The sequence below is a fragment of the Phyllobates terribilis genome, unplaced genomic scaffold (genome assembly GCF_046119375.1).
Source record: "Phyllobates terribilis strain yellow unplaced genomic scaffold, ASM4611937v1 Scaffold_3__8_contigs__length_932513732, whole genome shotgun sequence".
Classification (NCBI taxonomy): domain Eukaryota; kingdom Metazoa; phylum Chordata; class Amphibia; order Anura; family Dendrobatidae; genus Phyllobates; species Phyllobates terribilis.
In genome coordinates, this window is record NW_027362763.1 from 206,018,021 (window position 1) to 206,086,127 (window position 68,107).

Genomic DNA, 68,107 nt, shown 5'->3' on the forward strand with positions numbered 1-68,107 from the left:
TGCTGCCACACACCATTGGTCTATGGCCCCCTCACAGCATAAGTCCGGACCCTGTTTTGGGAGGAATTTTAGGACGTATGCCCTGACGGGGACACAATGCAATGTGAAAGTGCCCGAAAAAAAAATAAAATACCAACCTTATATAGTGTGATGTGTTCAGGAACAATGTGTCTGAGAAGCCAGCGCAGTTGTATCTGCTCTCCTGAGTCTCTGCAGAACTGATATCAGGTTCCACAAAGCATCAAGAGTCAGGAAGGTATTGGGGGTGGGGGGGGGTTTCCTGACAATCTGGTGAGGAGGGAGAACTGAAACTAAAAGAGCTGCGCCTGTCAGCTACTATGGAGGGGCCCATTCAGTACATCCTCTCTGCTGATCTCACCCTCCTCAGCGGCCATGTGATCTGCACCCTACAGTAGTGTACTTTTCAATAAACTTTATTTACACAGTTGTTGTAATCTAGTGCACACAGGTCTCGGTGCAGAGCTGTCCGGATACTTTCCTACCCCTCAGAATGGTGTAATACCAGCGCCCACCAGCAGTCTGTCCCGGCTGTCTGCACCTGCTCCCAGACGCCCCGCAGCAGCCACACTGCCCAGTATTGCGCCAGCAGCAGGGCTTTACTCCAGGGCGTGTATTATACTACGTGTTTTATGTGATGATAAAGTTAGTTAAAAAAAAAACAAAGCAAACAGCAGTGACGTCATGTGCGGAGATCCTGGACGCCGCCGTCTTCTTGTTTAGCTGGTTGGTGGGCGGGGCGTCGTTTGTCACGTGATTGGTGGCGGAGCGCGGTTCAGTCAGACTGTGGGGAGAGAGAGCCCGAGACCGGAACCGGAAACCGAAAGAGTAACTGAGAGAACGGAGCCGTGTGTACTTGGCCGTGAAATCGTTGTCTCCTCTGTGGCGGAGGCGGTGACGGAGGAGTGCGGCGCTCTGGGCTGTGCCCGCAGGTATGTTTGTTACACTGTTGTTTCTGTGAAGTGACCTGACACCTCGTATGTGTAGCGGTGGCTGCGGCAGGACTGCTCCGGTGTGCCGCGCTCCTCACCGACCGGGGTGGCACACTTTTTAAAACTGTTGCACAGATTAGTCAGTTGGGTACAATAGCTGTGCAGACGGCAGGTCCTCATCTGCTGTGGGTGCTCGCTCCCATCGGTCCTCATCTGCTGTGGGTGCTCGCTCCCATCGGTCCTCATCTGCTGTGGGTGCTTTCTCCCATCGGTCCTCATCTGCTGTGGGTGCTCGCTCCCATCGGTCCTCATCTGCTGTGGGTGCTTTCTCCCATCGGTCCTCATCTGCTGTGGGTGCTCGCTCCCATCGGTCCTCATCTGCTGTGGGTGCTCGCTCCCATTGGTCCTCATCTACTGTGGGTGCTCGCTCCCATCGGTCCTCATCTGCTGTGGGTGCTCGCTCCCATCGGTCCTCATCTGCTGTGGGTGCTTTCTCCCATCGGTCCTCATCTGCTGTGGGTGCTCGCTCCCATCGGTCCTCATCTGCTGTGGGTGCTTTCTCCCATCGGTCCTCATCTGCTGTGGGTGCTTTCTCCCATCGGTCCTCATCTGCTGTGGGTGCTTTCTCCCATCGGTCCTCATCTGCTGTGGGTGCTCGCTCCCATCGGTCCTCATCTGCTGTGGGTGCTCGCTCCCATCGGTCCTCATCTGCTGTGGGTGCTTTCTCCCATCGGTCCTCATCTGCTGTGGGTGCTCGCTCCCATCGGTCCTCATCTGCTGTGGGTGCTTTCTCCCATCGGTCCTCATCTGCTGTGGGTGCTTTCTCCCATCGGTCCTCATCTGCTGTGGGTGCTCGCTCCCATCGGTCCTCATCTACTGTGGGTGCTCGCTCCCATCGGTCCTCATCTGCTGTGGGTGCTTTCTCCCATCGGTCCTCATCTGCTGTGGGTGCTCGCTCCCATCGGTCCTCATCTGCTGTGGGTGCTTTCTCCCATCGGTCCTCATCTGCTGTGGGTGCTCGCTCCCATCGGTCCTCATCTGCTGTGGGTGCTCGCTCCCATCGGTCCTCATCTGCTGTGGGTGCTCGCTCCCATCGGTCCTCATCTGCTGTGGGTGCTCTCTCCCATCGGTCCTCATCTGCTGTGGGTGCTCGCTCCCTTCGGTCCTCATCTGCTGTGGGTGCGTGCCCCCATCGGTCCTCATCTGCTGTGGGTGCGTGCCCCCATCGGTCCTCATCTGCTGTGGGTGCGTGCCCCCATCGGTCCTCATCTGCTGTGGGTGCGTGCCCCCATCGGTCCTCATCTGCTGTGGGTGCGTGCCCCCATCGGTCCTCATCTGCTGTGGGTGCGTGCCCCCATCGGTCCTCATCTGCTGTGGGTGCTCGCTCCCATCGGTCCTCATCTGCTGTGGGTGGGTGCTCGCTCCCATCGGTCCTCATCTGCTGTGGGTGGGTGCTCGCTCCCATCGGTCCTCATCTGCTGTGGGTGGGTGCTCGCTCCCATCGGTCCTCATCTGCTGTGGGCGGGTGCTCGCTCCCATCGGTCCTCATCTGCTGTGGGCGGGTGCTCGCTCCCATCGGTCCTCATCTGCTGTGGGCGGGTGCTCGCTCCCATCGGTCCTCATCTGCTGTGGGCGGGTGCTCGCTCCCATCGGTCCTCATCTGCTGTGGGCGGGTGCTCGCTCCCATCGGTCCTCATCTGCTGTGGGCGGGTGCTCGCTCCCATCGGTCCTCATCTGCTGTGGGCGGGTGCTCGCTCCCATCGGTCCTCATCTGCTGTGGGCGGGTGCTCGCTCCCATCGGTCCTCATCTGCTGTGGGCGGGTGCTCGCTCCCATCGGTCCTCATCTGCTGTGGGCGGGTGCTCGCTCCCATCGGTCCTCATCTGCTGTGGGCGGGTGCTCGCTCCCATCGGTCCTCATCTGCTGTGGGCGGGTGCTCGCTCCCATCGGTCCTCATCTGCTGTGGGCGGGTGCTCGCTCCCATCGGTCCTCATCTGCTGTGGGCGCCTGCTCGCTCCCATCGGTCCTCATCTGCTGTGGGCGCCTGCTCGCTCCCATCGGTCCTCATCTGCGGTGGGCGCCTGCTCGCTCCCATCGGTCCTCATCTGCGGTGGGCGCCTGCTCGCTCCCATCGGTCCTCATCTGCGGTGGGCGCCTGCTCGCTCCCATCGGTCCTCATCTGCTGTTTTAAAGACTTTTGGAAGAGGTTTTTTTTTTCTGAAGTATTTTTTGACCTGCAGGGCCTAGATTGGATCATATTTAATCAGGATCTGCTTTAAAAAAAGGTGATATGCGCTAATTTTTTTTTTCAACTAGCAGTTTTTGAAAAATGTTCAAAACCCCCTAATTACTGCGACATGGATTTCTCATAGAACATAGAAATTAGTAGACAGATTTCTAATAGTTTTTTTAGGACGACATTGGAGCGGTTCTGCTCCAGAAACTCTTTAAAAACAAAAGTTTCTATCGGAAAAACAGTGTTTTACAGTACCAGCAATATGAATAAAATTTCTCAAGTCTCATGCACATGGAGCTTGTTTCCTTGCAGATTTAAACCTTAAGGCCACGCGTGGCCCCACTATCAGTATTCGGTCAGTATTTTTTTCTCAGGAGTAGGAGCCAAAACAACGTAAGGAACAATCAGAGAAAAGATATAATAGAAACTAGTGCACAAATCCTGCATTATCACCCACTCCTGGTTTTGGCTCTCACTCCTGTGAAAAAATACTGATAGCCGTGACCTAAGGGTATGTGCACACATTGAGTATTTGATTGCGGAAATTTCTGCAACGTTTCTGCGTCTTGGCAGGAAAACGCAGCCTCAAATACGTTGCGTTTTTGCCGTGGTTTTTTCAAAAATGCACAAAGAATTTACATTCTTATTTATATAGCCCCATTGATTCCATGGTGCTGTACACGAGGAGGGGTTACATACCAAATACAGATATCACTTACAGTAAACAAACTAACAATGATAGACTGGTACAGGGGGAAGAGGACCCTGCCCTCGAGGGCTTACATTCTACAGGAACGGGGAAGGAGACAGTAGGTTGGGGGATTGCGCAGGTCCAGTGTTGGAGAGACAGCATCTCCAGTGGAATTGAGGAGGCAGCGTGGTCATTGCGGGTTGTAAGCTTTCTTGAAGAGATGGGTTTTCCAGTTCCCTCTGAAGCATCCGAATGTGGTGGCTAGTCGGAAATGTTGGGGCACAGAATTCCAGAGGATGGGGGATATTCGATAGAAGTCTTGGAGGCGATTGGGTGAGGAACGAATAAGTGTGGAAGAGAGAAGGAGGTTGTGGCAGGATCGGAGAATACGTGAGAGAATGTAGCGGGAGATTAGTTCAGAGATGTATGGAGGAGACAGGTTATGGATGGCTTGTAGGCCATTGTTAGTAGTTTGAATTGGATACAGTGGGGAAATGGGAGCCAGTGAAGGGATTTGCGGAGGATTAACAAGGAGAGAGATGAATTAGTTGGGTAGCAGAGTTAAGAATGGTCTGGAGAGGTGCGAGAGAGTTAGCAGGCAGGTCACAGAGGAGGGTGTTGCAGTAGTCCAGGCGGGAGATGATGAGGGCATGCATGCCATATTTTTTCCTGCACCATGCAAGTAAATTACTCAGAAGCGTGTGCCTGACTCTTTAGGTTTCTCATTCACTTGGCTGGCATCAGGTTTTGCTTCAGGTCTTGTCACAAATCCGCCCAGAAAAAAAACGAGACAAAAACGCACTAAAGCTGCAAAGTGTGCACACAGCCTTAGGCTTCGTTCCCACAATCCTCTTTTGGTGAGTTTTTGATGTTGCAGATTTTCTGCACCCATTTAGTAAAATAGGTTACTTGCATTTGAAAATACGCAGAGTCAAAAACTCATTGTGGGAACCTAGCCTTAAAGAAATTTTTCAAAACCGCAGCATGTCAATTCTTTCAGTGTTTTAGCAACATTTTCACCCATTCAAATGAATGGGGAATAAAAGAAAAATCATCAAAAGCACATGCATTTTATGCAGCATTTTTCCTGAAAACACTGTTTTTTACAGCAAAAAAAATCTGCAAATACTAAACGTGTGCACATACCTACACTTGTCAACTATTTAGGGGACTGGCGATTAATTTGCACAGACATGAATGCGTTGGCCTTCAGGGGTTATGTCCTTTAAAGGTAGGTTCACTCAGGCGCTGTGGTACTGTGGGTGAAGGATTTCACATGTGGTTTGTAAATGCCGCTCATTCGGTAGTGTAGGATTTTATTTTTCACCACACATACAGTATTCTCCAGTGATGCCAAATCACAAGGGTCATGAGCGAACATGCTCGGGTGCTCGCTGAGTATCTTTAGCGTGCTCGGGTGTTATGTTTGAGTCGCGCTGTGTGCATGATTTGCGGCTGTTTGACAGCTTTAATACATGTGAGGAATGCCTGTTTCTTAGGCATTCCTCACATGTATTAAAGCTTTCAAACAGTCTCAAATCATGCACACACAGTGACTCAAACATAACACCCGAGCACGCTAAAGATACTCAGCGAGCACCCGAGTATGCTCGCCGAAAGGGTTAACAGAACTTACTTGCTCACCACTATTGATGAGATGTTGGGCAATACTAGGTTCTTGGAGTCTCTTTTTACATTTGTCAAAACCTACTGGTGCTCCCAGAGACAGGATACAAGCAAAGGAAAACATTATATTTATTTTAAACTTATCTATCGTGGGTTGATCATAAAGTGGTGGATGCGATGTTGTAAATGTGCCTAACTCCTTTGGGACCAGACGTTTTTTTTCATTTTTGCATTGTTGTACTTTTTTCCACTTCTTCCAAAAGCCTTAACGTTTTGTTTTTACCTGTCACTACAGCCTTTTGAGGGCTTGTTTTTTTGTCTGATGAGTGCTAGTTTTGAATGGCATCTTTCATGTTACTGTGTCATGTATTGAAATTGGAAAAAAAACTGCAATTCTGCTCTTGTTTTTCCAGTTTTGTTTTTTTAGGAGATCATGGTTCAGTAAAAATGACCTGGCAACATGATCCTTCAGGTTAATAAGATTACGTCGACACCAAGTTTGTACAGTCTTTGTTATATTTTAGTGAGCAAAAATTCTGAAATTTGGAAAAAAAAATGTTTGCCCAAAGTTCTCTGAGACCCTTAGCTATTTTAGTTGTTTTCAGTGAAGGAGCTGTGTGAGGACTTGTAGATTTCATTAATACCAATTTGGTACAAAACCCCTCACAAAAATGGCTTTTAATTTTTTTTATTTTTTTGGGGGTGCTCACCATGTTTTGCATAATTTTCATTTAGGCTATGTGCCCAGGATGCAGAAATGCTCCGGATTTTTCCTGAGCGTTTCTGCATCTCCCTGGCAGAAAAAACGCATGCGGATTGTACATGCGTTTTTCCTGCCAGGGACAAGCGGATGTGAAGCGTTCTTCACATGCATTTCCCCATGCAGGTTGACAAGCGCTTTCCAAGTGATTTTAGCATCACTTGGAAAGTGCTTGTCAACTTAGTTACACTATATAAATCCATGCAAACAGCATGGATTTATATAGTGTGACCGTAAAAGAATGGTTAAAAATAAAAAAATTAATCTATACTTACCTTCTGATGGCCCCCGCAGTCTTGCTTCGCTCCATTCTCCCTTGTCAGCAGATCGCGGTACACTGCACTGAAGGACCTGCCGTCACATGACTATGACGTCAGTGCAGGTCTTTCAGTCCACCGCGATCTGCCGGCAAGGGAGGACGAGCGCAGCGGGGGCCGTCAGAAGGTAAATATAACATTTATTTTTTATTTTGTTCTTTTTTTCACAGGTCCTATGGTACCCGGGTCCGAAGGAGAGTCTCCGGTCCTCCACACTCGGGTACCATCCGCACATTGAAACGCGTGGAATGCGCATCTACAGATGCAGTGATGCGTAATCCATGCGTTCCATTGCAAGTCAATGGCGGCGAAAACGCAGCACTTCCGCAAAATATTTGGTAGTGCTGCTTTTTTTCCCACAATGATAATCCGCAGCGGAAATTTCCGCAGCATGTGCACAGCACATGCGGGTTATTATTGGGGACCATGGCAGGCCTTCTAACATGCATTTTTTAAGCGTTTCTGCAGCGTTTTTGCCGCTGCGGAAACTCTTAAAAAAAACGCATCGTGGGCACACAGCCTTAATCTGAGATCATTCATTTGATCACTTACAGCATATACTGCAATATGACAGTAAATAATAAATTGTGGTTTCTTTTGAGGCTTGGCATACAGCTCAGCTTCAGAGAAGAACCAAGATGGCGGCAACCGGGGCCTTCAGCATGTTCCCAGCTGCAATGGCAAACCAATGATGACCCTGTTGCCGTGAGCTTTGTTGCGCCGGTAAGCACATGCACCATTGAGTGCACTATTTAAATGCCTTTGACAGTGGAATTTAAAAAGTAAAATAGCAGCAATAGTGTCTAGTGCCGATTGCTGCTGTTACGGTCAGATGCCGGATACATATTACAGCTTGCATCTGCCCTGTTGGAGCGGACAAAGCTCTTGAGCCTGCTTCATACACGCACACCCTGGCTGTGATGTACAAGTACACACGGTATGCATAGGGGTTAAGGCTATGTGTGCACGTTCAGGATTTGATTGCAGAAATTTCTGCAAGGTTTCTGCATCTCTTGGCAGCAAAAACGTGCTTTTTTGGTGTAATTTTGTATAGCAATGAATGCTTTTTGGAGCTAAATAAAGATATTTGAAAAAAGAAACGTGGGACATCGCTCTAACCTTTAAATTAACTTCGGACCTGGGGGTGAGTATATTTGCTAATTTAAATGTTTAAAGAATGTGTCTGTCGTATTTCAAATAAAGTGTTTTACTCTCTGTGTGTTTATTTAACTCTTTATTTACTGATTTAGTAATGAGGGTGTCTGGTTGACACCTCTTCATGACTAAACAAAGGGCTTGGTGTCAGCGACACCTAATCCCATTAACCCTAATTCCCATTCATTTTATTTCTGTTCTTTGGCTGTTAATAACAGCTCACAGTTGTTTGGTTAGCCAAGATGTTCCCATGATCAGCAACTAGCAGCGCTTTGGATGCAGCATATTTTCACTGCGTCCAAAACACTGTGTCCTAATGCCTCACTTGTTTTCTCAGTACATGCAGATCCACAGCATGTAATGACATTTCAATCGGTCAAAATCTGCTTCAGAAATTGACATGCTGCGGGTGAGTTTGGGTACATGCCCATGATCAGGAAATGCTGCGTGTTTGAAGCTGCATATTTATGCAGCATCAAACCCTCAGCAGCCAGATGTTACAGCATAGTGGATGGGATTTGTAGAAATCCCATGTCCACTATACATGCATCTGAGGCTGCGGATCACCTGTGGACACTGACATGTTGTGCGTCTTTCAGGACCGCAGCATGTGAAATTCACTTGCGGAGTATCTAGTCTCCGCAACAGAAATTTGACCATTTGAATGCGGTAAATCCGCATGTTTCAGTGAACACATACAGACTTACCTGCGTTCAATAGAACGCAGCATTTTGGACACTGCAAATATATGTTGCTTCCAAAGCGCTGCTACATCCGGGTTGTGGGCACATGGCGTGGGCTCCCATGTTATTTTCATAACCAACATAGGGAAAGTCAACCACTTGGGGCTTATATTAGTCATTAGCCAAAAATGTTCCCTGACTATTAATAACAGCCCTACTGTTTGAGTAGCCTTTACTGGCTAGATTGCAGGGGGACCCCAGAAAAAAAAATTGATGTAGGGTCCCCCTATAAAATCTAACCAGCAAAGGCTAGGCAGACAGCTGTGAGCTGATATTAATAGCCAGGGAAGGGGCCATGGATCCTGGCCTCCTCCAAGGCTAATAATCTCAGCGCTCAGCGGCCCCAGAACTGGCACATCCATAAGATTCGCCAAATCTGTCTTTTAGCCTCAGAATAAAGTATTTTATTTTAAATAAAATTTAACATGGGTTTTAACCATTTATTTAAGAATTAAAAAACGCTGTATACTCACCTAACGCCTAATCCCTATGACCTCGTCTCCTGTAAGAAACCAAAAATAAAAAAACAACCATATCCCTCACCTGTCCGCCGTGATGACATGATCTGGGTCACTTCTACAGCAATCAATGATGTGATTATTGTAGAGGACAGACTTGTATACGTTAACAAAGAAACTGACGGCACTTCCACTATAAGAAATAGGTGTGAACAGGTGCTTACTAAGAGGAGCTACCTCCATATACAATGAAAAAGCAAAGTAGCACTCTGTAACGCTGAGTATGTGAATATGAAGTATGAAATATGAATAGCATTACTGCTGTAGAAAATACAAATAAATGGAAAATATTTGAAAAATTTTAGCGCGTGTAAATATGAAATATGAATAGCATTACTGCTGTAGAATATAGAAATAAATGAGAAATCTTAGCGCATAAATTGGCCAATTCATGTGTACCTGACAGCCGCGATAAGGTGTTTCTCGATGTCAGGACCTACCAATGTGAAAACCTCTCTAAGGGACATCCGTCTGCTTATGTGTGGGAAAGTAAGATCCTGATTCAATTAAAACCCGCTGTATACTCACTTAACGCCTAATCCCGATGACCTCGTCTCCTGTAAAAAAACAACCATATCCCTCACCTGTCCACTGTGATGACATAATCCAGTGTCCCACGACGATCTGGGTCACTTCTACGCTGGTTTTGCTGGGGGATTTTTTTATGCGTTTTTTTCTCTGTCCTCCTGTCTCTATTTATGCATGTACATAAACTTCTGTGAAAAAAGGACGCCATTCTATTTTGCCATCAAAAACGCTGAAAGAAGTGACCTTCTTTATTTTCCAAAACCCCAACCAAGGCAAAAAATACACAGCAAAAAAACAAACAAGATGTGTGAACAGAGAATTCTGGTTTCTCATAGACTTTGCTGGTACTGCTAGACGCAGCTGAAAAACCCAACATGTGTAAACCTAGCCTTAGTCCCTGGCCGCTGTTTAAAATTGTTTTCTCTAAAATGTCGCAACAATGCTTCAGAGTAAAATATATTCGGCTACAATAACAGCCGGTATCTGATTTATGCTGCCCCCTGTTCAGGCATCATGGATCTGCTGCCAGGTTCCCTTTAAATACACACGTATCAAAATTGTTGGTACCCCTTGTTTAATGAAAGAAAAACCCACAGTGGTCACAGAAATAACTTAAATTTGACAAAAGTAATAATAAATTAAAAATCTATGAAAATGAACAAATGAAAGTCAGTCATTGCTTTTTAACCCTGCTTCCACAGAATTTTAAAAAAAATTAAACTCATGAAATAGGCCTGGACAGAAATGATGGTACTCTTAACTTAATATTTTGTTGAACCTTTTGAGGCAATCACTGCAATCAAACGATTCCTGTATCTGTCAATGAGACTTCTGCACCTCTCGACAGGTATTTTGGCCCACTCCTCATGAGCAAACTGCTCCAGTTGTCTCGTGTTTGAAGGTTGCCTTTTCCAGACGCCATGTTTCAGCTCTTTCCAAAGATGCTCAATAGGATTTAGGTCAGGGCTCATAGAAGGCCACTTCAGAATAGTCCAATGTTTTCCTCTTAGACATTCTTGGGTGTTTTTAGCTGTGTGTTTTGGGTCATTATACTGTTGCAAGACCCGTGACCTGCGACTGAGACCAAGCTTTCTGACACTGGGCAGCACATTTCTCTCTAGAATCCCTTGATAGTCTTGAGATTTCATTGTACCCTGCACAGATTCAAGACACCTTGTGCCAGATGCATCAAACAGCCCCAGAATATAACAGAGCCTCCTCCATGTTTCACAGTAGGGACAGTGTTCTTTTCTTGATGTGCTTCATTTTTCCATCTGTGAACATAGAGCTGATGTGCCTTGCCAAAACCTTCCATTTTTGTCTCATCTGTCCATAGGACATTCTCCCAGAAGCTTTGTGGCTTGTCAACATGTAGTTTGGCAAATTCCAGTCTGGCTTTTTTTTATGAATTTTGTTTTTTCAACAATGGTGTTCTCCTTGGTCGTCTCCCATTAAGTCAACTTTGGATCAAACAATGACGGATGGTGCGATCTGACACTAATGTTACTTGAGTTTGAAGTTCACCTTTAATCTCTTTAGAAGTTATCCTGGACTCTTCTGTTACCATTCGTATTATCCGTCTCTTTGATTTGTCATCAGTTTTCCTCCTGCGGCCACACCCAGGGAGGTAGGCTACAGTCCCATGGATCTTAAATTTCTGACTAATATGTGCAACTGTAGTCACAGGAACATTAAGCTGCTTGGAGATTGTTTTATAACCTTTACCTTCAACATGCTTGTCTATAATTTTCTGCAAACAGGAAAGAAAGGGATCTAATCTCCCCATAGGTGCTGCTTCCATTTCCTGGACCCCAACCTACTCTACACTACAAGGGTCTCGGATGGATATAGTCCTTTTAGTTTTTGTGGATTGTAGGATTGGTTCAATTTGAGAGTGTGGTCCTCAAAATAAATGTATGTTCCATGTCCCTTCTATAGACCCTGTGACTCTATAGCTTGTGTCTGCCTTATTATGGATTTCTTATCATGTAGGTAGCTCGTTGTCTGCTATCCTATCCATGAGGGCAGCTAAAAGCTAGAGTTGTAGCCTAGGAGCAACCAGTTCTGCTGGTTGTGTTGTCACTGGAAGTTGCCTAGCTTGTCATCAGATTTATCTTCCCACCCTCGTTCAAGTGGCAGTACTCTCATTGGTATTTGTACACCATTTTTAGCTGAATTTACCTGCCCTTGTCATATTACAGATGTTGCACAGCTAGAAGCCTAGTGTAGCACTTGCTTTATAGTGTCTTTTTTACATAGATACCATGTGCGACCATCCGTCCTATGGACCTAAATAAAGCTAGTGGTGGTTCTTATAAACAGAGGAGATGCAAATCTTCACTGTATGGTTTCTCTCCTGTTACTGGTGGCCCTGAGCGAGCATTTGTCTACACGGCAAAGATACTAAGCTCCGTTATTGGTTGTTGAAGTGACATTAGCCCTGCAACCAATATCCGGTATTGTGAGCAGCCGTGAAGATTTGGCACTGGACCTGTGGATGGTGAGTAAGCAATGGTTTGTTTTTATGACAAACTGGTCCTGTGGACCAGTATTGTCTGAAAGGGGATAACCCCCTAATTCCTTCATCCATATTAGATTAGAATGAAGTCAACCAGACGTGCCGATATCGCTGGTCTCGGCCCTGATGATGTGGAGCATTTTGAATTTTAGAGCTGGATACCTTTGCTGTTCAGGAGATAAAATGGTGTTTGACAATGTCTTTCTCCGATCTTATCTTTGAAAATACATAAATCTTCTGCCTAGCCAAATGCTCATGTGTATAGGGGAGTCTGGGAAGGAGAGGTGACTGCCAAATAAGCTCTCTTTGCTTAACGTACTGTACGTGTATGGCCAGCTTTAGGCCACGGCTCCACTATCAATATTTGGTCTCCAACAGATCAATGTTATCACCTATCCTGTAGTTAGGTAGATGATAACCTTTTTTTCACCGAGCAAGCCCTTTAAGGCTATGTGCCCACGATGCAGAAATGCTCTGGATTTTTCCTGAGCGTTTCTGCATCTCCCTGGCAGAAAAAACGCATGTGGATTGTACATGCGGATTGCACATGCGTTTTTCCTGCCAGGGACATGCGGATGTGAAGCGTTCTTCACATGCATTTCCGCATGCGGGTTGACACGCGCTTTCCAAGCGATTTTAGCATCACTTGGAAAGTGCTTGACAACTTGGTCACACTATATAAATCCATGCAAACGGCATGGATTTATATAGTGTGACTGTAAAGAATGGCAAAAAATGAAAAAAATAAATCTATACTTACCTTCTGATGGCCCCCGGAGTCTTTATTCGATCCGTCCTGGCTTGCCGGCAGCTCGCGGTACACTACACTGAAGGACCTTCCGTCACATGACTAAATGACGTCAGCTCAGGTCCTTCAGTCCACCGCGATCTGCCGGCAAGCCAAGACAAGCACACCGCTGGCCATCAGAAGGTAAGTATAATATTTATTTTTTATTTTATTCTTTTTTTTTTTTTACAGGTTCTATGGTACCCGGGTCCAGAGGAGAGTCTCCTGTCCTCCACACCCGGGTACCATCCGCACATTGAAACGCATGGAATCCGCATGTACAGATGCAGTGATGCATAATTCATGCGTTCCAATGCAAGTCAATGGCGGCGAAAACGCCGCGCTTCTGCAAAATAATTGGTAGTTCTGTGTTTTTTTACGCAATGATAATCCGCAGGGGAAATTTCTGCAGCATGTGCACAGCACATGCGGATTATCATTGGGGAACATGGCAGACCTTCTACCAAGCGTTTTTTAAGCTTTTCTGCAGCGAAGTTGCCGCTGCGGAAACGCTTGAAAAAACGCATCGTGGGCACACAGCCTAAGTGCCGCTTTCAGTGACTGACTGTGGCATTTTGGCAGTTAGATAGCGTATAGCTCTGATCACTGTTAGTGATCATTGTTATCAAGTGCTGGCTGTATGACAGTTAACACCTGCCTTGTATTGAGCAGGCTCTGCTCCTGAACCCGCTCCCTGCAACCGCACTTTAAGAAGGATGTACTGGAACGTCCTATGTTGGGAGGGGCTCATAAAGAATCATAGAATCATAGAATGGTAGAGTTGGAAGGGACCTCCTGGGTCATCTGGTCCAACCCCCTGCTCAAAGCAGGATTCACTAGATCATCTCAGACAGATGTCTGTCCAGCCTCTGTTTGAAGACGTCCATTGAAGGGGAACTCACCACCTCTCGTGGCAGCCTGTTCCACTCATTAATCACCCTAACTGTCAAAAAGTTTTTTCTAATATCTAATCTGTGTCTCCTCCCATTTAGTTTCATCCTATTGCTTCTAGTCTTTCCTTGTGCAAATGAGAATAAAGATGATCCTTCTACAATGTGACAGCCCTTGACATATTTGTAGACAGCTATTAAGTCTCCTCTCAGTCTTCTTTTTTGCAAGCTAAACATTCCCAAATCCTGCAACCGTTCCTCATAGGACATGGTTTGCAGACCAGTCACCATTCTGGTCGCTCTTCTCTGAACTTGCTCCAGTTTGTCTATGTCTTTTTTAAAATGTGGTGCCCAAAACTGTACACAGTATTCCAGATGAGGTCTGACCAAAGAGGAGTAAAGACCGATAATGACTTCACGTGATCTAGACTGTATGCTTCTGTTAATACATCCCAGAATTATATTTGCCTTTTTTGCTGCTGCATCACACTGTTGACTCATGTTCAGTCTATGATCTATTAGTATACCTAAGTCTTTTTCACATGTACTGTTGCTTAGCTCTATTCCTCCCATTCTGTATATGCTTTTTTCATTTTTATTGCCCAGATGTAGTACTTTGCATTTTTCCCTGTTAAAAACCATTCTGTTGGTTGCTGCCCACTGCTCCAGTTTATTTAGGTCTTTTTGAATCCTCTCTCTCTCTTCTCTAGTATTAGCTATCCCTCCTAGCTTTGTGTCATCAGCAAATTTAATCAGTTTACCCTCAATTCCTTCATCTAAATCATTGATAAAGATGTTGAACAATACAGGTCCCAGGACGGAGCCCTGTGGTACCCCACTTGAGACATTCATCCAGCTGGATGTGAAGCCATTTACAACCACCCTTTGAGTCCGATCACTAAGCCAGTTATGAATCCACCTAACAGTTGCCTGGTCCATTGCATACTTGGTCATTTTTTTCAATAAGGATGATGTGAGATACTTTGTCAAATGCTTTGCTGAAGTCAAGATATACTATATCTACAGCATTTCCCTGATCCACCCAGTCAGTGATTCTGTCATAGAAGGAAATTAAGTTAGTCTGACATGACTTGTTAGTTACAAACCCATGCTGACTCTGGTTAATCACTTCATTCTTATCCATGTACTTACATACATGTTGTTTAATAATTTGTTCAAAGATCTTTCCTGGTATAGAAGTCAGACTCACCGGCCTATAGTTCCCTGGGTCCACCTTCTTCCCCTTTTTGAAGATAGGAACAACATTTGCTCTTCTCCAGTCTTCTGGGACTTCTCCTGTTCTCCAAGAATTTTCAAAGATTATGGAGAGTGGTTCTAAAATTTCTTCTACGATCTCCTTCAGTACTCTGGGGTGTAATTCATCTGGACCTGGTGACTTGAACTCATTTATGTTAGCTAAATATTCCCTCACAATCTTTCTGTTTACAGATAACTTGGATTCCTCTATTCCTTTAAAAGGACAGTGAAGATCAGTTGATGTTACATTTTCTTTCTGAGAGAAAACAGATGCAAAATAGGAATTAAAAAGTTCGGCCTTCTCAACATCCTCTCTTACCATTTCTCCATTTTCATCCTGTAAAAATCCTATAGCATCTTTGACTTTTCTTTTACTTTTGACATACCCCCAAAATCCTTTTTTATTGCTTTTGACATCTCTTGCAAGCCTTAATTCATTGTCAGCTTTAGCTAACCTGATACGTGCCCTGCAGGATCTGCAGACTGCATTATAATCTTCTTTAGATATGCCTCCCTCTTTCCATTTAATAAACATTTCTTTCTTTCTTTTTAGCATGTGTTTAAGTTCTGTGTTCATCCATCCTGGTTTCCTTAAATGCTTCCCATTCTTCCTACTTTTCGGGATTGTTAACGATTGTGCTTTGAGAATCTCATTTTTAAAAATTTCCCATCCTTCCTGGACATTTTTGTCCTTAAGGACATCCAGCCATTGGATCCCTCCTATTCTCTTTCTGAGTCTCTTAAAATCTGCCTTTCTAAAATCTAACCTTGAAGTTTGAGTCTTCACATGTCTTCCTCCTCTAGTTATCCAAAATTCTATAATAGCATGATCGCTGCCTCCTAGGGTCCCAGCCACCTTTACCTCCTCAACCATTTCCTCCCTGTTTATAAGGATTAGATCCAAAGTAGCAGATCCCCTTGTTTTCTCCCCTACCTTTTGGAAGATAAAGTTGTCAGCAAGAGAGGATAAGAATTTGTTTGACCTGTTAGTTTTACTTGAGAGAGATTCCCAACAAATGTCTGGATAGTTGAAATCTCCCATGACCACTACGTCATATTTTTTGGAGAACTTGGTCATTTGATACATAAAGAGTTCATCCATATCTTCAGCTTGCCCAGGTGGCCTGTAGTAAATGCCTACAATGGTGTCCTTTCCGTTGTTCTCTCCTTGTATTCTTACCCAAACAGTTTCCACAGAACTCCCAGTCTCTGAAGCTTCCATCTCTGTGCAGATATACGCTTTTCTAACATACAATGCAACACCTCCTCCTCGTTTATCAAGTCTGTTTCTTGCAAATAAGTTGTATCCTTTTAGCCTTTTATTCCAATCATGTGTATCGTCCCACCAAGTTTCAGTGATTCCAATGACATCATATTCCTTTTCCTGCATTAGTAGTTCCAATTCTCCTTGTTTGTTGCCCATGCTTTGTGCATTTGTATAAAAACATTTTAGTTTGTGATTGGTTTCTCTTCCTCCCATATTTTTATTATTTAAATTGTTTTGTCTTTGTTCTTCCTTTCCACTTCCAGTAGCAGAGATCTCAATAGTATTTGTCAGCTGTATGGCTTTTTCTGGCCTTTTGCTTCCCTTCCCACATTGTTCTAGTTTAAAGCTCTTCTGATGAGTGTAGCAAGGCGACTTCCAAATACATGTTTTCCAGTCTTCGTAAGGTGCACCCCATCTCTAGCAAGTAGTCCATCGTATAGGTAATTCATTCCGTGATCCAGAAATCCAAATCCTTGTTGACGGCACCATCGACGTAGCCAGTTGTTCACCTGTAGAATCTTATTCCACCTCATTGTTCCATGGCCATCCACTGGGAGGATGGATGAGAAGACCACCTGCGCTCCCAATTCTTTCACTTTCTTGCCTAAGTCTTCAAAGTCACTGCAGATGGTTTCCAGGTCCTTTCTTGCGGTGTCATTTGTCCCCACATGTATTAGCAGGAATGGGTAGTGATCTGTAGGTCTGAAGAGTCTTGATATCCTGTCAGACACATCTTTAATTTTTGCTCCTGGAAGACAGCACATTTCTCTTGAGGTTATGTCTTGTCTGCAGATAGCGGCCTCTGTTCCTCTTAACAGGGAATCCCCCATGACCACCACTCTCCGTTTTTTCTTCACAACATTCTTCTTTCTCCATCCAGGAGGATTCTGAGGGCTTACAAGGTTATTCATTGCTGGCAAAGTCTTATCTTGCTGTATTTCTTCAAGGTTCTCCTGCGTGAGAGCCTGGTACTGGTTCCTGAGCAGTATGGGTGCTGACTGCCTCTCGATCCTCCTGCTTCTGTGGGTCACATGCTTCCATTCCTCTGTTTCGTCAGGTGCAGTTCGAATTTCTTCTCTTTCTGAATCATGAAGAGATAATTCTGCTCTGTCTAAGAACTCTTCACCTTCCTTAATGATTTTCAAGGTAGTTAACCTCTCTTCTAGATTTCGCAACTTTTCCTCCAACAGGGACACAAGCTTGCATTTCTGGCATGTGAAGTTTGGCTTTTCCACTGGCAAGTCTGTGAACATGTAGCAGGATATGCAGCTCACCAAATGGCTCCTGGACTCTTCCATGTTCTTATTGTTAATGTTCTGAAAACAGTGAAAAAAGCTTAAAAAAAAGCTTCAAAACGCGCGCGCCAGTAGGCGCGCGGTTTACCGATGTCCTCTTTTCAGCTCCAACAGCCAAAATCCAGTGTTCTTTGAGCTCGCGGAGACTCTTCACTTACCCCAAAATGCAGTGGGAATATGCAAATTATCTCCTCAGGACTCCTCCCCTGGTTTACCGATGTCCTCTTTTCAGCTCCAACAGCCAAAATCCAGTGTTCTTTGAGCTCGCGGAGACTCTTCACTTACCCCAAAATGCAGTGGGAATATGCAAATTATCTCCTCAGGACTCCTCCCCTGGTTTACCGATGTCCTCTTTTCAGCTCCAACAGCCAAAATCCAGTGTTCTTTGAGCTCGTGGTGACTCTTCACTTACCCCAAAATGCAGTGGGAATATGCAAATTATCTCCTCAGGACTCCTCCCCTGGTTTACCGATGTCCTCTTTTCAGCTCCAACAGCCAAAATCCAGTGTTCTTTGAGCTCGCGGAGACTCTTCACTTACCCGAAAATGCAGTGGGAATATGCAAATTATCTCCTCAGGACTCCTCCCCTGGTTTAAATTAAAGAACAGATTAGAACAAAAAGTATTGGATCTACATGTATTTTCAGCCTCTGAATGTAAAAGAGTCTGCCCTCATTCACCGACTTTAATGACAAATAATAGTTTTCCATGTTCTGTATGTACCATAAGTGACTTCTGCTGTTGTTCACTGTGAAATCCAATATTTGACGGTATATCAGTAATAGCTATTGTTGCTGTGGAAATTATTTAATCGGACTCCAATATGTTATATATATATAATTACTCCAATTGGATTTGACAGTGAATTGTATTCATATTAATTGGAGATATTTTTTCTGTATTTATATACTGTTGTGTTCCACGATGATTGTGCATAGAGATTATGGCTTATACTGATGGGAACATATTTATGAGGGACATAAGCGGCTTTGTGTTCTCTTCTACTTCTATGAGTGTTTTCCATTCTGCGCATCATCTTATATTCTAATGAATTTTTATTTTTAGGAGGACATGAGTTCACAACAGTTCCCTCGTCAAGGGGTTCCCATTCCCTCCCCACAGATTATAAGTGGTGGAACAACCATGGGTCAGAATGTACCAGGGACAGGTAATTTTCTTTTGAATGTGCTTGTGTAACTACTGTACTTAAAGAAGTCAAGACCATTTTTTATTCAATAAATCTGTCATTGCCTATGTCATATAGTGACAATGCAATAAAATACTTACCGTCGCCTTCTTCCATGGTGACTGAAATTCCAATTCGCCGGTTCACACTGGGCTTTGCATGAGCCGGAAGTTGCTATTAAAGGGAATCTGTCACCCCCCCTGGGTATTATCAGACCACTACTATGGGCATACTGGTGATAGAAAAGTAAATCTATACTTACCTGTATGGCCCGTAATAGAGGTCTGATTGCAGAGAAATCTTCTTTAATGAAGTCCGTTTTGCAGAAGCTTGGCGTCATTGGGATGCCAAGCAAACCCCTCCTATCTGCTTATTATACAGCTAAATCGCCGCCTCTGTTGTAAATTAGCATATTCTCCACCTCACAGGGCACTGTGATGTGCCCTGCTCCGCCTCCCCTCCCACGCATGCTCAAAGCGCCACTCCCTTGGAGCGCGCTTTGTTTCCCTCCAGCACAGTTTGGCTGCGTACTTGTGTGATGCAGCCTCGCATTGCGCAAGCGTCGGGGAGTCGCTGAGACTACAGCTCCAGTGACCCCCGGCACATATCGGAAGGTCTGGTCCCCATTTCCGTTCTCCATCCTGAATATTTTCAGCCATAAAATGTATACATGAAGGAAAATATATGTGTGTATACGCACACACGCTGTTTATATATATGTGTGTGTGTGTGTGTATATATATATATATATATATATATATATATATATATATATATATATATGCGCCCGCTTGTGTTTATAGATTTACTTTTCTATAACCTGTATGCCCATTGTAGTGGTCTGTCTCATATCGCCCAGGGGGGTGACGCATTCCCTTTAATGTAAGCCTTTAAATCTGCATTAAGATGCTCCATAGACTTGCATTATAAAATCGACATAAACCCCAGTGTGATCCTGGGAGTCGGAATTTGAGTCACAAGAGTGAGAAGAGGGTCGGGGTGAGGCTGAAAACTGAGGAAGATGGTGATGGGTAAGTATTTTATTGCCTTATTATTTATTTATTATGCTTATATAGCGCTATCATATTCTGCAGCACGTTGCATACATTATCTTCTCTGTCCCCATTGGGACTCACAATAGAAATTCCCTATCAGTATGGGAGGAAGCTGGAGGAAACACACGCAAACATGGGAGAACATTGCCGATGTTGTCCTTGGTGGGATTTGAAGCAAGGCTACAGTGCTAACCACTGAGCTGCCCATATTACATTTACACAGATTTAAGGGAGGAAAAAAGTTTCTTGGAAGTGTTTCTTTAAGTTGTAATTGTGAGAAAACCCTCTCATCACCTGTCTATAGGATAGCTGATAAATTGCCACTGGGACAGCCCCCATCAATCACAATCATAGAGGTTCTGAGTTCCCCAACTGTATGGAGTGGTGGTTGAGCATTGAGTGTCTGAGACAGTCGTGCGTTGTGCGACTATATCCATAGTAAATCTTCCTAAATCATAATGGCAATCGGTTTGCAACATGCTACCAATAATGTTCTTACACATTAACAACAAAAGGCCGCTTTTTTTCTCTCTTAAGGTGGTGATGAGCCTTCACGGGAAATGGAGGGTCCATCACGGGACATACTTACTGCAAGTACAGTTCTTCCCTCAAGGGATGACAAACAAGAAGCCGTGGTGGTCCGACCATACCCACAGTTACAGATGGTCCCTAACCACTCTCCTAGTGCTCTGACCATGACTGCTCAGTCTGCCCATCTCCCAAATGTCCCATTGGCCTTCTCTGAGAACATCCTGAAGGTGATTATCTTTTGATGAAGGGGTTTTCTTCCTTTGGTAAAATGTTTCTGGAACAATTCTAATCATATGAAGAAGAAAATTGTTAACACGAATAGAAAGATTTCTACACTGTGGGGAGATCACAACTGTGTCAGAAAATTGATCTTAAATCAGTTAATATTTAAAGCGTCTTTCCTACCCAATGGACATGGTAAATGCCTTATTAGCAACTGCAAAGTATTATTTAAAACCTTATAGGAAATATGAAACACGCTAACTACTAAGCATTTTTGGTTTATTGTTGCCCCCCCCTCCCAAATGCATCGGGTTTCTGGGTTTTTCCCACAGGCTTTTCTATAGGATTTGAACAACGTTAGAAAAAAACACATTATAAATTCTAGAAAATTCCAACAAAAACATGAACCATGTGGCGTACTTCACAAGTATTTGTATTTGCTCTAAAAAAGTGTGCGACAAAAGGTTTTAAAGCTTTCTCCTCCCTTCTGTGCAAGGGCTACTGATTAATGCGAAGAAGACTGGTTTATATGGAATTGTCACTTGACAGCCCAATAATAAAGTTTTGAAGGCGTTTTTTCCACCAAGTTAATTTTAATCAATAGATCTTGGAATAATAATAATTTCCACAATTGGATGTGTTTAAGTAAAATGTTCCTGTGCTGAGATAATCTTATAAATGTGCCCCTGCTGTGTACTGTGTAATGGCTGTGTCTGACCGTGCAGGAACATAGTCTCATCATACCACATCTCCTGGGCAGGGGGGGGGGGAGAGTAATTCTACGTTCCCACTATGAGTTTTTGGTGCAGTTTTGACTCTGCGTATTTTTACTTTGTAAACAACACAGCGTCCTACAGTTCCAGCAACATGGATGGGATTTATATAAATCTCATGCGCACTGTATTTTTTTTATTTTTTACTCAGTGTAAACTGACCTGCGGTGCGTGTTTCAAATTCGCTGAGTTTTCTGTGTGGATTTTCCCTATACACTTGCATTAGATGTGGAAAATCTGCAGGTAAAAAATATACAAATGCAGCGGAAACGCATCAAAATCGCATGTAATCTGCACCTATGCATGTCCATAAAGTTTTGTCAATGCTAAATGGAAAGTGGAAAGTATTAGAATTCCAAGATCTATTAATAAAATGGTACTTTGTTCATGGGAAAACCCCTTTCAGGCCTTACTCATCTGTCAGTAACTGGTCAGTGTTTCATCAGTATTTGTAACCCAGAACCGGGAGTGGAGCCTACAGAGAAAAGCTAGTTGTTGTTTTTCATTCATTCATTTTCTTTTTGCCTCCTAAAAAGTGGCATATCTCCGTCTACAACAAACTTTCCTACATCCATGATCTTTTCATTACTAACAAACTCTCTCCTTCCTCTGCATCACCGAAACCTGGCTCACCCCCTCTGACACTTCCTCCCCATCTGCACTTTCGTACAGTGGATTCCATCTTTCTCAGACACCACGCCCCAGCGACAAGCATGGTGGAGGAGTAGGTTTTCTCCTGTCAGATAACTGCTCCTTCACACAAATCCCACTGCCACCCTCCATTACTCTACCCTCTTTTGAGGTGCACTGTGTGCGCATCTACTCCCCCTCCAACTGGCCGTCATTTACCGCCCCCCAGGACCAGCCACCACCTTCTTTGACCACTTCACCACCTGGCTGCTTCATTTCCTTTCTGCTGACATCCCCACTATCATCATGGATGACTTCAACATCCCCATTGACACTTCCCACTCATCTGTCTCCAAGCTTCTATCCCTCACTTCCTCCTTTAGTCTCTTGCTCAATTGCCTTCTGCCCCCACTCACAAAGATGGCCACACACTGGACCTCATCTTCACCTGCCCCTGTTCCCTGTTTAACCTCTCTAGCTCTCCTCTCCCTCTTTCTGACCACAACCTACTCACATTCTCTTCCCTCTCCTCCTCTCCAGGTGCACAAACCCCACACCACAAACTTGCACACCGTCGCAGAAATCTCAAACACCTTGACCTACACTCACTCTCTGAATCCCTTCTCCCTCACACAGACATAAGTTCATTACACGATGCAGATGCTGCTGCCACTTTATATAACACCACAACAGCTGCTCTAAATTCGGTCGCCCCCCCCCCACACACACACACACACACACACACATACCACAGCTCTCCCACTCAACAGGCACACCAACCTGACTAAAGAACTGCGAAGGGCCTCCAGGGTTGCTGAGCTGAAATGAAAAAGGTCACACTCCAACATCACTTCATCGCATTCAAACAGTCTCTCACTACTTTCAAGTCCACACTTACTGCAGCAAAACAAACATACTTTTCATCTCTCATATCCTCCCTGTCTCACAACCCTAAACAGCTGTTCAAAACTTTCAATTCTCTCCTCCCTCTCCTCACATCTCAGCCGAAGACTTTGTGTCAATCAGACAAAGCTTTTGCCTAAAGTCCCCCACAGGCCCTCCTCATATCTACTAAACCCTCCTCCTCCAAAATCAGCTTCTCCACCATTACGGATGATCAACTTTCCTCTTTATTCTCCAAATCACACCTCACCACCTGCGAACTTGACCCAACCCCGTTTCACCTCATCCCTAACCTCACCACAGTCTTCATCCCAACCCTAACCCACCTTTTCAACCTGTTACTAACAACTGGTGTCTTTCCCCCCATGCTCCAAACATGCCTCGATCACACCCATCCTCTCTGTCTAGCTATCGCCCCATATTACTTCTCCCTTACGCCTCAAAACTACTGGAACAACACGTCCATTCTGACCTGTCCTCCCGCCTCTCCTCCTGCTCCCCTTTGACCGCTTACAATCTGGCTTCTAACTGCACCACTCCACTGAAACTACCCTGACTAAAGTCACCAACGACCTACTAACTGCCAAACTCAAGCGACACTACTTTGTCTTTCTCTTCCTGGACCTGTCATCTGCCTTTGACACAGTGGACCATTCCCTCTTACTTCAGACTCTCTCATCTCTTGGCATCAAAGAGTTGGCCCTATCTTGGATCTCCTCATATTTAACAGACAGGACATTCAGCGTCTCCCACTCACACACCACCTCCTCATCTTGCCCCCTATCTGTCGGTGTCCCCCAAGGTTCAGTCCTAGGACCCCTGCTCTTCTCCATCTACACATTTGGCCGGTGACAGCTCATAGTCCCATGGATTTCAGTATCACCTCTATGCTGATGACACACAGATCTACCTCTCTGGACCCCATATCTCCTCCCTACTAACCAGAATCCCACAATGTCTGTTTGCTATTTCATCCTTCTTCTCTGATAGATTTCTAAAACTTAACATGGACAAAACAGAATTAATCACCTTTCCACTGTCTCACTCAACCCCCCCCAAGTGACCTATTCATCAAAGTCAATGGCTGCCCACTCTCCCCAGTCCCTCAAGCTCACTGCCTAGGGGTAAACCTGGACTCTGATCTCTCCTTCAAACCACATATCCAAGCCCTTTCCACTTCCTGCCGACTCCAACTCAAAAATATCTCCTGGATCCGCACATTCCTAAACCATGAATCTGCAAAAACATTAGTGCATTCCTTCATCAACTCCCGCCTCGACTACTGCAACCTCCTGCTCTGTGGCCTGCCTTCTACCACTCTCGCACCCCTCCAATCTATCCTAAACTCTGCTGCCCGACTAATCCACCTTTCCCCCTGCTATTCCCCGGCCTCTCCTCTCTGTCAATCCCTTCACTGGCTCCCCATTGCCCAGAGACCTCCAGTTCAAAACCGTAGCCTTGGCATACAAAGCCATCCATAATCTGTCTCCTCCATATATCTGTGACCTAGTCTCCCGATACTTACCTACATGCAACCTCCGATCCTCACAAGATCTCCTTCTCTAGTCCCCTCTTATCTCCTCTTCCCACAATCGCATACAAGATTTCTCCCGTGCATTCTCTGGAACTCTCTACCCCAACATATCAGACTCTCGCCTACCGTGGAAACCTTCAAAAGGAACCTGAAGAACCACCTCTTCCGACAATCCTACAACCTGCAGTAACCACTGCTCCACCACCAGCTCTACCCTCACCTACTGTATCTTCACCCATCCCTTGTAGATTGTGAGCCCTCGCGGGCAGGGTCCTCTCTCCTCATGTACCAGTCGCCGACTTGTATTGTTCAAGATTATTGTAATTGTTTGTGCTATGTTTCACATGTAAAGCGCCATGGAATAAATGGCGCTATAATAATAAATTAATATCTAGTCTTGATATACGATTTACCAAATGTATCTTTTTCAAGCAGTTCATTCTTGATGTCTTTTCACAGCAGCCTTTGAAGCCAACTATTCCCAGCAGACCCATCGCCCCAGCGCCTCCATCTGCTCTGTCTGCTGTTCCAAAGGTATCTGGGCCAGTGACGGTCTCAATGGAGAGTGGGCTCCCTCAGGCTTCAGCCATCCCTGTGGCCACCATTAGTGGTCAGCAGGTAAGTAACTGTATGTTGTATCAATGTTAGGAAAAAAAGCAAAGAAAGAATTTGTTTGTTTGTTTCTATCGTTACTCTTTAATTTAATAAAATATATTTCAGTATAAAATGACCTTTGAGTCTGTTACAGATTAATTTCCATATTAATAATTTACATTTAATCATTCAAATATTATGTTTTTTCTTAATTAGCTTCCTACATTTTTCTTATTTCTTGGTCACTTTTTAGGGACACCCTAATAATTTGCACCACATAATGACCGCAACTAATGTCCAGATGTCTATAATCCGCAGCAGCGCTCCAGGGCCACCGCTGCACATCGGAGCCTCCCATCTCCCAAGAGGTAATATAAATACTCTGATGGATAAGGGTGTGCCATGTTAACTCAAGGAGAGTTGCCTTGGTAAATTTGATTTTATTTTAAAAGGAACCTGCCACCAGGTTTTTCCCCATATAAAGTAGGGCCAGCACCTGTAAACCCTATGTGACAGCATTCTAGAATGCTGTGTATATATATCCCCAATCCGCTCTCCATAAAACAACAAATAGCTTTTATTATACTCTTCTATGGGGCGGTCCGGTCCAATGGACGTCGCTGAACTTAATCTGGCGTCTCCTCTCTTCTTGCTTCGTGTAGATATTCTACGTCATCCATACAGTATCCTCCATCATGCTCCTGTGCATGCATACTTCTCTCTGCCCTGCCAAGGGCAAAGTAAGGTATTGTTGTGCACATGCGCCGGTGGTCTTTGGCCTTTCTCCGTGCATAACCATTACAGTACTTTGTTCTGCCCTCGGTAGTACGCCTGCGCAGGAGCGCAGTGCCGAGGACATTGTGTGGATGATGTAAGATGTGCATCCACAAGAAGCAAGAAGAGAGGAGGCGCTAGATCAAGAACAGCGCCGCCTATTGGACTGGACTGCTCCGTAGGTGAGTAAAATATGAAAGCTATTTTTTGTTTTATTGAGAGCGCATAGGAGACATATATACATAGGGCTTACAGGTGCAGGCCCTACTTTATATAGGAAAAGTCTGGTGACAGGTTCCCTTTTACATCTGTAGTATATTCAGGAAAGTAACCACATCCTTTGTAATCAGCCTTTTGCAGTTCTTCTATTTCTCATTAACCTGTTAATTAGGAGCCGCTGCAGCTGCTGTGATGTCCAGCTCCAAAGTGACCACAGTTCTAAGGCCAGCCTCTAACCAGATGACCTCTGCTGCAGCTGCCCAGTCGGTGGCTCAGCACATCATCCACCCTCCTATACAGGTGAGTTGTTTGTATTTAGTTTTAGACATTTATTGCAAGAGATGAAACATTTGAAATAAATGTTACGCGCACCAAAACTCGATTGCTCAACCCTTTATTTGAAATGTTTCTTTGGATCTTCTCACTTCACAGTGGATGTTTGTCAGACACATGGATGATCAGGCAGGTATTGTACACGTGTCCTAAACTAATGAGTAGAACATATGCACAATAATGTGGAATTGAGCAGCGCTGCAGAAATCCTTTAAGACTGGGGCTATGTGTCAAGGCATGGTCAGAGTTTCTCAGTGGAAATAGTCATGTTGTCCAGACATGTAGGTTCTGTCGTGATCCAAAGATCACTTATTGCATCGGCAATATTATAACATGGAGATCCTATAGCAAAATTACTCCCAATTAGTATAAACATGATATATAATTAAAAAATAAAAATGATTAAAAACAGAAAAGGAGGTTGATACTGATTTAAATCATAGCATTAATCTATCTATCTATCTATCTATCATACCATATATTTCGGGCTATAAGACGCACCTAGGTTTTAGAGGGAAAAAAAAAATTTAAGCAAAAAATGTGGTCATGATGCACTTATGGAGGAAGGGGTCTGCTACTCACACTGTTATAGGGGTAATGTCCCCCACTTCTGTACTAATATCCCCCATCCTGGTATATATGCCCCCCCCTCCCTTCCTGTTATATTTGGCCCCTCATCCTGGTATTCGTGGCACCCATCATCCCCATCCTGGTATGCGTGGCACCCCTCATGCCCATCACACTACACACAAAAAAAGAAATTATACTACTCGCCTTCCTTCCCTCTGCTCCAGCGCTGCTTCCCGTTCTGCTGCTACTACTCATCTCAGTGTGAGCCGCGCATGACTTCACAGCCATGTGCCCTCACATGGTGAGATGAGCTGCCGGAAAATTCACTGTTCCCCACACTGGGACTATGGACATGGGGTGTAGTGAGTATTCACTCACCTTTAATAGTGCGCAGTGTCAGCCCAGCCGTGGCTTCTGCTGCTGCTGGGCTATGGAGAGGGGTGAATATTCATGCTCTTTAGTAGAAGGCACGCGTGGCTGCCAAGCGGCTGCAGGAACCTGACACTGTGCGCCCGCTATTAAGGAGAGTGAATATTTCATGCTCCACACACCCATGGGAATATTCATTTTCTTTAGCAGTGGGGACATTGTAGGCTGCAACAGGTGGCTCCGCCGCCGCTGCCACTCCCCCCACCCCACCACCCACAGCCACAGTACACTAGATTCGGACTATAAGACGCAGCCCCCCACTTTCCTCCAAAATTTTGGATGAAAAAGTGCATCTTATACACTGCTCAAAAAAAAATAAAGGGAACACTTAAACAACAGAACATAACTTCAAGTAAATCAAGCTTCTGTGCAATCAAACTGTCCACTTAGGAAGCAACACTGATTGACAAGCAATTTCACATGCTGTTGTGCAAATGGAATAGACAATAGATGGAAATTATTGGCAATTATCAAGACGCCCTCAATAATGGAGTGGTTCTGCAGGTGGGGATCACAGACCACATCTCAGTACCAATGCTTTCTGGCTGATGTTTTTGGTCACTTTTAAATGTTGGTTGTGCTTTCACACTCGTGGTACCATGAGATGGACTCTACAACCCACAGAAGTTGCTCAGGTAGTGCAGCTCATCCAGGATGGCACATCAATGCGAGCTGTGGCAAGAAGGTTTGCTTTGTCTGTCAGCGTAGTGTCCAGAGGCTGGAGGCGCTACCGGGAGACAGGCCAGTACACCAGGAGATGTGGAGGGGGCAGTAGGAGGGCAACAACCCAGCAGCAGGACGGCTACCTCCGCCTTTGTGCAAGGAGGAACAGGAGGAGCACTGCCAGAGCCCTGCAAAATGACCTCCAGCAGGCCACAAATGTGCATGTGTCTGCACAAACGGTTAGAAACCGACTCCATGAGGGTGGTATGAGGGCCCGACGTCCACAGATGGGGGTTGTGCTCACAGCCCAACACCGTGCAGGATGCTTGACATTTGCCACAGAACACCAAGATTGGCAAAGTCGCTACTGGCACCGTGTTCTTCACAGATGAAAACAGGTTCACACTGAACACATGTGACAGACGTGACAGAGTCTGGAGACAGCGTGGAGAGAGATCTGCTGCCTGCAACATCCTTCAGCATGACCGGTTTGGCAGTGGGTCAGTAATGGTGTGGGGTGGCATTTCTTTGGAGGGTCGCACAGCCCTCCATGTGCTCGCCAGAGGTAGCCTGACTGCCATTAGGTACCGAGATGAGATCCTCAGACCCCTTGTGAGACCATATGCTGGTACGGTTGGCCCTGGGTTCCTCCTAATGCAGGACAATGCCAGACCTCATGTGGCTGGAGTTTGTCAGCAGTTCCTGCAAGATGAAAGCATTGAAGCTATGGACTGGCCCGCCCGTTCCCCAGACCTGAATCTGATTGAGCACATCTGGGACATCATGTCTCGCTCCATCCACCAACGTCACGTTGCACCACAGACTGTCCAGGAGTTGGCGGATGCTTTAGTCCAGGTCTGGGAGGAGATCCCACAGGAGACCATCCGCAACCTCATCAGGAGCATACCCAGGCATTGTAGGGAGGTCATACAGGCACGTGGAGGTCAACACAATACTGAGCCTCATTTTGACTTGTTTCATCAAAGTTGGATCAGCCTGTAGTGTGTTTTTCCACATTAATTTTGGGGGTGACTCCAAATCCAGGCCTCCATTGGTTAATAAATTTGATTTCCATTGATGATTTTTGTGTAATTTTGTTGTCAGCACATTCAACTTTGTACAGAACAAAGTATTCAATGAGAATATTTCATTCATTCAGATCTAGGATGTGTTATTTGAGTGTTCCCTTTATTTTTTTGAGCAGTGTAGTTCAAAAAATACGGCAAATAAATAATTAAAAACAGTTGTTAATACTAATAAACTATTATTAAATTGTTATTTATTGGAAGTAATCTTTCTTTAGGATCTCTATCTTGGCCATATTACACCCCCTCCCCTTTTTTTGTTGGAATTGGTTTTTGTATATATCAAATATTTGAAGATGTGAGTAATTTCCTATACATTCACAGCATTGGAATGTATTAGCAAGTTTTTTCTTTTTATTTCGTCATTATTAAAAATGCAGCCACCCCCCTTGAAAACAGTGTAATGATGTGCAGTTATAAAAAAAAAGTGTATATTTTTAGTTTTTCTGCTAAAGTCATTGCCTTTCTGTGCAGTCACGGCCTCCAATTACCACAGCAACGTCAGTCACCCCTGCTGTAGTGGCCACAGTTTCTGCTACCCGAGCACAGTCCCCAGTCATCACCACCACTCCAGCTCACGCAGCAGAACCCGTTCTAAGGTATGCCAGAAGTCCTTTTTTTTTTTTTTTATATTATATTGTGGTTATCACTGAACGTTTTGTCTTTCTGCTCTAATGTTCCTACCTAGACCAACTTTGTCAATTCAGCAGCACCCTCCTCCTGCGACAATCAGCATTCAGAGATCTGCCCAGGTGCGTGACACTGGAACACGCATTACGCTGCCCACACATTCTGCATTGGGAGCCCAGAAACAACAGCTGCATGCAATGGCACAGGTACTGTAAACTGAGTGCTTGGTCCATTACAGTTATGTAAAAATACATAAGATCATTTTGCATTTTTAATAACGCTTGAGTTTTTAAGACCTATATGAGTAATGCCCCAGGACTTACTCTGACAAGCCCTTGTAAGTTCATACTCTAGTATAAATCCATATTTGCTGATTGTAAAGCATAACCTACATGTAGTCTTATCCTATAGGCATGTTCCTTCTCTCTAGCCTGCACTTGTTCTCTGTAGAGACATTCTGATTAGACTCAGTTATTTATTCACTTACGTTATGTCGTACGTCTGTTAAGAGACTTTTGAGCCACATAGTCTCCTAGAAATCACAGCTTGCCCAGGCAGATAGGTTAGAAGAGGATAAGAGCGCATGCTTTACAGAGATTCCCCGCTGAGCTCTGAACTGGCAGGGTCGCATACACCCAGTTTTCCCAACATGAAAGTAAAAGAAACCATGCAGAATTCAACCAGGCTAAAGATGCACATACACTCGAAGGCATTGTATTACATTGTTTCTGTAACTTTTAGTGTTAGACAGAGTGTTGTTTGTTAAGAATTTTTTTTAACAAATTCCGTACTATATTTTTTGGCAGAAGACTCTCTTTGGCACGGGAAATCCAGTGGCTGCTGCTACTGTGGCTCCTATTTTGGCAACAAACACTCTGCCATCTGTAACAACGTCAGGTAATGTTTATTATAATTCATTTTAGCATAAATCATTAGTAAATATTAACATATTAAAGAACCATTAGTTTTTTATTTTGTTCCAGCATACAAAGTTATGAAACTTTGCAAATTACTTTATTAGGAGATTTGTCTTCATTCCTGTAAAAAAAAAAACAAAAAAACAATCATATGCAAGTGTCTTCCATACCCCTGCTTTTCTCTTTGGCTGCCTTCAGCTGCATTGATATCAGAATGTACTCATTTGGAGGACAGATGCTTATAGCCAAGAGTCTGCACCTATGTTCTCTGCTATAAGCCTGATGCAGCAGATAGATCTGATAAGCACAACACTCATCGTCTGTGCTCCAAATGAGTACATTCTGATATTAGTGCTGCTGAAGGCAAACAAATAGACTGGGAACAGCAGCTGTTTGGAAGCCATGTACATGCAACTTTTATTTTTGTTTTCTTTTACAGCTATGAAAGTAAACTTCCTAACAAAGTGATTTGGAAAGTTTTATAACTTTGCATGTTGGACAAATTATAAAAAAAAAAAAAAAATTTAGTCTTTAAATGGCTTAATGTTTCTTTGTGATGTTAATTTGGTATATTTTTACCGCCGGTTTAGAACATCCCAGTATGAACTGAGCACTAGTCTGACCCAAACTCAAAAATAAGGCTAAATTCAGGTTAGGAGATCTGCAGTTTTATGTGGTCTATACTTAGACCTTAATACATGAGTATGAGAATCTTATGGCAACCTGTGGCCTCCTCCTCTGCTCTGTTGTTATTTGTTAAAACAGTACACAGTGAGCAGGAGGATGAAGCTGCAGTTAGCTTTTCTCTCTTCGTCTGCATGGTATGCGAGGAGCGGAGCCGCATCTGCATCCTATTGATTAAATACACACAGTGCATCTTCACACCAGGAATAGTGCAGCACACAGCAAGTGTGCAGATGGAGAAGGAAAACTTAATGAGAGATGGGGTGGGGGGTAAAAGATGAGGTTGATCACAATACTTGTAGTTGCACTATATTAAATGTTTTCTTTTGCTTCATCACTGGCACAGGCTCTGCTGCCCACACACAGGTTCCTACCAGCACCATTGTCACCATGACCATGCCAACTCACTCTTCCCATGCTACAGCAGTGACTGCTTCCAACATTCCTGTGGGTAAGTCACTTCGTTCTTTCTTGCTCTCCTTTCAGCACTCTAATACATTTGTAGTAACATAATTAAAAGGGGTTTCAAACAGCCAGAATAGTTTGCTATTCTCATTCAGTAGTGAATTAAACAGGTACAAACCAACAAGATTGTATTCTAACAAAATATAAAATTGGCAAAATATACACAAAATAAAGGCAAAATCCTGAAAATGGCTTTCTTTATCTGAAGGCTCCATTTTATGAACTTGCTTCTTTTCCCATGACACTTATGCATTCAATCTAACCACATATTTATTTTTTCCTCCAGCTAAGGTTGTCCCACAGCAAATAACTCACACTTCTCCCCGGATACAGTCAGATTATGGACCGGAGAGAAGCAATCTGATACCTATTCCTGGTCACAGAGCCTCGCCCAATCCCATGGCAATGGAGGCTAGGAGTGAAAATAGGTGTGTTGTAGCCTCTTCCTTCTTACTTACATGTAAACCAATGGCTCTACATTCACTTTCCTTTTCTTTTGCTGTTCTATAAAGCAGTGATTCCTCTATCACTTCATTGGGGGACACAGGAGACCATGGGTGTATGCGCTGCTTCTAGTAGGCTGATACTGGGCAAAAAAATTAGCTCCTCCCTAGCAGTGTACACCCCACCACCACGAAACATGTCAGTAGGAGGCAGAGACTGGTATGCTCTCAGACCCTTTTCTACTTCAGGGACAGTTTTTGTGTTTCTAATTTTTTCTTGTTTTTCTTTCAGGCTCTTCTTGCGAAAACGGGCAACAGAGTGTAACAGCTCACTCTGATTTCCCATCTAGAGACCGTGGTCTGATCCACTCTTGTCTACGCAGCAGGACCAAATCCCCCCTTCCCATCAAGAGTGTCTTGGGGTGGCCAGGAGGACGGTCTTTTCCCACCTTACCCCAGGCCAATCTTCTACCATAGCGAGGTGGACCGTTTCCAGTGTCCCCTCAAAGACTCAGGGCCCCTGAGGGGCCCTCTTCCATACTGTGTAGAAGAAGTCTGGACTGCGTTAGGACAGGTACCCCCCCATCCTCCCCAGGTCTTTACAGCAGAAGAAAAAATAAAGAGTAATAGGTGGTCTCCTGGCCTAATCAAACTCCCTGGCTCTAGGTCTCCGGATCTTTCATAGCACAGGGCTCACCTCCTTGCCGTGGCGCTAGCAACCTTCCGCGGACTTTCCGATCCCCTCATTCTCTCTCCCGGGTGACCTCTCAAATCGAGGCCCCAGCTTCACTGGGACCTACTTTTCACAGCCACGTACTCCTTCCTCTCTATCTCTGTGTGGCCTTTCTCCACACGCTTTCTGCAGCCACATCCTCTGCTTACCAGCCAATCCTCACACTCCTTCTTTAGAGGTGCCTGTCTGAGCATAATTCTCCGCACATTTTGTTCCTGAACTCCGCCTATTCTCCCCTGCTCAGCCGCATTTACCTCCAGACGCCAACTACTTCACACCTACAGGTCTATATCTCCACACCTGCGGCCTCTCCAGGACCTCACTCCTTGTCACAGACTCGGCACTCTTCGGAACGCGTAGGCTCTGTTGTTTGAGCTCAGCACTCCTCTTGTACACCCTTTATCTGTCCCTGGGGATATTCCAGGGATTGCAGATCTGTCAAGTCAGAAGTCTCTCAAATTCTGGTTTGGGCCGAACAGAGGTTGCCTTCGATTTTAGCAGTTTACATTCCCGAAGTGGACAAATGGGCCGCAGAATTCCTAAGTCGTCAGGGCCTCTCCTTAGGTGAGTGGTCCCTGAACTCATCAGTGTTTAGGCAGATCTGTCAAAGGTGGGGCACGCCTGTCGTCAACCTAATGGTTCCTCAGTTTGTGTCCAGGTCCCGTGACCCTCTCGCAATCGGCTCCGATGCCCTGGTTCTCCTGTGGTTGCAGCTCCACCTTCTATACGTTTTTCCACCTGTACCACCGATCCCCAAGCTCATCCAGAAGATCAAGGCGGAAGGAATGACAGTCATACTTGTGGCTCAGAAGAGCTTTCTATGCAAAAGTGGTTAATTTCAACGCATATGTCCCGTGGAAACTACGGATCTTCCAGACCTCCTTTCCCAAGGTCCCCTCTTCCACTAGAATTCAGTCTCTCAATTTAACGGCATGGCTTTTGAAGCCAAAGTCCTGAAAGATACAGGCCTCTCTGATCAGGTTATCCAGAATATGATCAAAGCAAGAAAGCACTCATCCTCCCGCATCTACCATCACACTTGGAAAGCCTTTTTTCGCTGGTACAAAGCCAACCAGAGGGCCCCCATGTCCTTCTCAATCCCCTCCCTTCTGGCCTTTCTCCAGTCTGTTCTCGAGTTGGGGCCGTCACTCGGCTCTCTTTAAAGGCCAAGTCTCTGCCCTTTCTGTCCTATTTCAGAGGAATCTAGCTTCCTGCTCCCAAGTCAGGACTTTCTTACAGGGAGTTGCTCATTTCGTTCCTCCCTATCGTCCTCCCATGGACCTCTGAAACCTCAACCTGGTTCTGAACGCTCTTCAAGGTTCCCCCTTTGAACCTCTTCGAGTTGTCTGTCCTTGCTCTCCTGGAAAGTTGCTTTTCTAGTGGCTATCATCAGATGCGTCTCGGAGCTGGTGGCCCTTTCCTGCCTTTTGTCCTTTCTTGTTCATCAAGACAAGGTGATGCTCTGTCCTGTTCCTTATTTTCTTTTGAAGGTGGTTTCCCCCTTCCACCTTAACAAAGACATTTGTTCTTCCATCTTTCTGTCCTCCTCCAACTCACCCTAAGGAGTAATCTCTCCACAAGTTGCATTTTGTCAGAGCTCTAAGTCTCTATCTTTCCAGGGTGACATCTTTCAGACGCACCGACTGTTTATAATTCCTGAGGGTCACCACAGAGGTCTTCTGACCTCCAAAGCCACAAACTCCCACTGGATCCTTTCTGCCATCCTGGAAGCTTATTGGGCACAGGATAGGCTTCCCGGGCCAATCATCATCAGGCGTCTGCGTCGCAGCTCTGCAAGGCTGCTTCATGGTCCTCCTTGCAGACCTTCTCGAAGTTCCACAGAGTGCATAACTATGCTTCAGCTGATGCGAGCCTAGGTAGGAAGGTTCTGCTACAGGCAGTTTCCTGGACCTAGACCTGTTCTGGCCATTCTTCTGTTCTCCTTTCCCAACCTTGGGACTGCTTTAGGACGTCCCATGGTCTCCTGTGTCCCCAAGTGAAGCGTTAGAAAAGAGGATTTTGGATTATTACCGTAAAATCCCTTTCTCTGAGCCTTCATTGGGGGACACAGTTCCCGCCCCTTTTGTACCTATGTTGGGGTTTACGTTCTTCATGTTGCTTCTGCTGCTTTCTCATTAACTGATTAGCTTCATGTCAGTTGGTGGGTGTAGCCTGCTGAGGTGGAGGTAATTTTTTTTTGCCTAGTGGCAACAGCATACACCTATGGTCTCTTGTGTCCCCCAGTGAAGGCTCTGAGAAAGGTATTTTACGGTAAGTACCCCAAATCCTCTTTTTGTCATATGTGCTAATAACAGATAAGATCAGAGTATTTGGGGGGGTAAAAGAAACCATATGGTCTTGTATCTGTAGATGAGTGCCAAAACACAGATTTTTAATATGACAGTGTGTGTATGGTCTAAGCCAATTCGTGTTGGGACTTGATTAACTGCAACCACTCTCCAGATTGCCTCATCTCAAACCTGTCCTTTGCCTTGGCCTCTCTTACTAGCAATCAATTTATACTCCCAAAGAGATGCCAGGTAAGACAAGAACATATTCTTTAATGCATGAACCTCGAGGAAGCCTATAGCCTATAAGAAGGGCTGTACTAGTCAATTTTTTGCTATGGTGAAACAAGTAAGAAGCCTTTCTGATCACCCCAAACAACCATGAAAGACTGTGATGGGAATGAAGCTGGTGACTAAGAGGGCATCAAGTAGAGATGTAAAGAATACATAAAGGTACAATATACTAGTACCACACTGACAATCAGGAAGAAAGCGTGGGCAGATATAAACCAGAACCAGACCAATTGGAAAGCGGAAGTGGATTTTTGTGCTGAGGATGCTACAAAACAATAAAGCATTGACACTTGGCACTCATGGTGTCACCACAGAACTTCTCAAACTAGTCCCAAAAGTCCTATTGACCGCACTATGCCAGAAGATCTGAAGTTGCTTCTAAGCACTTGCGCAACATCTTTGATAGAGAATATCCTGACATCCAAGCTGAATTTCATAAGAGTAGAAGAACCTGTGAAAACCTCGCAAGCGTGAAGTGAATCGTAGAAAAAAAAATGGAGTATCAGAAGAAGCTTGGTCACTCTACAATGATTGAGAAGCTACAGTGCGAACCAGGTATGGCCATAATGGTTCAAGATCAAAAAGGCACAAGACAATGATGCGTCCTCTCCTTTTCTTTTCAACCTTTATGCAAAAGTAATCATCAGGAAGAGGGTCTTGGATGATTCGAGTGTTGAGGTGAAAACAGGCAGAAGAAACACCAGCAATCTGAGATGTACCGATGATATAACCCTGCTGGCAAAGAGTAAGAAGGGCCTGAAGAAGCTGGTCCTGAATTTGAAAGAAGAAAGCAAGAAGATGGGACTTCACTTGAACATCAAGAAGACCAAAGTCATGACTACCACCATCAAGGAAGGCCACATGAAGATCAATATTGAAGAAATATAAGTGGCTGACTGCTTAGTTTTCCTTGGGTCCCTCATTAAATACAGTTGTGGTACGGCAGCAGAGATCAAGTGTTTATTAGCACTGGGACGTGAGTCCATGGTGAGCGTGGACCAAAAATAGAAGTGCAAGGTCATCTGTTACCATCAGACTGATTACTTTTAATTGTGTTCCGAATTGCAAAATATGGCTGAGACATAGACACTCACAAATGCAGGCAGAAGAAAAATTGATGCCTATGAGTTGTGCTAGAGAAGATTTTATGAATCCCATGAACAGCTAGGATCACCAACAAAGATGTTCTTGATCGGATAAATGCAGAGCTGTCCCTGGAATGCGAGATCACCTGACAGAAACTGACCTACTTTGTGATAAGGGCAAATTCTATAGAAAAGGAGGAACTACTAGAAATGGACAGTAGTGAAAGGAAACCTGAGAGATCAAAGGCCTATAAGTTGGATACCAACAAGAATGACACAGGAATGGCGGCAACTGGCCTACATGTGCAGGACCCTGGTCTAATTGTTACATCAGTAGTCAGTGGCTGTCGAGCCACATCCCTGCGATAATTCTCCTAACTGCCAACATTTCCGTCACATCTTCTGGTTAATATACTGCCACAATGTAATTCATGTGTCACGCCATAATGATGTCGACGCAGGTAGGAGGAGGTTTGTAGGCCTTTAGCCCTGCAACATCAAATGTGGCTCCTGGACCAGTTCCTGCTAATCTTTTTGCTCAACTCTGCTTGATTCTAACTGTAATGAATACTTCTACCTAAATGTCCAATAACATTCAGACTTGGTTCTTATTTTAGTCTTAGGAAGGGGAATTTTATCAATTGGCCATTGATATAGTAACCTATTTAAAATCCTTCTCCTTTTTGTTTTCCTTTCACAGGCCGCCTGTACCAGTGCAGTTGCAATATTTTCTACCCACATATCCCCAGTCTGCCTATCCGTTGGCTGCTCACACTTACACACCTATTACCAGTTCTGTATCTACCATTCGTCAATACCCAGGTTAGTACATGTAAAACAGCTGGTTGTACATCAGGACTTTCTTATGGGTCACAGATCTGTCGTTTGACATGAATGTTTGTTTGTTTTTTTTAACTTACTTCTCCAAAACTGATAGCCCTTTATAAAACTCACTGATCATATAGTCATCAGCATCTGAATAAATGTCTCTAAGGAGCTATATTCTAAATTAATTGTAGCTTCCATTGTTGCGACCAGTGGTGCGTCTTATGAATTGTTAGCCATAATGATGTATAACTGAACCAATCGTGTAGAATAATCTTTGCATTTACTTTTTAGTTTCAGCTCAAGCTCCAAATTCTGCCATCACAGCCCAGTCTGTGGCTTCCACGGTCCATTTGAACCCTATGCAGCTGATAAATGTAGACACATCTCACACACGTCACATACAAGGAATTCAGCCGGCACCAGTCGGCACACAAGGGATGCAGCCTACACCTTTCAGTACCCAAGGAATTCAAGCTACCCCGATTGGTGCCCAGGGAATCCAACCTCCTCCCATCAGCAGCCAAGGAATTCATCCTTCAGGGTCCATCACCACTCAGGGTGTCCAGGCACCTTCTGTTAACTCTCAGCAAGCATCAAGTGATGCAAAACCTTCTGGTATGTATTGTCTTTCTTTTCTAATGACTTAATTTACTCATTTTAAAAAAAAGCTTTACTGGTTTCAAATAAAACACGCTGTTAGTGTGACTGCAAGGCGCACAGTTGTCTGTTGTACATGAATTACATAGCCTCTGGCATATGTGTTGTGATGAGGTAGAATATATTGTTTTACGTAGGTTAATTTGTGTTTTTTCTTTCCTTTTGTCTTTGTAGTTGTTCTTGCAGAAGGAGCCACAATAGTTGCCAATCCCCTAAATAGTGCTTTTACTACAGCACCTCCAGGTGCTGCAGTCATGCAGGGTCACAATCAAAGTCCAGGTATTGGTAGTGCCCCTGCCCAGGGCTCCTCGCCACGACCTAGCATCTTGCGCAAGAAGCCTGCTACTGATGGGTAAGTTAATAGGGAGGGGGCATCCTCTGCTGGATATGGTCATATTATGATGCATTTGTTGCCATGTATATATTCTTTTTTCCTTTTTTTTTTTTTAATTCTCACTAACAGGTTGTCTGTTCGTAAAAGCCTTATTCCCCCTCACCCAGGAGATGCAGTAAGCCCTCGGCATGACAGCACTCTGCGAAGCACCTCTGCTTCCCCTCGGCCTGCTGGGTAATTTCATGTTTCAATGAACTATTATTCAATTGGCATGTAATGAATACACTTTATATACACGTAAACGAGCTCTCCTGTTGAAAGCGGACAACTGTCCCCTACTACCTATGTAAGCAACTGCCCAACCCTTACCCTCTGGACCTCTGCAAGGAGAATTAGTACCTACTGGAAAACCCCTTCTATCTACATTAGAAGTAGACTTAAATCTAGGCATTCCTTTGCCTGGATCTCACTTGGAAACTTCTGAGCTCTTCTGTCTTTGGATCTTCTGGTGGCCTGGTTGTATATTGTAAATGGGCTCGGGGCAATGGGTTGTACATTTGTGTGATTATAAGGCTATGTGCACACGAAGCGATTTTAATGCGTTTTTGCGGCATATTTTTTTTCTGCCATTTACTGCAATGCAAATCCGCATGTGCTGTACACATCATGCGGAAATTTCCGCTGCGAATTTGCATTACGGTAAAAACCGCAGCAAGACGAATTCTAGTGCGATTTCGCTGCCATTGACTTGCATTGGATCGCATAAGATCCGCATGACTACATCTTATGCGATTAATGCGCGGATGGTACCTGGGTCTGGAGAAGAGGAGACTCTCATCCAGACCCAGGTACCATAGTACCTGTAGTTTAAAAATAATTAAAATAAAAAATAAACATATACTTACCTTATGATGGCCCCCTGTCTGCTCCTGGCGTTGCTGCTGGCTCTTCGGCTGCTTGCGGTGGTAGAAGGACCTTCCATGACGTCATTTAGTCATGTGACAGGTCACGCGACCGCTGACACCGACATTTAAAGATTTTTCTGTATTTTCATGACTATGAAAATTGTACATTCTCACTGAAGGCATCAAAACTATGAATTAACACATGTGGAATTATATAGTTAACAAAAAAGTGTGAAACAACTGAAAATGTCTTATATTCTAGGTTCTTCAAAGTAGCCACCTTTTGCTTTGATGACCGCTTTGCACACTCTTGGCATTCTCTTGATGAGCTTCAAGAGGTAGTCACCGGAGATGGTCTTCCAACAATCTTGAAGGAGTTCCCAGAGATGCTTAGCACTTGTTGGCCCTTTTGCCTTCACTCTGCGGTCCAGCTCACCCCAAACCATCTCGATTGGGTTCAGGTCTGGTGACTGTGGAGGCCAGGTCATCTGGCGTAGCACCCCATCACTCTCCTTCTTGGTCAAATAGCCCTTACACAGCCTGGAGGTGTGTTTGGGGTCATTGTCCTGTTGAAAAATAAATGATGGTCCAACTAAACGCAAACCGGATGGAATAGCATGCCGCTGCAAGATGTTGTGGTAGCCATGCTGGTTCAGTATGCCTTCAATTTTGAATAAATCCCCAACAGTGTCACCAGCAAAGCACCCCCACACCATCACACCTCCTCCTCCATGCTTCACGGTGGGAACCAGGCATGTAGAGTCCATCCGTTCACCTTTTCTGTGACGCACAAAGACACGGTGGTTGGAACCAAAGATCTCAAATTTGGACTCATCAGACCAAAGCACAGATTTCCACTGGTCTAATGTCCATTCCTTGTGTTCTTTAGCCCAAACAAGTCTCTTCTGCTTGTTGCCTGTCCTTAGCAGTGGTTTCCTTGCAGCTATTTTACCATGAAGGCCTGTTGCACAAAGTCTCCTCCTAACAGTTGTTGTAGAGACCTGTCTGCTGCTAGAACTCTGTGTGGCATTGACCTGGTCTCTAATCTGAGCTGCTGTTAACCTGCGATTTCTGACGCTGGTGACTCGGATAAACTTATCCTCAGAAGCAGAGGTGACTCTTGGTCTTCCTTTCCTGGGGCAGTCCTCATGTGAGCCAGTTTCTTTGTAGCGCTTGATGGTTTTTGCAACTGCACTTGGGGACACTTTCAAAGTTTTCCCAATTTTTCGGACTGACTGACCTTCATTTCTTAAAGTAATGATGGCCACTCTTTTTTCTTTACTTAGCTGCTTTTTTCTTGCCATAATACAAATTCTAACAGTCTATTCAGTAGGACTATCAGCTGTGTATCCACCTGACTTCTGCACAACACAACTGATGGTCCCAACCCCATTTATAAGGCAAGAAATCCCACTTATTAAACCTGACAGGGCACACCTGTGAAGTGAAAACCATTTCCGGTGACTACCTCTTGAAGCTCATCAAGAGAATGCCAAGAGTGTGCAAAGCAGTCATCAAAGCAAAAGGTGGCTACTTTGAAGAACCTAGAATATAAGACATATTTTCAGTTGTTTCACACTTTTTTGTTTAGTATATAATCCCACATGTGTTAATTCATAGTTTTGATGCCTTCAGTGTGAATGTACAATTTTCATAGTCAGGAAAATACAGAAAAATCTTTAAATGAGAAGGTGTGTCCAAACTTTTGGTCTGTACCGTATGTATATATGTATTTTATGTGATCTAGATGTATATGCAGTACATTTATTTTTTTTTATTTCTTACAATGTAGTGCGAAGCCTAAAGCTGAACTTCACATCTCTGTGGCACCAGGAGTGACTGGGGATCCAGGCACAGGTGGTGAGCAGCCGAGTGCAGCTGCATCGCTCCCTTCTTCTCATCACCCTGCAGCTGCTGTACCCAGCCCTCCATCTCAACCTGTGCCTGGACCGCTCCCCAGCAGCATTCACGTTCCCCCAGCTGCTGTCCCCACCTTATCAGCACCTCCACCTCTTCTGAGCAGTGCACCTTCTGGAGCAGCTGTCCCCCCTGAAGCCAAAGTGAAGGAAGAAGCCGAACCAATGGACATAGCAAGGCCAATTTCAGGTATACAGTCTTCCTTTAACTACCTTCCTTGATAAGCTGTTGTAACTGATTTGAACAAGTAAGAAATGACCATAAGACTTAACATTTATTATTTTCAGTGCAATCATGTAAAATTTTGGCCCAATTGTGTTTATAAATCTCTCTCAATAGAGACGTCTCTTGTAGTTAGTTAAAAGCTGAAATAGTGCAGCATAGGAGATCAATATCTGCCTATATTTTCATTTGATGTAATATAAAGTATTATTAAAGTAGTCCCTGTACTACCTTGAAGGCAGCCTTTAGTTTTATTACATTTAAAAATGGTACCCGATCTGCAGCCAGGCTGCGATACAGCAGGAAGGGCTGATCAGATTAATATACATTTTTGTGGGAAAAGTTTCAATAAAACTTGCATTTTATTCATTGAAATCGCTGGTGTCTGTATGTATAGGAGTCCAGGGAGCGGTCCTTCTAGTGATTGACGGTCTTCCCTGTATGACTGTGTGTGCAGAGATAGCTGTCAATCACTAGTAGGACCGCTCCCTGGACTCCTATTCATACAGACACTGGGGATTTCACTGAATAAAATACATCTTATACTGAATCTTTTCCTGCAGTCCTATATATCGTTCTGCTCAGCTTCTCCTTCTCTATACTGTACTGTTTACATATTAGACTGCATGTACAACATGACAGGATCCTTCTAATTTGAGTATTTTCTACAATTTAATATTCTGAACTAAGTATAACACACATGGTGCTTTTTGTTTTCTCCCAGCAGTACCTCCTCTGACGTCAGGATCTATCTCTTCCCCACTAGCTTTGTTGGCCAATAACATCTCTGTTCCTGCTGGTGAATTACCACCGGGAGCTTCTCCCCGTAAAAAGCCTCGCAAACAGCAGCATGTTATATCCACGGAGGAAGGTGATATGATGGAGACCAACAGTACAGATGAGGAGAGATGTCACATAAAACCGTTAACATCTCGTCCAGAGAAACGAAAGTCCCCACCTAAGGAGTACATAGGTATTGCCTGCCATTTTTTATCATACAAAAGTGCCGAGTGGTCGTGTCTTGAGATCTAATTGTCTCAAGAACAGCAGACATCTGTGTGCAAAAACAAATAGAAATTATATGGACCTTTACAGTACACAATGTGCAGAGCTAATATGAGCCACTTGTGGCATTTCTTTTCTTATTTTTAGATGAAGAAGGTGTACGTTATGTCCCAGTTAAACCTCGACCTCCCATTACACTTCTGCGCCATTACCGCAATCCGTGGAAAGCCGCTTATCATCATTTCCAGCGTTACAGTGATGTACGGGTCAAAGGCAAGTAATTGGAGAAAGCAGAATTAATGTACATTTTATTTGGCTAAAGTGGGAAATTCCTCTGCATTCATTTGTAGTGTGCACATACATCCATAGTTACAGTAATGTAGAGAACTTGTGTTTATTCTATAAATTCTTCACCTCTTGAGGTCCAGACTCCAAATTACCAGTTATCTGTGTCAGGCAAGTTTCAGCTCGGCGCTGTAGGAGCAGAGCGACTGTTTTAATCAAAAGCTGATGTTAATGTGGCACTTCTTTGCAGAAGAGAAGAAGTTGACGTTACAGGAGATTGCCAACCAGAAAGGGATTGCTTGCCGTGTGCAAGGCTGGAAGACTCATCTCTGTGCTGCCCAGCTTCTCCAATTGGTAAGTGTCGCAATTTGGAAACGGTTGTTATATTCTTTTCCTTTTTTAATTCAACCACGCACATTAATCCACACACTTCCCTTTCAGACTAAACTAGAGCAGGATGTGTTTGATCGTCTAACTTTGCTACAAGAAGGTCTGATTCCTAAAAAGAAAACCGCCACAGATGATGATTTACACAGGATCAATGAACTTATACAGGTACAGTGCTTTTTTGTGTATACTGAGGTTTCTAAGCTATCAGCAGAATGTTTTGGTCTAGAATTTTTTTGAGTCCCTGCCTTTAGACATAGTTATTTCTTTTTGAGGTTTGACTGGTTAACTCCTTTTTAAATTGGCTGTCCAGGTCTCAGAAGAAAAGTCTGCAGTCCTTGTGGATGCAGACTGCCGAAATGAGACGTTGTATGGTCACTTATATAATATTCCTATATGTGGCCATGTGCCGACTGGTCTCAAGTGGGTTCTCTCGTTAGAAGAACATTTGAGAGAAGTACAGGAGTATACAAATGGCCACCCACTTGCACAAGGATTACAGGGGATTCGTGAAAGTGTGGGCATCGCTCACGATTCAGCAGTTATATAGCCTGACTGCAGACTTTTCTTCTGAGACCGGACAACCCCTTTAACAGCTAAAGTGCCCCACATAAAATAATAAAAAAAAAAAAACATATACTTGCCTCCCGGACTGACTCTGTTCTTCTGATGGAATCATGAGGCGCCAATCTGGGAGGTAAGTATTTGTTTTTTTTCTATTTGTTTCTTAGTTTTCTATGGCACACTTAAGCCATTAAAGTTGTCCAGTGGTGAATCCCTTTTAAAGAAAAAATGTTATGCATCGGATGCTTATTTCCTCCAATGATTACAAAATATTTGAGGCTATGTAATAAATTATTGCAAACATTATGCTTCCTAGCAGAATTGGGGAAAAAAAACATTTTTATGGCTGGGTCGTAATTGGTTCTGCAGCCAAAGGTGACCACTTTGGACCATTACACTTATTTGGAGATCGGCATGGTCCCCTAAAACACAATATTGATGGTGTCCTTTATTAAAGACATGTCATCTGAACTTTTGTTTGTAGGATGTCCTTTGTGTACTTTGCAGAATCTTTTTTGTGTGCTGCTGAATTTTAATTTTTAGCATTCCGCATTTTCCAAACAGTGATCGGATCGCAATAACATTTACTCATTGTTCATTTTTCTGCAGGGAAACATGCAGCGCTGTAAACTAGTGATGGATCAGATAACAGAATCCCGGGACTGCATGCTTAAAGTACTTGATCACAAGGACCGTGTCCTAAAATTACTGAACAAGAGTGGAACATCCCGCAGGCTCTCCAAAGTAAAACACAAAGACAAAGTGTGAGCTGAGGACGGATTACTTCCAGTTTACCCAAGACCATTGCATACTTGCAGTTCATGTAGGGTTACTCTGACAGCTGACCAGTCATCTAAAATGTGTATATAATTTTTTTTTTCTTAAAGAATGGACAAGGAATGAACCCAGTTAGGCTTCATTTCTATATTCTTGGCCTGCTTCAGGACTGATGGCTTACGTCTTTTGTTTTCAGACTTAAAAATTCTTTCTCACCCATGAGGAAGCCTTTCATTTATTACCTGGTGCTGTGTATGGGAACTGATTTTTTTTTTTTGTGTGTGTGTGTGACACATGCTTGTGTATAGTGTTTTTTTTTTTTTTTTACCTTTATGTACACACACTTTAAAAGTGATTTTTTTATTTGTGCTCCATGTTTTGAAGCGATTCCTTTATAAGGCACCACACATTCAATTGCAGAATGTTATTGTATCGCTGTTAATGTAGTGCCCTAATTATATTCGTGTCAGTGTTTAGAAAAAAAAAACACGTATGTACAGACCCACTACATTTCATTTTTATGTAACTGCTTAACGCTTTCTTCTCTAGTATTTCTATAAATCTGTGCTGGACAAAATGATTACGTATTCATTTTTGATACCTTTTCAATCATTTGCTCCATTGCTGACTTTATAAAACAACTTTACTGTGTAAGCAAATTAGTGATGGTATGTGTATATAGCAGAAGTCCTTACAGGCAAAGTGTTGGAAATATTTAATACTGTCTCACAAAACCCATTTGCAGGACATAATTGGTCTATAGGAAGATTATATCTAATATTTAAATGTGCATCTCCCTGTGGGTTAATATATATGGTAAGGGTGCTGAGCCCGTATGTATTATTATTCCCTATAGGCCTGTATGTAAGGAAGATGTAGGATGGGGCGAGATGGCCTAAAATTGGAGTCTTAATTTAGGTTTTAAAATTGAAATGAGTTTTCCACTTTTTCTTTAACAAAATTTCATGATTCTGTGGCATTTATTATCACAGATGTATAAAAGTTCTAGAGCCAATTTTCTCCAGTTAAAAAAACATTGTACGTGGGAAAAGTTGTTTTTCTCCTTCCTCCATGACAGCACTACAGAGAGAGGGGATCTGCCCTTCAAGGACTGGAAACCTACAGATAAAAAAGGGTGGTACCTCTCCCCGCATCAGTTGGTTTCCTGTCCTTGCTGGGGAACCTTCAGTTTGGACAGTACCTAAAGAAGACTACCAAGTCGTTTCCAGACCTGGCCAGTCCGACTTCAGGCAGCTGGGGGTCCCCTGCCTTGGCGCAGTGCTCTGAAGCACCACTACTGGGTCCAGAGGGCCATCATGAGTGGGGGTAGGAGCGCAGCTGCCGCACCACGTTGTCGGTGCTGATCTTCCGGTCATCCGGCCTGCACGAGGATGCGCCGGAGGCGCTTACTAATAACGCGGATGAAAGGGGACAGGTGACCGGAAGTAACCCTGTACGGGAAGCGCTGAGAGGATGCCGGAGAGTGCTTGACATAAAAAGAGCCAAAGGTAAGGCTCTGAGCAGTTCTCCGGCGCTCCTCTCTGTGTTGAAATGGAGACAACCAGGGAAGAGCTGTCACAGGAGCAGCTGAGCCCTCTTGAGGAGCAGAGCCCAGATCTGGAGCCATGACAGCAACAGCAAAAACGGAGGCGTTCTGCAAAATCCACCAAGCACAGCAAAGATTCCAGCGTGGTCAAGTCTCCAACCAGCAGAGGGAAGCCTGCTGCAGATGTGGTCCCTCCTTCTAAATCGGTACCAATGATCGTGTCAGATTGGTAAATGATCGTGAAAGTTCATTTTGTAATTGGCCCCTTTCTTGTCCTCTCATTTTTTAGGTGGGGAAAAGTTCTAGCAAGAACAAACATAAATGCTGTGCGCTCTGCTGTGAAGATTTACCCATTGCGTGGGTGAAGAGGCTCTGCAATTCGTGCATACAGCAGACAGTTTGTGAAGTAACCCCAAAGTTTGCCTCTGAGCTGCGATTGATAATTAAGTCAGAGGTGCAAAATACCTTTAGGTTTTTTACTCCCCCTCCCTATGTAGGGACCTAAAGGGTCTAGGAATTTATCCCCTGAATCTGGGTCTAGCAGTTCAGAGGGGGAGCAATCTGATTTGGATTCCTCAGATTCTTCTTCCTCCTCATCTCAAGAGGATTGGAGAGGTTGGAATTGTTTCCCAATAGAAGAAGCAGATAGTAGATCTAACTGCCTTAATCAGGCTATGGGGTTAACAGACCCTTGGCCTGAAAAAACAGTTCAGGATATAATGTTTGGCGGGCTGGATCAGAAAAAGCGTAGGTCTTTTCTTCTTAATGACAAGATTCAGTCTCTAAGAGGGAATGGAAAAGACCTGAGAGGAAGAGTGTCTTTATTCCAAAAAGAAAGTATCCATTTGATCCAGTCTGTTCGTTATGGGAGAAAGCCCCGAAGCTAGACGTAGCTATTGCCAAGGCATCTAAAAGATTTGCCCTTCCCTTTGAAGATATGGGAGTATTAAAAGACCCCTAAGATAAAAAAGCTGATACTTTCTTAAAGGGGTACTGGGAAGCCTCTGGAGGGGGGTCTAAAACCCGCAGTAGCCACAACTTGTACCGCTAGGTGTATGATGGTATGGTTGAGTCAATTGCAATCTCAACTTCGGGATAGAGTACCCAGGGAAAAAAAATACTAGACACCATTCCCTTAATGCAGGGGGCTGCTGCTTTCTTAGCTGATGCATCTGCCGATTCAGATAGATTGGCTGCCATGTCAGCAGCTTTCTCCAACGCTGCCCGTCGTGCTTTGTGCTCTGGCCAGGAAGACCTTCAGACAAAATCTAGACTCTGTTCTATTCCCTGTGAGCGGGGCTGTGGAATCGGAGTCGTGGAGTCTGTGCTCATTTTGGTGGAGTCGGTATAAAATGGACAGACTCCGACTCCTAAAATGTATAATAAATTGGGTACAGTAGTTCAATGCAGAATGTGCTGAATATTTTTTCATAGGAATTTGGGAAAGTTATGAAATGTCCTATAAATGGCTGTTCTATTCCTGATCTAAGGCTACATTCACACACAGCGTTTTTGCTGCGTTTTTAAGGATACGTTTTTCAGCTGCAAAAGCAGATCAGCTTTTTAAAAAACCGCATCACCTGAAAGGTTTTTGAGCTCATAGATAATGTTTTCAATAGCAAAATCAGATTAGAAAAACGCCGCACAAACTGACATGCTCATTCTTTGTGAGGATCCGTTTTTGAGCCCACGTGTCTGAATGTCATATCTTGAAACCCATTGACTTTGCTAGGATGCCCAGAGTCACTGCATTTTACTGCAAAAAAACGGATCAGCAAAAACGCTGTGTGTCAATCATGGCCGTAGGCAGGGGGTGGGCAGCTGCCTCCCCCCCTAGAAGCAGGGGCACGCACCTATCAAAACTCACTTGTATGCTACAGTGCACCCGTCCTGCACCGGCTCCAGACTGTAGGGGGCAATTTCCCCTCCTCTATCCTGTCTTCTGCCGTCTTCACCAGAGAGAGGAGGGGGAGGGATGCCTGCCCTGCACAGGATCTGATTCCTGGGCCCCGAGCTGGAGAAAGTGAAAGTACTACTGCTCATCTCTGTCACAGGAAGGTAACTAATGCTAATATTGTAGGTGATTATTATGTGCTCTCTGTACAATGTGTGAACTATATGTGCAATGTACTATTTGCTGTCTGTAGCTGTCATCTACCACTCTATCTATCCCTCCATCCATATATCTTTCCCTCCATTTATTCATCTATCTATCCATCCATCTATCCCTCCATGTATTTATCTATTTACCTATCTATTCCTCTATGACTTTATCTATCTATCTATATCTTATCTGTACCAAAAAGAATGAAAGCCGGGTAGCACACAGACTAACACTCCCTTTTTTTTTTTTTTTTATAGCACCAGTCAGGTACACCTCTTAGCTGCCCAAAAGGACGCCCAGGACAGGCATTGCTCATCTAAAGCAACACATCAACATCAATTGATAGTTGGAATAAATAGACTGCATTCACCACATCTTCTTAAGTTGCAGGCTTTATTTTCAAGTGTAGGGGTGTGCAGTATGAGGTTCTGTAGCAGCTGAGGTGTGCAGTATGAGGTTCTGCGGAACAGTATGAGGTTCTGCCCCCCCCTAGTCTTGATCCTGGCTACGCCCATGGTGTGAATGTAGCCTGAGGATCTACAGTCATGGCCAAAAGTATTGAGAATGAGACAAATAGTAATTTTTCCAAAGTTTACTGCTTCATTTTTTGTAATGGCAATTTGCATATACTCCTGAATGTCAAAGAGTGATCAGCTTAACAGCAATTACTGTACTTGCAAAGTCAATATTTGCCCAGAAAATGAACTTTAACCCCCAAAACACATTTCAACATCATTGCAGTCCTGCCTTAAAAGGACCAGCTAACATCGTTTTAGTGATTGATCCATTAACACAGGTGTGGGTGTTGATGAGGACAGGGCTGGCGATCAATCAGTCATGATTAAGTAAGAATGACATCACTGGACACTTTAAAAGGAGGCTGGTTCTTGGTATCATTGTTTCTCTTCAGTTAACCATGGTTATCTCTAAAGAAACACGTGCAGCCATCATTGCACTGCACAAAAATGGCCTAACAGGGAAGAGTATCGCAGCTACAAAGATTGCACCTCAGTCAACAATCTATCGCATCATCAAGAACTTCAAGGAGAGAGCTTCCATTGTTGTCAAAAAGGCTCCAGGGCGCCCAAGAAAGACCAGCAAGCGCCAGGACCGTATCTTAAAACTGTTTCAGCTGCGGGATCGGACTACCAGCAGTGCCGAGCTTGCTCAGGAATGGCAGCAGGCTGGTGTGAGTGCTTCTGCACGCACTGTGAGGCGGAGACTCTTTGAGCAAGGGCTGGTTTCAAGGAGGGCAGCAAAGAAGCCACTTCTCTCCAGAAAAAACATCAGGGACCGACTGATATTCTGCAAAAGGTACAGGGAGTGGACTGCTGAGGACTGGGGCAAAGTCATTTTCTCTGATGAATCCCCTTTTCAATTGTTTGGGACATCTGGAAAACAGCTTATTCGGAGAAGAAGAGGTGAGCGCTACCACCAGTCTTGTCTCATGCCAACTGTAAAGCATCCTGAAACCATTCATGTGTGGGGTTGCTTCTCAGCCAAGGGAATCGGCTCACTCACAGTCTTGCCTAAAAACACAGCCATGAATAAAGAATGGTACCAGAATGTCCTCCAAGAGCAACTTCTCCCAACCGTCCAAGAGCAGTTTGGCGCCCAACAATGCCTTTTCCAGCATGATGGAGCACCTTGCCATAAAGCAAAGGTGATAACTAAATGGCTCATGGAACAAAACAGAGATTTTGGGTCCATGGCCTGGAAACTCCCCAGATCTTAATCCCATTGAGAACTTGTGGTCAATCATCAAGAGACGGGTGGACAAACAAAAACCAACAAATTCTGGCAAAATGCAAGCATTGATTATGCAAGAATGGACTGCTATCAGTCAGGATTTGGTCCAAAAGTTGATTGAGAGCATGCCAGGGAGAATTACAGAGGTCTTGAAGAAGAAGGGGCAACACTGCAAATATTGACTTGCTGCATTAACTCATTCTAACTGTCTATATAACCTATTGGTACTCATAATATGATTGCAATTATATTTCTGTATGTGATATAAACATCAGACAAACACTAATAAAAACCAGAGGCCAGCAGATCATGTGAAAATATAATTTTGGTGTCATTCTCAAAACTTTTGGCCATGACTGTAGGCTTTGTCTTAGCTGAGATAAGTCAGTGCTGCACTCCAGCACCAGTGAAGCCCCTCCTCTACAGACAAGGGTAAAAAGTAAACACACTCAGAAAGAAGGAAGGCCTGCACTCATCTCTGAAGAATTGCTAGAGTGAACAGGATAACAAGATTAAGGTAATTACTTCTTAAAGCATATTTAAACTTTCAATAAACTGCATAAATCAATAGTCCAGTATACTGTATGTTCTCTCTGTGTGCTTGATGCTTGTTTGTTTCTTCTTTGAGCTCATATACTTTTGGGAAGCTAGCTTCTATACAATATACAGAGAAAATACAGCAAAAGGATTGATGAGGACTTGTATAGGTATAGAAGCCAAAGCATCAAGTTATTAGCTCTGTTATCAGTTTCTTTGTTCCTGGAGTAAGATACACAACAAACTTGCTCCCTCCCTCCTCCCCTCTTCATAGACTGAAGCATTTAGTGAGCTGTACCCTAAGAAAAGCCTGAGATTGGAAATTCAAAGTAAAGCTATCTAATAACATATTTTACAAACTTTATATTTGTCATCTGTACTATTGATTTATGCAAAGTTTGTTTTATTTCTATCTAAAATTATACAGTGGGGAAAGTATGTATTTGATACACTGTCGATTCCTACAAAAAATGGAGAGGTCTGAAATGTTTAATCATAGGTACACTTCAACAGAGAGAAACAGAATCTACAGGAAATGTCTGACCTCTGTAATTGCAAACAAAGGTTTCTGTACCAAATATTAAGTTCTGTTTTTCTATTGTATCAAATACGTTTTTCCTGCAATAAAATGCATATTATTTAAATCATACAATGTGATTTTCTGTATTTTTTTAGTCTGTCTCTCACAGGTGAAGTGCACAATTGCAGACCTCTCCATTCTTTGTAGGTGGTAAAACTTGCAAAATTGTCAGTGTATCAAATTCTTATTTTCCCCACTGTACATGGTTCCCTATTCTTGCTGGAATTATAATATACATTATTTTATAGGACAAAATTATGAGTGAATTTATATGATTACAAAATGTCTAAGAAGCTCCCCATGAAGTCAGATGTATTTGAGCATTTCACGGTGAAAAAAAATATTTTGTGTGTCAATGTGTGACAAGTGACCCAGAGGAAAACAAATGCTGTGATGCCAAAATCAGTGCAGTGATAAAAATGCTCCTACAAGAGCTTCCAATCTAAAAAGACATTTACAACGCTTCCACCCAGAAGTTTTCAAAGCTGTGACTGAGAAAGATAACAGCAGCACCAAGAAACCCTCACCCAGCACTTCCTGCCAGGCAAAGGAGGAGGAGGAAAGAGCATCTCAAACATCATTAACAAGATATTTTGTAAGTGACAAAGTTACTGTAACAATGACTGCAGATATGTTTAAAAGACAGCTCATACAGCTTGTTGTGAAGGACGGTGTACCATTATCATTATTTGCACGACCAGCTTTTACAGCTCTTAATGGAGAAATGGCCCACAAACTTGGTGTTTCTCTCGAAAGAGAAAGTATTAGAAAATTAGTGATTGAAGAAGCCCTTAAACAAAAGGAAGATCTTAAAAAGACACTCAAAAGACGCTTCACTTTTCTGAAAATGGATGCCTGCACACGTCACAGAGTGAACTATTTTGCCATCAATGTTCGATATGTTTGTGACAACAAAGAAATTGTTACCAAGACACTGGCAGTAAAAGATACTAAAGCTCATCACACCAGCCAGTTTCTCCAGCCCTTAGTAGAAAAAGTTCTGCAAGATTACGAACTCAAAAAAGAACAGGTTCTTGCTATTGTAACGGACAATGCTTCAAACATGATAAATACAATTAAACTGATGAATGAGAGTAATGAACAACAGCTAGAAGAAAATTTAGGATTCAGTATGTTTGAGATGGAAGGCCACAGTGCTGTTCATGTAACTGAGGAACAAACAGAGATTACAACAGAAGAACAGCAAAATTATACTTTAGAAATAGATCTTGTTGAAGCTGCTTCAAAACACTTTCCTATTCATCACATGCGCTGTGCTGTGCACACACTGCAGCTGGCAATAAGAGATAGTCTGCAAGAGGGACATGCTGGAAATCTGATTGGAAAAGTGAGGAAATTGGTTATTGCCACCAGAACCCCTAAAATTGATTCCATCTTGAAGAGATTTGCTGGGAAAGGGGTAATTGCCGATCAAGCCACTCGGTGGGGCAGCACTTATTTAATGATTAAGCGATTGCTTGAACTTAAACCGTTTCTTATAGATATGGCGAACCCTTAGGTTAAGGTCAATAGACACAGGTGGCTGAATTGAAGGAATTGCTTAATCACCCATTTACCGTGACTAAAAAATTACAAGCTGAGGATTTAACTCCTGGCATTTTCATAAGGGAGTGGAAGAACTTGCTATTTTGCCTGTCCCAAAGAGGAGGTTTAATCGCAGAGGGCATTTCTGCTTCAATGAAACGGAGAGAGACATAGCTATTGGAAAATAATTTTTTTCTGGCAGCTGTTTATGTGGACCCAAGTCATCGTATACTGCTTGATGATCAACAGCTTACTAAAGGAAAAGAAGCTCTGACTGAGGTAGCAGTTAGGATGAGTGGCCTACAGGACTGCCAGGCGCAAGAGGACTTGGGTCCTGACAGCGCTACTGCTGCCATATCTTCATCCTCATCAGATGAGGAGTTTGACTTTGACAAGTATTTGGATGACATGGAGCAGGCAAAGCGTTGCCGCAAGGAAAAAGATTTCACTCCGTCTCCTATAGCAAGCAGATTGACCATATTTCAGCAAAATGTTTCACTTGCTCTCAGAGAAATAGAAAAATTCAACCGTTCATCAAAACTGACTGTGCATGAGGCAATTCCTTTATACCCAGAAATTGTTAGAGATGTTGCCCATGTGGTTACGGCTTTGCCTCCAACCCAAGTTAGTGTAGAGAGGTTGTTCTCTAGCCTTAAAATTATTAGGTTAGATTTGAGGTCATCTATGAAGGAGGATCTGATGGAGGCAATTATATTTCTTAGAACAAATTCATAGACTGCACAAATGTTATTTAGTATGTTTTTGCTGAAAACTGTTTTTTGCCACCTACATAGTTTATTACATAGTGATATATATTTATACATACATATACACACAATATATACAGGGTGGTCCAAAAGTAGGTGGCCAGAAAATAACATTTTGATTTATATATAAAATTATATTTACTAACACAAGCATAACATTGACAATTACATCTTATTCTGAACAATAATACAAAAGCCCTTAAATTTTATCAACGCCGGGGCTCAAACTGTTTTGCATTAGAATTTGCACAGCTTTGAAGTCTGCCTCTTACGGTTCGACAAACTTACTCTGTCGCCTCATTGGGGGACACAGGACCTTGGGTGTTATGCTGCTGTCCACTAGGAGGCGACACTATGCATAATCTGAAAAAGATTAACTGTGGCTCCTCCCCTGCAGTATACACCCCTGGACGGCATCAGCCATCTTCAGTTTTTGCTTAGTGTCGCAAGGAGGCACCCCTCAGACCTTCACTCGTCCCTCGCTTCAGCACGGGATTACAGATGAAGAAAAGAGGGTCTCTTAGAAGACCCCCGGCATGGCTCCTTCCTATGCCCCCTAACATGGGGTGCACAGTTGAAGTTGAGATGGCGTAGCCACCATACTGCTCCTTCTCCGGCCCCTCGGGTCAGGCTCAAAGTTGAGAACCCCCCTCCTTCCCCAATTCCCTCGGTCTTGGTCCGAAGTTGAGGCGAGGACAAAAGCCCCCTGACGGTGACAGCGGCACCCTCCCTAATACCCCCTGGGGATATTGGGTTGAGACACCATCAGGTAGGGCCTGGACGGCAGCATCTGCAGCTCTCACCAGCCAGCACACCGCAGCCGAGGACCAGCAGCAATACAGGAGCCCCACTCTGTCTGTGGGACCCTGTAGGAGCCGGGGGGAGTGCAGGCAGCCATGGCACACACAGGCACAGGCCTTCACAGGCTCTGCACCTGCGGCAGCTTTCTCCCTAAAAGTGCCTAAGGGGGACTCTCTTCAGAGCCCCCCTTCCATTTATGCCCCCACCGCCATTCTGCCTTTCAATCCGGGGGGGTTCCGGTTCTGATCCGGCCCCCCCCCGGACTACCGCGCCGGCCTGGAGCCCTTTTGGGCATAGAAAATAAATTTAGACCGCGGCTTCAGCCTAACCGAAGCTACCGCCCATTCTCCGCCCACCGGATGACGATTTTGACACTCTGCGGTGTCACACAGGGGGCGGATCTAGGCTGCAGGGCGCGCATCTCCATAGAAACTGCCGCCCTTGCAGCGCTCCGCCCCCCTTCTCCTTCACCTCAGGATACAGGAGAAGAGTTACGGCGGCCATTACTGCTGCACGACATTCACAGGCCAGCCAGGTCTCCGGGGAGGCACAGGACCAGGCTTTTTCAGCGCTGCTCACAGGGGCACATTGGTGGGGTAAGTTCTCAGCTTGAGTTACCCCTCAGCTGTGAATTTTTTAATACTCTGTATCCCCCTCTGCACAGTTAGCCCCCCTGCATAGCCACTCCAGGTGCACTATGCCGGGCTCAAAGTCTAAGAAAACCAGGCAGGACTGCTTTTCCAGAGTGGTGAGAAGCCTGCAGTAATGCTCTTCCCAGCGGCATATCCGCATTGCAAGGATTGTACGCAGACTACTGTGCCAGAGTCCCAAGCAGCCCCTACTCCCCTTCAGTGGAATGGGCCACTCAAATGTCACAATCTATGACACAGTTCATAGATAACATGACCGACAATTGATTCAGGCTCTGCAAAGTCATACCTCTGCTAGACTACCCAGCAAAGGGAAAGTCTGACTCAGCCACATACTGACCCAGGCACATCCAGGTCAGGGTCAGGACGCAAGCGCACCCATAGGTCACGCTCATCTGCGTCATCACACAGCACACGGTCATCCCTGTCTAGGGACAGATACCGTAGTCCCAGGTCATCTAGACCGTCCCCTACCAGGGACAGGGATTATATTTCTCCGCACCATTCCCCGTCCAGAGAAATACTCCATTCTGATTCACATAGGAGACACCTTTGTGACACACAGGAGTCAGAAGATTCCGACTCAGACAAAGAAACTGATGGATCCCTAACTCTAAGCCCACCTAGCAATACAGCGCTAGTTGAGGACATAATCTCTCCATACATCGGGTGCTGGATATCTCTGATCCGACCCCGGACGCACTACAAGATAACATTTGAAGGAGCCCTGAAGCCGCCTAAGTTTTTCTTGAATCATTCAGAATTTAAAATCTATCCACCCAGTCTCCCGGCTGGCAGCACAGACACTTCTTTCACTGCCAGATAGCTCAACCCTCAGGGATGCAGCAGACGGGCAGGTAGAAAGTATGGCTCGTTCAATTTGCAAAATCACAGGAGCCTCCCTAGGTCCCGCGCTCGCTTCAGTCTGGGCAGCCAAGACCATACTGGCTTGGGAAAAAAAAAAAAAAAAAATCTACAAACTGACCTCCAAGCTTCTGCCCCTGAACTGTCGGAACAAGCAGTTCAAATACCAGTTGTGGCAGATTACATGCTTCATGCAGCTCTGGATTCTGCAAGAGGTGCAGCGGGGGCAGTATCACACGCCATCACTATTCGGCGTATCCTTTGGCTGCGTGAATGGAAAGCGGACGCAGCCTCTAAGAAGTCCCTCACGCAGCTTCCATACCTCAGCGGTCGGCTTTTCGGTGAAAGGTTGGACACAATGATATCCAACGCCACTGGGGGTAAGAGTACCTCTCTTCCCCAACTGAAACCCAAACGCAATTATAACAAGCGTAACCAAGCTAGATTCCGATCCTTTCGGAACTCTTCCGGCTGGTCCGTCTCTCGGCCAGCACAAAATAACAGCCGCTTCACACGCAGGGAAGACTCGAGATCGACACAAAAGTCGGACAAGACCTGGCAGTCAAATGCAGGCCAATCAAAAAGAGGAAAATCCAAAAAATTTCTCCTCATCATGACTCACGGACTCAAAGACACTCCACCTGTAGGCGGCTGATTTTTACTCTTTCATCAAGTCTGGCTACCTATTACAGAAGACAGGTGGGTCAGGGAACTAGTATCTTCAGGATACAAAATAAAATTTACTTCCAACTCAAAACAGATTCCTTATATCTGTTCCCCCAAAACCGCCAGAAAAAGCTTTTCACCAAGCGGTCTCCTCGCTCCTTCAAGCACGTGTCATAATACGTGTCCCAACAGCCGAGCGCTTCCAGGGGTTCTACTCCAATCTATTCGTAGTCCCCAAGAAAGGAGGTGGGGCACGGCCCATACTAGATCTAAGACAGCTCAAAAAATATGTAAGAGTACGTCACTTCCGTATGGAGTCTCTTCGTTCCATCATCGCATCCATGGAAAAAGGAGAATATAGACATACAAGATGCATACCTGCATATACCGATTGCACCTGCCCATCAGAGATTTCTCAGGTTCGCAATCAACCAGGACCACTACCAGTTCGTGGCTCTCCCGTTCGGACTCGCCACGACCCCCAGAGTGTTTACCAAAGTCATGGCAGCCACCATGCACGTCCTACACTCCAGAGGCATAGTGGTCATTCCATATCTAGACGATCTCCTCGTCAAGGCTCCCACCTTCAAGGACTGCGAGCTCAGTGTCTCAATCACAATCGACACTCTGAGTCGCCTGGGCTGGTTAGTCAACCTACAAAAGTCGTCACCAGCCCCAAACCAGTCTCTGACATTCCTGGGAATGCTAAATACCTCCAGGGGTCAAATACTCCTTCCCAAGGACAAGGCACTGCCTCTCCGTTTAGGAGTTCGCACCCTTCTCAGCAAACCCCCTCGATCTCTCCGGTTTGCCATGAGAGTCCTTGGCAGGATGGTGGCGGCAATAGAAGCGGTTCCATTTGCCGAACTTCACCTCAGACCTCTCCAATTAGACATTCTCAAGTCATGGGACAGGAACCCTTCTTCCCTCGACAGGAAGTTCCAGCTGATGTTGTCAACCAGGAAGTCCCTTCACTGGTGGCTCAACTGGTCCTCTCTAACAAAAGGGAAATGCTTTCTCCCAGGTCAATGGAAGGTCCTGACCACAGACGCAAGCCTGACGGGTTGGGGTGCTACACCACAGAGCACAGGGCAAGTGGTCACCAGCGGAAGCAACCTTGCCCATCAACATCCTGGAGATTTGTGCCATCCTCCTGGCGTTAAGAGCCTTCCATCACTTACTGGCAGCCTCTCACATCAGAGTACAATCGGACAATGCCACGGCCGTGGCATATGTCAATCACCAAGGGGGAACCCGCAGTGTCAGAGCGATGCAAGAAGTGACACACATCCTTCACTGGGCGGAGAAAACGAGCTCCATTATCTCTGCGGTCCACATTCCGGGTGTAGACAACTGGGAAGCAGACTTCCTCAGCCGGCAAGGAATAGACTCGGGAGAGTGGGCTCTCCATCCCGAAATCTTCCAACAGATCTGCCATCGTTGGGGTACTCCGGACGTGGACCTAATGGCGTCTCACCTCAATGCCAAAGTCTCCAACTTCATGGCCAGATCACGCGACCCGCGAGCGCTAGCGGAGGACGCCCTGGTTCAGGACTGGACCCAGTTCTAGCTCCTGTACATTTTTCCACCTCTCCCCCTGATTTCCAGAGTGGTGAGGAAGATCAAACAGGAGGGAGTACCAACCATCCTAATTGCACCGGACTGGCCCAGGCATACACGGCACGCCGACATCGTACGACTCACAGCAGACGTACCCTGGCGTCTCCTCGACCGCCCGGATCTTCTATCACAAGGCCCGTTCTACCACCAGAACTTAGAGGCCCTCAATTTGACGGCGTGGCCATTGAGACCTGGATTCTAACCCAGGCAGGTTTTTCGCTAGATGTCATTGGAACCATGATCAGAGCACGAAAACCAACCTCTGCCAAGATTTACTACCGTACCTGGAAAGCCTTCTTTACCTGGTGCAAATCTCATAACTAAACCCCACTACCCTATTCCCTACCTCGGGTACTCGGTTTTCTCCAATCGGGCCTGGAAGCCAGACTATCCCTGGCCTCCCTTAAGAGCCAGGTGTCAGCCCTTTCAGTGCTTTTTCAAAAGTGCAATGCTTACAAACCGCAAGTAAGAGAATTCTTCAGGGGGTTTCCCGATTGGTTCCCCCCTACAGACGACCACTAGAAACGTGGGATCTCAACCTGGTGCTGACTGCATTGCAGGAATCACCCTTTAAATCCCTTAGGGAAGTCCCACTCCGCCTTCTATCACAGGGTGTCTGAACTCACAGCACTCTCCTGCACACAGCCCTTCCTGATTTTTTTCCAGGACAAGGTAGTCCTCCGTACGGTTCCATCTTTCCTTCCGAAGGTTGTGTCCAACTTCCATCTCAATGAAGAAATTTCGCTACCATCCCTCTGTCCGGTTCCGGTTCATAGAGTGGAAAAGGTTTTCAATACGCTTGACCTTGTCAGGGCATTGCGTATCTATGTGTCTAGCACTGCGCCCTTCCGGAAATCTGATTCTCTTTTCCTCCTTCTGGAAGGTGGCCTCAAGGGTCTGCCAGCTTCTAAAGCTACCCTTGCCAGGTGGATCAGATCCACCATACAAGAGGCCTACCGCCTCAAAAATTCTCCTCTTCCAGTAGGCATTACGGCACACTCTCTACATGTGCGGTAGGGGCCTCCTGGGCCATTCGGCACCAGGCTTCGGCACAACAAGTATGTAAGGCAGCCAACTGGACCAGCCTACACACGTCTACCAGTCACTATAGCGTTCATACCCAGTCCTCAGTAGATGCAAGCCTGGGCAGAGGTGTTCTGCAGGCGGCAGCACCCTAATTATAGGGAACCGTCTACACAATATTCGTCCATAGCTTCCCACCCAGGGACTGCTTTGGGAAGTCCCAAGGTCTTGTGTCCCCCAATGAGGCGACAGAGTAAAGGAGATTTTTGTGTACTCACCGTAAAATCTCTTTCTCTTAGCCTCTAATTGCGGGACACAGCACCCACCCTGTTGCCCTTCCGGGCCGTTAAGTTGAGTTCTCATATTGGTTTTCCTATGAGTTCTTATATAGTTGCCTTTTCATAGGCATGACTATGTTATCTATGTTACGTTCCTCCTACGGCTTTTGCACAAAACTGAAGATGGCTGATGCCGTCCAGGTGTGTATACTGCAGGGGAGGAGCCACAGTTAATCTTTTTCAGATTAGGCATAGTGTCGCCTCCTAGTGGACAGCAGCATAACACCCAAGGTCCTGTGTCCCCCAATTAGAGGCTAAGAGAAAGAGATTTTACGGTGAGTACACAAAAATCTCCTTTTTTTGCACAAGTCTCTTTGGGTATTAATTTCTTGAAATGCATCTCTTTTTCAAATCACTGACACTTTTTGGTTTTCGACTATAAACTTTTTCCTTGAGTACTCCCCAAAAGAAAAAATCCATTGGGGTCAAGTCTGGTGAACTGAGCCAGTTTCACTTTACGCCATGTTTGATAAATCTCCTCCTTCATAACCTTATTACACTTTCTGTCCACCTACTTTTGGACCACCGTGTGTGTGTGTGTGTGTGTGTGTGTGTGTGTGTATATATATATGTATATGTGACGCCTCTTCTCGGAAGCCCTTTTCTTTACCCTGGGAGATGGGGGACTCTGAGTCGGGTCCTGTGATGGAGAGATGGGGTGCAGCCGTGGCCCGGACCCTCTCCGTGCTCAGGGCCGTCACAATTTAAAAAAGGATGGTATGGGCTTATCCGGGTTGAGTGGCTGGTTACGACTACGCCACCTCTGGCACCTGGTGAAGGCCACCAGCGCTGCTGCAGTCCGCTGAGGCCTGGTGTTTGGGCAGCCGGCGTTGTTACTACTCCCCACAGGCGGAGCAAGGCCTCAGGGCAGAGAGACAGGGTGACAGGGGTAGTAGTCTAGAAAGTCTGTGTTGTGCGGTGTAGCGCCGATTAAATAAAGTCCGGAGGCCATAGGGGTGAACTTCCAAGGCTTTACTCACGTAAGAGATGGCAGAAGGAAGGCGACTCCCTGCTCCTCGCGGAGTTCTGCGGTCACCAAAGACGAAGGGGGTCCGAGGAAGTCGAGCATTAGATCAGGACCCTGCACCAGAGTGTTCCTAGACTTCAGACCGGGTCCTTTCCTGTCTGTGTGTGTGTGGATAGGCCGGGTCTCCCTCTGAGCTCCTCTCAGAAAAAGGGCACGGGTGGCAGCTCCGCTCCTTCCGATACCCGGTGGGATCCTCAGGGCCTACCGGGATTCCCCGACCAGGACATGGAGTAGCAAGGTCGGGTGTCGGGGGCCGGTACCCCTCTTGCAGCCGGACTCCCTCTGAATATATCAGGTGGGCGAGGACAGGTGGCGTACACCGCTCCGTCTGCATCCTCCCTGGGATCCATTTGCTATGGAGCTACACTCCTGAGCTCCGGGCCTTCTTGGTCATGGTCCTTGACCGGGTTGAGACATCCATCATCTGCAACCTCCGCTCGACCCAAGGCTGAGGTACGAGGGACGTGTCTCCCTCCACTGCAGGCCCACACAGGATCCACGTTCAGCGTGGGAGATCACAATAATTGACAGTCAAAAGAACCAAAATGGCTTTTTATTAAATATGAAATTTAAAGTGTCACTAAAATGGGAGTCCTCCACCCTCACCCACTAAATGGTTCCCCTAACTCTTGGTTCCCCAGTCTCCCTGTAACCAGGAGGGCAGCACCTGGTGCATTCTAGCCCCCTCTGGTGGAGAAAATGTGGTGTTGGATGTGGAGGTGGAGTCCTGACCATCACACTGTTCTTACCTCAGAAGAGGAACACTACACTCCATTAGAGAAGTGCAGCATCCCTGTGGCGGTCGAACCCTCAGGGGCGCCACATTTATGTGTGTGTGTGTGTGTGTGTATATGTATGTATGTGTGTGTGTGTGTGTGTGTGTGTGTGTGTGTGTGTGTGTGTGTGTGTGTGTGTATATATATATATATATATATTCAATATTACATAGTGTATTACATATTTACAATTTATTAGTTTTGTGTTCTAAAGTTGTATTCCAATAAATACAGTACAGACCAAAAGTTTGGACACACCTCATTTAAAGATTTTTCTGTATTTTCTTGACTATGAAAATTGTACATTTACACTGAAGGCATCAAAACTATGAATTAACACATGTGGAATTATATACTTAACAAAAAAGTGTGAAACAACTGAAAATATGTCTTATATTCTAGGTTCTTCAAAGTAGCCACCTTTTGCTTTGATGACTGCTTTGCACACTCTTGGCATTCTCTTGATGAGCTTCAAGAGGTAGTCACTGGAAATGGTTTTCACTTCACAGGTGTGCCCTGTCCGGTTTCATATGTGGGATTTCTTGCCTTATAAATGGGATTGGGACCATCAGTTGTGTTGTGCAGAAGTCTGGTGGATACACAGCTGATAGTCCTACTGAATAGACTGTTAGAATTTGTATTATGGAAAGAAAAAAGAAGCTAACAGTCTATTCAGTAGGACTATCAGCTGTGTATCCACCAGACTTCTGCACAACACAACTGATGGTCCCAATCCCATTTATAAGGCAAGAAATCCCACTTATTAAACCTGACAGGGCACATTTCTTGGACGATTTCTTGGACGATTTCTTGGTGGTAGGCAACTCCATTCATCACTGCAGAAATCAGCTGAGGAAGAACATGAGTTCCTTAACAAACTTAGGCTGGCGTTTAAACCTAAAAAAATCAAAGACCGAACTGAAACAGGTGCAGGAATTCTGGGTCTTATTCTGGACTCAAACAGACAAGAGAGTCGACTCTCAGAAGAGAAAATACAAAGGATTATGGGGCAGATCTCTCAAACAATAAATCACCCTTCGATAACTCTGTGGAAAGCTATGTCTCTTCTGGGGTCTTTGACCGCCTGCATTTCAGCAGTTCGGTGGGCCCAATTCCTCCCCAGGATCTACAGTGGGAAATTTTAGCAGCTGAAAATTCTCTAGGAGGGCATTTAGAAGGTCAGCTAACTCTGTCTCCAAAAGTCATTCTTTCCCTGGGATGGTGGACAAAGATAAACAAATTAGCCAGTGGTATTCCCTGGGTGGGCAGGGTCACTCGGGTGTTGACCACAGACGTGAGTCCCAGTGGCTGGCGGGCACATCTGAAAGACCAAGTAGCTCAGGGAGTTGGGACAAAAGAGCTAAAGTTGGTGTCTTCGAACTATTAGCAGTATTGAAACAGCTAGGGATATATCGGTAATGATCACCTCTATACTTGTCAATTCATTATTATGTAAACAGCCTGAGTATACAAATAAAATTTTTTTAATTAAATATGATAAAATTTCATCATGGTGCCAGTGTTCATTATAAAAGCCCGATCTCACCCAGGGCTTCCTATGTCAGATGGTTTCAGGGTACCAGGTCGATCCTCCACGATACATGAAACAAATCTGTGTGCCTTAAGTACCCTGTCGTGCCCTGCAAGTCTCTTGCTCTCACAAGAGCAGTAGCCGAGTGTGGCCTGTAAATAATTTTACCCCTCAAAAAGTATATTTCTGCCACAGTAACGGGGCCACATCAGGGGAGTGAACTTATATCCAGCAAAAAAAGGGGGGGATTACTATCCATCCTTGTTTAGGCAAACAAATGGCGATTACAAAAGCTGCAATATATGCATGAAAAATTTCTTAGTTCTGCAGTGGCAGCCACATAGTACATCGGGACCGTGCAGAGTGCTGCGCAGTCATAAAAGGAGATATGTGACTATTAGCAGTAAAATTTGCCCTGATGGAGTTCTTAGATTCTCTCCAAGGTCATCATGTGAGCGTATTCTCGGACAATCAGGTAGTGGTGGCATATTTGAACCAGCATGGAGGAACCCGTTCCTGCCCTTTGATGGAAGTGACAAACTTCATCTTTCAAATAGCCAAAACCAGTCTTATGTCCTTATCAGCACTACACATAAGAGGGATAGAAAATGGCAAAGCGGACTTCCTGAGCCGAACCCAGTTAAGACAGGGCGAATGGGAGCTGAAGCAGTCCATTTTCAATCAGATTGTACAAATGTGGGTTCTTCCTATAATAGATTTGTACAAATGTGGGTTCTTCCTATAATAGATTTGTTCGCCAACAATCGGAACAAGAAGGTTGAAACATTCTGCTCGATAGTTCCAGAAGGGAATCCCCTTTCGCTGTATGCCTTCATGATTCCATGGGATCACAGTCTGGGTTATGCCTTTCCCCCAATTGTCTTGATACCTTCGGTTCTGAGAAAGATCAGGGAGGACAGGGCGAATGTAATACTGATGTCCTCTTTGGCCAAAAAAGGAGCTGTGTTTTTTCTGGCTGAGGAGGATGTCCGTCACCGACCCTTGGGTGCTTCTGGAAATTCCGGACCTTCTCTCCCAAGGGCCGGTGTGTCATCCTCAAGTATCAAGCTTACACATGACTGCTTGGAATTTGAAAGTGCTCAACTAAGAGAGGGTTTTCCCCGAATCTAATTTCCACCCTGCTCCAGAGTAGGAAACCAGTTGCTACCAAGCTCTATGGAAAAACTTGGAGAAAGTTCCTGTCCTTTTCAAGGTCCAGGGTGGTGGAAGGCCTGTGCAGACCATCCTAGAATTCTTGCAGAAGAGGTTCGAGCAAGGTTTGGCTACTAGCACCCTGAAGGTCCCAAGTAGCAGCATTGGGGGCACTGTATAATTGTGATGTAGCAGGGAACCGATGGATAGCCAGGCTTATTAAGGCTTTGGCCAGATCCAGACCCCTCGCTAGTCCAAAATTAGCACCATGTGACTTAAATTTAGTTCTTATGGTTTTAACCAAGCCCCCCCTTGAACCCTTAGACTGAGCGTCGCTGAAAATACTATCCCTCAAAACATCACTTTTGATAGCATTAACATTAGCCCGCAGGGTTAGTGATATCCAGGCCCTGTCTGCAGGGCTGCCCTTTTTGCAGATCCTGGAGGATAGTTATTCTCAAACCTGACCCAACCTATTTGCTCAAGGTGGCTTCTCGATTTTATAGATCACAAGTAGTGTTGAGCGATACCTTCCGATATCAGGTAATATCGGATCGGATTGGATCGGGCCGATACCCAAAAAGTATCGGATATCGCCGATTACGATACCGGAAACCAATGCAAGTCAATGGGACACAAATATCGGAATCAAAATAAACCCTTTCTTTCCTTGTAGGTTAATTCTACATGAAGGAAAACAGCTAACAATAATGTAGAATGTATTGGGGGAGGTGGTTGCCCAAATCGATGGGAACAGTGCTCACAGTGAAACATGAAAAGCCGTCAATTTAGCAGCGGCATACACCGGTACCCGACAATTTAGAACAGAAAGAATAGAGCTTCACACATAGATTGGATAGATAGAAACATGTCAGTCACATATATAATAAGTACAGTGACAGTGTTGGTTACTGTACTTGTCATTTAGTGTTAAAGGATTTATTTAAAAAAATATTAGTGTTTTCATGCACCGTCTCTTTAAAAAAGCCGGCCGGCAATTCAGCAGCGGTACCCGACAATTTAGAACAGAAAGGTAGAGCATCACACATAGATTAGATAGAAACATGTCAGTCACATATATAATAAGTACAGTGACAGTGTTGGTTACTGTATTTGTCATTTAGTGTTAAAATAAAGGATTTATTAAAAAAAAAATTGGCGTGGGGTCCCCCGTAATTTTAGTCTCTAGCGGAGGTTAAGCAGACGGCTGGGGCAGATGTTTGAAGCCTGGGAAGGGGGTAATACCCACGGAGCTTCCCAGGCTACTAATATCAGCCCCTAGCTGAATACCTAGCCTTTACTAGCTATTAAAATGGGGGACCCCCCCTATTTTAATAGCAAGCAAAGGCTAGGCAGACAGCTGGGGGCTGTTATTAATAGCCCAGGAAGGGTGCCATGAATATTGGCCCCCTCCCAGGCTAGAAACACCAGCCGTCAGCCGCCCCAGAAATGGCGCATCCATAGAATGCGCCAATTCTGGCACTTAGCCTCGCTCTTCCCACTGCCCTGTAGCAGTGGCAGTGGGGTAATAGGGCTGGGGTTGATGTCAGCTTATAATGCCAGCTGACATCAAGCCCAGCTTAGTAATGGAGAGGCGTCAATAAGACATCCCCATTACTAACCGCATAGTCAAAGTTAAAAAAAACACAAACACCCAGAATAAAGTCCTTTAATTGAAATAAACACACAATTCTTTATTGTTCTAAATTAAACCATACCTACCGTCACGCCCATTCCAGCTGAAGCCAACGATCTCATGCAATAAAAGAAAAATAATAAACCAACATCATCCTTACCTTTTCGATGGTTCCCAGGACAGCTCCAGCTCTGCTACATCGAGATGACAGGCTGGATCGCAGCCGAAAGCTGCCATCCAGCTTGCCATGCCACAGACACTGAGAAGCGCAGGCTTGCTTGCGCTCCTCAGTGTCAGGCTGTGATGGCATCCAGATGAGCCGACAATGAACTCAGCTCACCTCATGCACGTCACTGACAGCGTGGGAGAATTCTCCTGCGCATGCGGTGAGCGTGAGAGACTCTGCTCATGTGGATGCCGTCACAGCCTGACACTGAGGAGCGCAAGCATGCCTGTGCTTCTCAGTGTCTGCGGCATGACAGGCTGGATCGCAGCTTTCTGCTGCGATCCAGCCTGTCATCTCGATGTAGCAGAGCTGGAGCTGTCCTGGGAACCATCGAAAGGTAAGGATGATGTTGGTTTATTATTTTTCTTTTATTGCAGGAGATCGTTGGCTTCAGCTGGAATGGGCGTGACGGTAGGTATGGTTTAATTTAGAACAATAAAGAATTGTGTGTTTATTTCAATTAAAGGACTTTATTCTGGGTGTTTGTGTTTTTTTTTTAACTTTGACTATGGGGTTCGTAATGGGGGTGTCTTATAGACGCCTCTCCATTACTAACCTGGGCTTGATGTCAGCTGGCATTATAAGTTGACATCAACCCCAGCCCTATTACCCCACTGCCACCGCTACAGGGCAGTGGGAAGAGCGAGGCTAAGTGCCAGAATTGGCACATTCTATGGATGCGCCATTTCTGGGGCGGCTGACGGCTGGTGTTTCTAGCCTGGGAGGGGGCCAATATTCATGGCACCTTCCCTGGGCTATTAATATCAGCCCCCAGCTGTCTGCCTAGCCTTTGCTAGCTATAAAATAGGGGGGACCCCACGTCATTTTTTTGGGGGTCCCCCATTTTAATAGCTAGTAAAGGCTAGGTATTAAGCTGGGGGCTGATATTAGTAGCCTGGGAAGCTCCGTGGGTATTACCCCCTTCCCAGGCTTCAAACATCTGCCCCAGCCGTCTGCTTAACCTCCGCTGGAGACTAAAATTACGGGGAACCCCACGCCAAATTTTTTTTTTATAAATCCTTTATTTTAACACTAAATGAGAAAACCAACACTGTCACTGTACTTACTATATATGTGACTGACATGCTTCTATCTATCTAATCTATGTGTGACGCTCTATCTTTCTGTTCTAAATTGTCGGGTACCGATGCTGAATTGCCGGCCGGCTTTTTTAAAGAGACGGTGCATGAAAACACTTATTTTTTTAAATAAATCCTTTAACACTAAATGACAAGTACAGTAACCAACACTGTCACTGTACTTCTTACATATGTGACTGACATGTTTCTATCTATCTATCTAATCTATGTGTGAAGCTCTATTCTTTCTGTTCTAAATTGTCGGGTACCGGTATATGCCGCTGATGAATTGCCAGCTTTTCATGTTTCACTGTGAGCACTGTTCCCATCGATTTGGGCAACCACTGTATTGCCACAACCACCATGGCTGTGGCATTAACGTCTTAAAAAAATATTAATTCCTGCTATTCCATTTAATTGTAATGTAAGGGAGATAATGTAATGTCAGCGCTTGAGCAGGAGAATTCTCCCACGCTGGGATGGCATTCTGATGACAGGCTGGATCGCAGCTGAGTGCTGCCATCCAGCTTGTCATCCTTCAGAGACACTGCAGAGCGCAGGCATTATGTGAACTTCCGATTCCGGTATTCGATATTGTAAAAGTATCGGAACTCAGTATCGGAATGCTCAACACTAATCACAAGAAGTCACCCTTCCTTCCTTTTGCTCCAATCCCAAAAACAAAGGAGAAAAAGACCTCCATACGTTAGACGTAAGGAGATGTCTGCTCCGATATCTGGCGGCCACACAACAGTGTAGGAAGGATAGGTCTCCTTTTGTATGCTTTCAGGGTCCTCGTAAGGGGCTAAAAGCTTTGAAAGGCACGCTGGCAAGGTGGATAAGAGACGCCATTTCCCTAGCATACTCAACAAGGGCAGTAGTAACCTCCTGGGCGGAAAAAGCAGGCGTCTCCATAGAGCAGATATGTAAAGCTGCAACATGGTCTTCCCCCTCTACATTCTTCAAACATTATCGGCTGGACGTAGCCTCCTCCTCTGATCTCACCTCTGGGAGAAGAGTTCTGGAAGCGGTGGTGCCTCCCTATTGCACAACTCTCTCCTTCCTCCATGACAGCACCACGGAGAGAATTACAAAGACGTAGTTACTTACCGGTAACAGGATTTCTCTGAGCCCATGACAGCACCCGTATATTCCCTCCCTGCACATGTGGTGAGCACACTTATTTGTTAATATTGTTTAAGTCTCAGGGTGTTTCTGATAAGCAAGATAGTGATGTTTTTTGTTGTTGCAATAACCTGGAGGTCCTCTCGTGCTCTATAAACTCGTGTAGAGACAGGTATCGCCCTTTTTTATCTGTAGGTTTCCTGTCCTTGAAGGACAGATCCCCTCTCTCTGTGGTGCTGTCATGGGCTCAGAGAAATCCTGCTACCGGTAAGTAACTACGTCTTTCCAGTTTGAGAAGGTGATGATCT

General features: G+C 44.8%; 1 protein-coding gene across 5 annotated transcripts; it reads left to right on the forward strand.

Annotated features, from left to right (window-relative positions):
* The first annotated feature begins 648 nt into the window (after nucleotides 1-648).
* Nucleotides 649-45,027, forward strand: SAP130 (Sin3A associated protein 130). 5 transcript variants are annotated; one of them, XM_073674592.1, is made up of 21 exons: nucleotides 649-950; nucleotides 18,602-18,704; nucleotides 20,315-20,535; nucleotides 24,830-24,988; nucleotides 25,218-25,332; nucleotides 26,130-26,257; nucleotides 29,512-29,636; nucleotides 29,726-29,873; nucleotides 30,477-30,564; nucleotides 31,615-31,719; nucleotides 32,020-32,161; nucleotides 37,277-37,398; nucleotides 37,696-38,019; nucleotides 38,236-38,413; nucleotides 38,525-38,629; nucleotides 41,093-41,406; nucleotides 42,164-42,412; nucleotides 42,592-42,717; nucleotides 42,980-43,083; nucleotides 43,171-43,284; nucleotides 44,290-45,027. In XM_073674592.1, exons 2-21 carry the CDS (start codon nucleotides 18,608-18,610, stop codon nucleotides 44,446-44,448), a joined length of 3,123 nt encoding a protein of 1,040 aa, XP_073530693.1. In that variant the 5' UTR covers nucleotides 649-950; nucleotides 18,602-18,607; the 3' UTR covers nucleotides 44,449-45,027. The 5 variants fall into 5 exon arrangements, with proteins under 5 accessions (XP_073530693.1, XP_073530689.1, XP_073530692.1 ...); XM_073674588.1 differs by having other exon boundaries at nucleotides 650-950; nucleotides 30,474-30,564; XM_073674591.1 differs by having other exon boundaries at nucleotides 650-950; nucleotides 24,833-24,988; nucleotides 30,474-30,564.
* The last annotated feature ends 23,080 nt before the right edge of the window (nucleotides 45,028-68,107 follow it).

Coding starts and splice junctions, on each gene's coding strand:
- SAP130 (XM_073674588.1), top strand. CDS start 18,608: ATGAGTTCACAACAGTTCCCTCGTCAAGGGGTTCCCATTCCCTCCCCA. Junction 20,536..24,829: donor TCTCTGAGAACATCCTGAAG/GTGATTATCTTT, acceptor GTCTTTTCACAG/CAGCCTTTGAAGCCAACTAT. Junction 42,413..42,591: donor CCCACCTAAGGAGTACATAG/GTATTGCCTGCC, acceptor TCTTATTTTTAG/ATGAAGAAGGTGTACGTTAT.